General features: G+C 41.0%; 2 protein-coding genes and 2 long non-coding RNA genes across 6 annotated transcripts; 2 read left to right on the top strand and 2 right to left on the bottom strand.

The window, feature by feature from the left end:
* The first annotated feature begins 19,373 nt into the window (after nucleotides 1-19,373).
* On the top strand, nucleotides 19,374-25,693 carry LOC112235220 (polymeric immunoglobulin receptor-like). Its single transcript, XM_042322777.1, has 6 exons — nucleotides 19,374-19,629; nucleotides 22,441-22,839; nucleotides 24,168-24,503; nucleotides 24,673-24,784; nucleotides 25,203-25,297; nucleotides 25,510-25,693. Exons 1-6 carry the CDS (start codon nucleotides 19,374-19,376, stop codon nucleotides 25,626-25,628), a joined length of 1,317 nt encoding a protein of 438 aa, XP_042178711.1. The 3' UTR covers nucleotides 25,629-25,693.
* Nucleotides 25,694-40,758: 15,065 nt separating this feature from the next.
* On the bottom strand, nucleotides 40,759-42,379 carry LOC112235222. Of its 2 annotated transcripts, none has more exons than XR_002951018.2 (3): nucleotides 41,865-42,379; nucleotides 41,550-41,609; nucleotides 40,759-41,360 (listed from the first exon to the last, which is right to left on the bottom strand). It is a non-coding gene; the product is annotated as an uncharacterized LOC112235222 (long non-coding RNA). The 2 variants fall into 2 exon arrangements; XR_002951017.2 differs by having other exon boundaries at nucleotides 40,759-41,363.
* Nucleotides 42,380-54,692: 12,313 nt separating this feature from the next.
* On the bottom strand, nucleotides 54,693-55,508 carry LOC121846727. The gene is made up of 3 exons (XR_006083670.1): nucleotides 55,303-55,508; nucleotides 55,056-55,096; nucleotides 54,693-54,756 (listed from the first exon to the last, which is right to left on the bottom strand). It is a non-coding gene; the product is annotated as an uncharacterized LOC121846727 (long non-coding RNA).
* Nucleotides 55,509-56,013: 505 nt separating this feature from the next.
* LOC112235219 (polymeric immunoglobulin receptor-like) lies at nucleotides 56,014-63,367 on the top strand. Of its 2 annotated transcripts, none has more exons than XM_024403638.2 (10): nucleotides 56,014-56,887; nucleotides 57,082-57,387; nucleotides 57,684-58,019; nucleotides 58,189-58,300; nucleotides 58,730-58,818; nucleotides 59,025-59,065; nucleotides 59,365-59,430; nucleotides 62,235-62,324; nucleotides 62,580-62,639; nucleotides 62,979-63,367. In XM_024403638.2, exons 1-10 carry the CDS (start codon nucleotides 56,830-56,832, stop codon nucleotides 62,997-62,999), a joined length of 1,179 nt encoding a protein of 392 aa, XP_024259406.2. In that variant the 5' UTR covers nucleotides 56,014-56,829; the 3' UTR covers nucleotides 63,000-63,367. The 2 variants fall into 2 exon arrangements, with proteins under 2 accessions (XP_024259406.2, XP_024259405.2); XM_024403637.2 differs by having other exon boundaries at nucleotides 56,015-56,887; nucleotides 62,976-63,367.
* The last annotated feature ends 8,722 nt before the right edge of the window (nucleotides 63,368-72,089 follow it).

Genomic DNA, 72,089 nt, shown 5'->3' on the forward strand with positions numbered 1-72,089 from the left:
TTCAGGAGGCTGAAGAAATTCGGCTTGTCACCAAAAGCCCTCACAAACTTTTACTGATGCACAATCGAGAGCATCCTGTCGGACTGTAAGGCCGTAAGGCTCTCCAGAGGGTAATGAGGTCTGCACAACGCATCACCGGGGGCAAACTACCTGCCCTCCAGGACACCTACACCACCCGATGTTACAGGAAGGCCATAAAGATCTTCAAGGACAACAACCACCCGAGCCACTGCCTGTTCACCCCGCTATCATCCAGAAGGTGAGGTCAGTACAGGTGCATCAAAGCTGGGACCGAGAGACTGAAAAACAGCTTCTATCTCAAGGCCATCAGACTGTTAAACAGCCACCACTAACATTGAGTGGCTGCTGCCAACACACTGACTCAACTCCAGCCACTTTAATAACGGGAATTAAGAACAAATTCTTATTTTCAATGATGGCCTAGGAACAGTGGGTTAACTGCCTGTTCAGGGGCAGAACAGCAGATTTGTACCTTGTCAGCTCGGGGATTTGAACTTGCAACCTTCCAGTTACTAGTCCAACACTCTAACCACTAGGCTACCCTGCCGCCCCAACATCAACATCAACTGTTCAGAAGAGACTGTATGAATCAGGCCTTCAAGGTGTTAATATTTAGAATTCAAGGCACACTTAACCATTATGGCTACCACAGCATTCTGCAGCGATATGCCATCCCATCTGGTTTGTGCTTAGTGGGATAATCATTTGTTTTTCAACAGGACAATGACCCAAAACACACCTCCAAGCTGTGTAAGGGCTATTTGACCAAGAAGGAGAGTGATGAAGTGCTGCATCAGATGTCTTGGTCTCCACAATCACCCAACCTCAACCCAATTGAGATGGTTTTGGATGAGTTGGACCGCAGAGTGACGGAAAAGCAGCCAACAAGTGCTCAGCATATGTGGGAACTCCTTCAAGACTGTTGTATAAACATTCCTCATGAAGCTGGTTGAGAGAATGCCAAGTGTGTGCAAAGCTCTCATCAAGTTAAAGGATAGCTACTTTGAAGAATCTAAAATCAAAAATATATTTAGATTGTATTAAGTTTGTTTGGTTTCATGATTCCATATGTGTTATTTCATAGTTTTGATTACTTCACTATTATTCTACAATGTAGAAAATAGTACAAATAAAGAAAAACCCTTGAATAAGTTGGTGTCCAAACTTTTGACTGGTACTGTAAGTATTTAGACCCTTTGCTATGAGACTCGAAATTGAGCTCAGTTGCATCCTGTTTCCATTGATCATCCTTGAGATGTTTCTACAACTGGATTGGAGTACACCTGTAGTAAATTCAATTGATTGGACATGATTTGGAAAGGCACACACCTGTCTCTATAAGGACCCACAGTTGACAGCGCATGTCAGAGCAGAAAGCCATGAGGTCAAAGGAATCGTCCGTAGAACTCCAAGACAGGATTGTGTCAAAGCACAGATCTGGGGAAAGGTTCCAAAACATATATGCAGCATTGAAGGTCCCCAACAACACAGTGGCCTCCATCATTCTTAAACTGAAGAAGTTTGGAAACTCCAAGACTCTTCCTAGAGCTGGCCGCCCGTCCAAACTGAGCAATCGGGGGAGGTGACCAAGATCCCGATGGTCACTCTGACAGAGCTCTAGAGTTCCTATGTGGAGATGTTTGTCCTTCTGGAAGGTTCTCTCGTCTTTGCAGCACTCCACCAATCAGGCCTTTATGGTAGAGTGGTCAGACAGAAGTCACTGCTCAGTAAAAGGCACGACAACCCTCTTAGTTTTCCAAAAGGCACCGAGAGGACTCTCAGGCCATGAGAAACAAGAATCTCTTGTCTGATGAAACGAAGATTAAATTCTTTGGCCTGAATGCCAAGCGTCATGTCTGGAGGAAACTTGCACCATCCCTACGGTGAAGCATGGTGATGTCAACATAGTGCTGTGGGGATGATTTTCAGCGGCAAGGACTGAGAGACAATTCAGGATCGAGGGAAAGATGAACAGAGCAAAGTACAGAGAGATCCTTGACGTAAACCTGCTCCAGAATGCTCATGACCCCGGGCGATGGTTCATCTTCCAACAGGACAATGACCCTAAGCACACAGCCAAGACAACACAGGAGTGATTTCGGAACAGGACTCTGAATGTTCTTGAGTGGTCCAGCCAGAGCCCGGACCTGCTCAAACATCTCTGTAGAGACCTGAGAAATAGTTGTGCAGCGACGCTCCCCATCCAACCTGGCAGAGCTTGAGAGACTCTACAGAGAAGAAGGGGACAAACTCCCCAAATACAGGTGTAACAACCTTGTAGCATCATACCCACGAAGACTCAAGGCTGTGATCACTGCCAAAGGTGCTTCAGCAAAGTACTGAGTAAAAGATCTGAATGTGATATTTTCTTCCGTTTTATACATTTGCCAAAAATTCTAATCCTGATTTTTGATTTGTCATCATGGGGTATTTGTGTGTAGGGAAAAAAACTACTTAATCCATTTTAGAATAAGGCTGCAAAGTAACAAAATGTGGAGAAAGTCAAGGGGCCTAAAAACTTTCCGTACTGGTACCCCATGTATATAGCCAAGCTATCATTGACTTGGTACTGGTACCCCATGTATATAGCCAAGCTATCATTGACTTGGTACTGGTACCCCATGTATATAGCCAAGCTATCATTGACTTGGTACTGGTACCCCATGTATATAGCCAAGCTATCATTGACTTGGTACTGGTACCCCATGTATATAGCCAAGCTATCATTGACTTGGTACTGGTACCCCATCTATATAGCCAAGCTATCATTGCTCATTGTGGATTTAGTCCTTGTGATTTCTATTATTGTTATTAGATTTGTTTCATTGTATTCTGCATTGCTGGGAAGAACCTGTATGGAAGCATTTCACTCTTAGTCTACACCTGTTTTATGAAGCATGTGACAAATAAAATTTGATTTTGATTTGATCATATGAAATTGTATTTCACACCTATCCAAATAGTATTTTGTGCCTATCCATGTGCAACATAATATTTAGTGAAAGAAGTCTAGACTAGATATTGGTGAATCTAGATGCTTGCGATGGTTAAACACTGACATCAACTATAGACTGAGAGGACCATGAGACCGATTTCCAGTTGAATAGTGTTTATCAGTCATACGTTGCATTACGTCAGTTTGCAGGGGTTACAAAGGTACAGCAGTTGACAATTACCACAAAATACATAATGGAGAATAACAACATCATAGATATTAGACTCAGGGCAAACATAGGAGTTAGCAGTTGCAGTGTTATCATGCACTAACAAAGGGCTGGAATACAGTTTAGAATACGACCCTTGCATTTAAAAAGATAGTCGATAACTGTGCAGCAATCTAATAATAAAATACCCATTAAAAATACATCTGTTTAAACTAGATTCTTTTTTTTGCATAGGCTGCATCTCAATCACCACTTCTGCATATGACGGCCTTCCACATCTGCATATGACGGCCTTCCACATCTGCATATGACGGCCTTCCACATCTGCATATGGCGGCCTTCCACATCTGCATATGACGGCCTTCCACATCTGCATATGACGGCCTTCCACATCTGCATATGACGGCCTTCCACTTCTGCATCTGCATATGACGGCCTTCCACATCTGCATGGCGGCCTTCCACATCTGCATATGACGGCCTTCCACATCTGCATATGGCGGCCTTCCACATCTGCATATGACGGCCTTCCACATCTGCATATGACGGCCTTCCACATCTGCATATGACGGCCTTCCACATCTGCATATGACGGCCTTCCACATCTGCATATGACGGCCTTCCACATCTGCATATGACGGCCTTCCACATCTGCATATGATGGCCTTCCACATCTGCATATGACGGCCTTCCACATCTGCATATGGCGGCCTTCCACATCTGCATATGACGGCCTTCCACATCTGCATATGACGGCCTTCCACATCTGCATATGACGGCCTTCCACATCTGCATATGACGGCCTTCCACATCTGCATATGACGGCCTTCCACATCTGCATATGACGGCCTTCCACATCTGCATACTTCCACATCTGCATATGACGGCCTTCCACATCTGCATATGACGGCCTTCCACATCTGCATATGACGGCCTTCCACATCTGCATATGACGGCCTTCCACATCTGCATATGGCGGCCTTCCACATCTGCATATGACGGCCTTCCACATCTGCATATGACGGCCTTCCACATCTGCGGTGTTTGTCAGACCAGGAGACATTACGAAATTCGGTCTTCTCAAGAAAACGCCTGTAGAATCCAAACGATTTGGGCTACAAACTAGTATGACCCATGACCCCCTCTATGGAAAGATGAGACTCCCACAAATGTGAGAGATATACTGTAGATCTATGATATAGAGAGGACCGACACTTCAAAACAAACTTTCTTTTGATGTATCTTATAGCAGCAAACTGTGAAAACTGTCAAGAGGTGTGTAGACTCTGTCACAAGTGACCACGACTCTTCGGGGATATTAATGAATAGCGTAGTTTATGCCAAGTTAGGAAATAAACTATCAATATGCCAAAACCTTAGATGTACATAATCATAAATATGCAAATTAGTTCTACAAGGTTCCCTAAATGTGAACATGTAGTAGTTGAATGTTTTCTGGCTTTTTTCATTCATGGAAGTTGACAACGGCCTTATGATGAGATCAATGGGTAAATTGTATCAATAATCATTCTGAAAAGTGTTTGTGCAAATTTTTTTTTTTAAACCAGCAGTGTTGTCCTTGTCTCCTTCCTTATCTTAGCTGTACATTGCACTTACTGTACGTTCATCACTTTACATCCCAGGTGGAACTTTACTGACCCCTGCTGGATGAAGACAGTATTATTCAGTATCCAGCGGGCCAAACAGCCTGTTGGGACAGTTATACAGGGCCTAGAGTTCACTACAGAATCAGAAACAGGTCCAGAGCTTAAAGGGTATGTATAGGAGTTCAATGGATGCCCTCTCTATAAAAGGCTAACTTTAAATTTGAATAATGGTCTTCTGTATAAAGCTTTAATGAAGATAGGCATAATCTGAATAAGATGGCAGTCAGAACACAATGAGTTCGCTGGCACCACAGAGATCCTATTAGCCTAAATAGTTCTATATGTAATACTATGGCTGGTACTAAGAGAGAGATCAGAGTTGTGTGGCCTCATATAAACATTTACTTGTTATGAATTAAAACAACAAGACTCAAAATGATTTTTCCACTGTTGTTTTAGCCTTCTAATCTGGGCGGGAAGAATTCAGAATTGGATTCTTCGTTAGCCAAAGCCTGAAGGCTGTTTGACGGGGTTAAGCAGGGCCCTATAGAGTAGGCTACCGAAGCACCTACACACACCAGAGTCATTTCAATCACGTACTGTAAATCTCAGTAATATCATGCCGGGACACATCAGATTACATGTTTGTTATACTTAAATCAAATCAAATCAAATTGTATTAGTCACATGTGCCAAGTACAACAGGCGTGTAGACTTACAGTGAAATGCTTACTTACGAGCCCCTAACCAACAATGCAGTTAACAAAAAACAATATGGATAAGAATAAGAAATAAAAGTAACAAGTAATTAAAGAGCAGCAGTAAAATAACAATAGCGAGAATATAATAAGGGGGTACCGGTACAGAGTCAATGTGCGGGGACACCAGTTAGTTGAGGTAATATGTACATGTAGGTAGAGTTATTAAAGTGACTATGCATAGATGATAACAACAGAGAGTAGCAGTGGTGTAAAAAGGGGAGGGGGGCTATGCAAATAGTCTGGGTAGCCATTTAATTAGGTGTTCAGGTGTTCAGAAGTCTTATGGCTTGGGGGTAGAAGCTGTTTAGAAGCCTCTTGGACCTAGACTTGACGCTCCGGTACCACTTTCCGTGCGGTAGCAGAGAGAACAGTCTATGACTAGGGTGGCTGGAGTCTTTGACAAATTTTAGGGCCTTCCTCTGACACCGCCTGGTATAAAGGTCCTGGATGGCAGGGGGCTTGGCCCCAGTGATGTACTGGGCTGTTCGCACTACCCTCTGTAGTGCCTTGCGGTCAGAGGCTAAGCACTTGCCATACCAGGCAGTGATGCAACCAGTCAGGATGCTCTCAATGGTGCAGCTGTAGAACCTTTTGAGGATCTGAGGACCCATGCTAAATCTTTTCAGTCTCCTGAGGGGGAATAGGTTTTGTCGTGCCCTCTTCACAACTGCCTTGGTGTGCTTGGACCATGTTAGTTTGTTGGTGATGTGGACAATAAGTAACTTGAATCTCTCAACCTGCTCCACTGCAGCCCCGTCGATGAGAATGGGGGCATGCTCGGTCCTCTTTTTCCTGTAGTCCACAACCATCTCCTTTGTCTTGATCATGTTGAGGGAGAGGTTGTTGTCCTGGCACCACATGGCCAGGTCTCTGACCTCCTCCCTATAGGCTGTCTCATCGTTGTCGGTGATCATGCCTACCACTGTTGTGTCATCTGCAAATGTAATGATGGTGTTGGAGTCGTGCCTGGCCATGCAGTCATGAGTGAACAGGGAGTACAAGAGGGGACTGAGCACGCACCCCTGAAGGACCCCTGTGTTGAAGATCAGCGTGGCGGATGTGTTGGTACCTACCCTTACCCCCTGGGGGCGGCTTGTCAGGAAGTCCAGGATCCAGTTGCAGAGGGAGGTGTTTAGTCCCAGGGTCCTTAGCTTATTGATGAGCTTTGAGGGAACTATGTTGTTGAATGCTGAGCTGTAGTCAATGAATTGCATTCTCGCATAGGTGTTCCTCTTGTCCAGGTGGGAAAGGGCAGTGTGGTGTGCAAAAGAGATTGCATGATCTGTGGATCTGTTGGGGCGGTATGCAAATTGGAGTGGGTCTAAGGTTTCTGGGATAATGGTGTTGATGTGAGCTATGACCAGCCTTTCAAAGCAATTCATGGCTACAGATGTGAGTGCTATGGGTCGTTAGTTATTTAGGCAGGTTACCTTAGTGTTCTTGGGCACAGACACTATGGTGGTCTGCCTAAAACATGTTGGTATTACAGACTCGGACAGGGAGAGGTTGAAAATGTCAGTGAAGACACTTGCCAGTTGGTCAGTGCGTGCTCGCAGTACACATCATGGTTATCCGCCTGGCACTGCGGCCTTGTGAACGTCGATCTGTTTAAAGGTCTTACTCACATCGGCTGCAGAGAGCGTGATCACACAGTCTTCCAGAACAGCTGGTGCTCTCATGCATGTTTCAGTGCCATTTAACTCAAAGAAAGCATAGAAGTAGTTTAGCTCACCTGGTAGGCTCATGTCACTGGGCAGCTTTCGGCTGTGCTTCACTTTGTGGTCTGTAATGGTTTGCAAGCCCTGCCACATCTGACGAGCGTCAGAGCCGGTGTAGTACGATTAGATCTTAGTCCTGTATTGATGCTTTGCCTGCTTTATGGTTCGTCTGAGGGCATAGCGGGATTTCGTATAAGCTTCAGGGTTAGAGTCCCGCTCCTTGAAAGCGGCAGCTCTAGCCTTTAGCTCAGTGAGGCTGTTTCTTGTAATCCATGGCTTCTGGTTGGGGTATGTACGTACGGTCACTGTGGGGACAACGTCATCGATGCACTTATTGATGAAGCCGATGACTGATGTGGTGTACTCCTCAATGCCATCGGAGGAAACCCAGAACATATTCTAGTCTGTGCTAGCAAAACAGTCCTGTAGCTTAGCATCTGCTTCATCTGACCCCTTTTTATTGATCTAGTCACTGGTGCTTCCTGCTTAAATATTTGCTTGTAAGCAGGAATCAGGAAGATATAATTATAGTCAGATTTTCCAAATGGAGGGTGAGGGAGAGCTTTGGTAAAACGGATATAAGTTTCCCTGCATTAAAGTCCACAGCTACTAGGAGAGCAGCCTCTGGGTGAGCGTTTTCTTGTTTGCTTATGGTGGAATACAACTCATTCAATGCTGTCTTAGTGCCAGCCTTAACATCTACGAAAAATACAGATGAAAACTCTCTAGTTAGGTAGTGTGGTCTACAGCTTATCATGACATACTCTACCTCAGGTGAACAATAGCTCGAGACTTAGATATCGTGCACCAGCTGTTATTTACAAAAATACATAGTCCGCTGCCTCTAGTCTTACCAGACACCGCTGTTCTATCCTGCCGGTACAGCATATAACCAGCCAGCTGTATGTTGATAGTGTCGTCGTTCAGCCACGACTCCGTGAAGCAATAGATATTATAGTTTTGAATGTCCCGTTGGTAGTTTAATCTTCCGAGTAGGTCATCTATTTTATTCTCCAAATATTGCACATTTGCTAGCAGAATGGAAGGAAATGTTGTTGTTTTTTAGATCGCCTACGAATTCTCAGAAGTCAGCCCGCCCGCCCTTTAGCCCCATTTTCTCTGCCTCCTCTTCACGCAAATCACAGGGATCTGGGCCTGTTCACAAGAAAGCAGTATGTCATTCGAGTCGGGCTCGTCAGACTCGTTAAAGGAAAAAAAAGATTCTGCCAGTCCGTGGTGAGTAATCACAGTCCTGATGTCCAGAAGTTATTTTCGGTCATAAGAGATGGTAGAGGCAACATTATGTACAAAATATGTACCAAAAAAAAAAGTTACAAAAAACGCAAATAAACAAACTAAGAAACACAATCGGTTGGGGAAACGTAAAACGTCAGCCTTCTTCTTTGGCGCCATTTTTTATTGACCGTGTGGTTTAGCGCTGTTCACAAACCCATGCATCCATGCACTTTATTCCATGGTCATTTTGTAACTGTTGTTTGCAGTCAACATTTACTTTGATTTATTTATGGTAGTTTACTCTATGTTACAGACAATATTATTTGTCATTTTGAATGTGGTTTTTTTTGATTGATTAACCTTTCTGGTTTGTCTCTGTAGGAGGGGCTAAGGCAGCATAAAAGTTGTGTTCCCCTGCTCAGATGTTGCATGCATCAATGGTTGCCTTCCATGTCATCGACTGTCCGTTCATTTCTATAACATGTTCCGTTCATTTCTATAACATGCTCAGATGTTGCTGACGCAACCTGGATCTTATATCTCCTGGACAGGTATTTTATGTATCAGCTAACCACATCCTATGCTATTATAATTTATTCACTTTTATTTCATCAGGGGAACCCAATTGAGACCAGGGTGTCATTTTCAATGGTGCCCTGAGGACATCAAATAAAAGATAAAATACAAGATAGCAAGATATAATAACAAATACATTACATTAGAACATCACTGACATCATAAACAAATGATTAAATCAATTGTATACCTTGTGAACTCATTTATCCCCAGGGTTTAAAATGCTCCAGTGGCACCAGGGAATCCAAATCTAATGGGCCCTGAGGGGTCTGAAGAGTTAACCAACTCTGGGAGCAGGTTTGGTATCTCATTCTTTTATACGTCAGCAGCGAAGTTAGGTTGGTTGGAAGCATGTGTAGTAGGGCTTTGTAAACAAAAAGGAAGTCATTAACTGATCTACTTGAGCACCAGCCAACCTTTTGATACAGGATGCAGTGGTGAGTATTAAAACTGTCACCGGTGATAAAAGGAATGGCGCTATGGTAGACGGCATCCAAAGGTTTAAGAGTAGTGGCTGCTGCAGTCTGGTAAATGGTGTCATCATAATCAAGAAACGGCAGGAAGTCAACTGTACATTCTGCTTCCTGCTATTTAGCAAGAGGCAACATCTATTTCTAAAAAGCCCACTTTAAATCTTAGCTTTTTAACTAGCTCATCCATATGTTTAAAAAAAAAATTAAGTCTTTGTCAATCCAGATGCCCAGATATTAGTCGGCGGTAAGCCAATCAATGGGAGAACTATCCAATGAATAAATATGCAGTCCATCTGGAATATTCTTGCGAGAACTAGAGAACAACATGTATGTAGTCATGGTCGCATTATAGCAATCTAGTGCCCGACAGCACAATTGATGACAACGTGGCAACCATTGGTTGATGCATGCAACATCTGAGCAGGGGAACACAACCTTTATGCGGTTTGCTGATATGTAAAATAGCTATCCAGGCATTGTAAGATCTGGCATGCATCAGCAACGTCTGCCTCCACTTTAATACTTTCAAGCCTCAAACCGCTGGGCCAATCCTACAGGCAGTAACAAAGGGTAGTAGGACTGAAAAACAAAAATACAACAGAGGAAATTCAAAAGAAAATGCTTTTAATCTTTTTAAATGAATTTATCTTATTAACACTTTGTTCTAGCTAGCTATTTGTGTAGGTAGCTTTCAAGTAAACGCAATGATAGAAGTGCCTATGGGCTATCAAAAATTGTTCTGTGCTTTGTGAGTTTGAGTGTTACATTCTGATGTATCAGAAGTAGATTACTGAGATGGAGCCAAAGATAAAAGGTATAGTCAGTATTTAATATGACGTCATGGAATGAGTTTACTCAAGATTTGCAGCCTTGTGGTACTGCAACTTCCTGAGCCAACTTTGACACTTTGGCTATGAATACATTATCTGTGGCTATGAGCTGCGTCTACTGTATGACCAGGCATTATTTCCTGTATAGAAGAGGGAGAGAGATAGAACGTGTTCATGTTGAACGTAAAACCACATCAGACTGGGTTGTGGTCTGGAGGACCCTGAACTATGAACCTGGTTTAACGTGAGAGTCTATGGAGGTCTTGGTCTAGTTCCCATCACTCCACCTCTGCAGCACATCTCAATTCTATCCATTTCTTTGATACAAATGTATGATAGTTTTTTTTATACAGAATTAATTCTGAAATACTGAATTTGGAAACAAAAAGGTGCAATGTTAGCTCACTATTAAACATTACTAGTTTTAAAAGACTGACATTTTAGCCTTTAATGGCCTTCTTCAGAAATATTGAATTTGGCCATTGAAAATGTGGTGCATCATGTCCCTGCATCAGAGGACAACAGGATAGTAGTGAATCTTGGTCCCAAAAAGGCCTTAGAGAAAGCTGAAATATATTTTAGTGACTATGATTATGGGGTTAAATTAGTCCATATGATGCAATAGTTGCTGTCTGCCACTGAGGGAGGAATGTACACACAAACAGAAGCAGGAAGAGAGTTACAGACAGTGAGGTCTGTGAACATAAGGAAATAGAGTCATTCTTGCTGTTGACTTTTTTTCTTGGCACACACATCAGTACATAGATACCTGTCTCACACACACACACAAACACACACACACAGAGAGTCAAACCCTCACATGGCTCCCCATCTCATCCTCCTCCTCTTCCTCATCTTCCCCAGACTCTCAGCAGGTATGTGTAATCTCCTACAAACAACAATACTACAGTTTACTATAGAAAACTGTATTACTTACTATAGAATTCTATAGTAAACGGTAGTATACTGTAGAATTCTACACCACACTGTAGTATTTTTTTATTTTTTTATTTTACCTTTATTTAACTAGGCAAGTCCGTTAAGAACAAATTCTTATTTCCAATGACGGCCTAGGAACAGTGGGTTAACTGCCTGTTCAGGGGCAGAACGACAGATTAGTACCTTGTCAGTTCGGGGGTTTGAGTTACTAGTCCAACGCTCTAACCACTAGGCTACCCTGCCGCCCCAGTATACTGTAGTATACATTGATTGTAGTATACTGGAGAATACTATATGATAGATTGTAGTATCCCTTTCGATCGTGTAGTGCTTACAATATACTTTTGTCGTATAATGGAGAATTCCATTCTATTCTTCTTCTAGTAGTCCTCAATCACGTAGTACTTAATTTAGAATTTTTTAGATGGATTGGACTGCTAGCTAGTTTTACTGCTGTTTTGATTTGAACGTGCTGTCCTTGGTGAGCTCATGCCGGGGATTTCCACCGAGGTTCCGACTTGATCATGTTGCACTTACTGTAGAATGTTGCAGTATACTGTAGAATACTATACTCAACACTTTATCCCTTGACTGATAGATTTTATCTGACTACTTAAAAAACAAAACAACCACAAATGTGGATACAATGTATTTAGAAATGTGTTGAGAATAACACAAAATAAGTTGTACATTTATGTCCATTGTGATCCTAGTACCTAACCTACAAATATATTACACATTTACAGCTTACCCACATGAAAAAATACTAAAGTATACTATGTATAAATACTGTAGTATTACTATAGTTATATACTATAGTCTTGCGGACTAGTGTTTTTGCAGACATGACTGTAGTATACAATAGTATTCAATGTTGTGTTTTTGCAGACTTTACTGTAGTATTCACTGCAGTGTTCTTGGGGGCATGACTGGTATACTATAGTATTCACTGTAGTGTTTTTGCTGACATGGCTGTAGTGATTGTGGACTTCAGGAAACAGCAGAGGGAGCATCCCCCTATCCACATCGAAGGCACAGCAGTTGAGAAGGTGGTAAGTTTTAAGTTCCTAGGCATACACATCACAGACATGGTCCACCCACACAGACAGTGTGGTGATGGAGGCGCAATAGCGCCTCTTCAACCTCAGGAGGCTGAAGAAATTAGGTATTAGGTTGTTGTTGGGGAATTGTTAGATTACTTGTTAAATATTACTGCACTATCGGAACTAGAAGCACAAGCATTTCACTACACTCTCATTAACATCTGCTAACCCTGTGCATGTGACAAATACAATTTGATTTGATTGATTTAAAGTATTGTATTCAATGTATTGCTTTTTTCAGGCATGACTGTAGTATTCACAATACAGGGACACATTAATCAACGTTTCAGTAAAAGTGTCGGTTTTAGGCAGCCGGCTAATTTTCAACAACAGTTCCTGGACAGGTTATTAAAAACAATTACAATAACAATACAGACAATCATTGAGCAGTGAGCACACACAGAGCAGCATAGGACAAGCAAGACGTAGCATGTAGACAGAGAAACATAGCACAAGAAGCAACGAGACAAAATCCATAAATGCAACACAGTGTTTCCACACCTCACAAGCTACAGACAACAGACGACATGGAAAGCAGCAATACACAACTAAAGTCTGATTGGCCTTTAGCCATGTATTCATGTTTTTTTGGGAAAGTGTGATAGGTGGTGCAGTTGTGTGTGTCTGATGGCAGTGTATTCCAAACTTGGGAAGCTCTCACAGAGAATGCAGATTGACTAAAGGTGCTTTTCCGTGAGGGAACTATATACTTGGTCACCTCTAATCGCAGACCTTGTGGATCTGCTGCCATATGTTTGGGTTTTCTGTTTAACCCTTTCACACGTACCATCACACGGGTGTGATCGTTCTACAGTGGTCCCTGAAGCGTACGATCACACATGTGTGATTAGAACACTCATTTAGAATGCTCGTTTAGAACGGCCAGTTTCGAATGATGCAACAATCAGCGTTTGAGCTGGCCACACTTTTTTCAGAAACTATTTACACAAACACAGTCCTTGCAAAGTTATGTCTAGAATGTGAGCAGTTTATTTTGGGATGCAATGTTCAGATATTCACAGAAGTACAGTATATATAGCATAACACAATCATCCTAACCGGAAAAATGTAGGCTACAGTTGTTCTAGCGCTAACTGAGCAAAGATTGACCCCACACAAGCTGTCATATTTTCTAGCTCTAGGCTGACATAAACTACAATATGAATTTGCTAATAGCAATTACTATGTATAATTAATCACATCACGGGTGAGCTCACCATTGATCGAAATAAACTATGTAAAACACTTTATAGAAATCGAAAGTAATCCGAAGATTAGTTTCAGCGCGCAGCCATGCATTTTTTTTCCTCACAGAAACCGAAGATAATAAGAGAAGACGAGATGTGTTTGGTCTGTTTATAGTATGCATGTTGAAGGGTGTCATCTACTGTCGTTCACATCCCACCAGTAATTTCCGGAAGTCCTCAAAAAATTTGCGAACTCTTACCTCATTTTGCTATAGCATCTTTGGTCCGACAGACGATCAAGTGAAACCCAGAATGCATTGTATGTCAACAAACATGGCTCCACACACATAGCTGGAATTAGCTTAGCTCATAATCAGTACGACCTTCAAAACATTATTTTACACAAATACTATGTGCCCTTTACAATCTATGCAAAAATCGGAATGCATGATTTTATCACCGGTAATTGAAAAACGTGAATAAAATAGTAAATATAGGAACACTACACAAAACATTTTCTGATAGTGATTTATTGATACAAATGGCGCGTGCAGGCAGTCAATCACGTAACCTCTCACTCCTGCTCTGAGCCATTCAGTGTTGTTATGTACGTAGCTAATGAGCTAAGCTGTAGCATTAGCAATGTCTTTCAAAAGGAGACAACTCAGAAATGGAGATTTAAAAAAAATTCTGACAATGAGTCTGAATGTCAGGAATCAGGTTCTGACAGTGACAGAGGATCCCTTGTCGACTGACAAAGTCCCAGTTCCCTTCGAAGATGCTGGTGGTGACAGAGGCAGACCGATAGTACAGGAGTTCTGTGGTAGCTGGAAGGCTGCCAGCCATTTCACCCCTCCTGGCCCTGCTGTTTGTGTTGATGAGTCCCAGTCTGGAGTGGGGGTGGGGGCAGCAGCAGCCACAATTAGTGAAATGTATACATTTCTGGTGACCGTAAAGAGGAACTCCATAAGAGAACACTCGTGCAGAGATCCTATGTTTGCAACTCCCTTCTTTGCCACCCTCTTTTCTAGTTCTGCTGCTATGACTGCATTTCATCAACAACGCTACTGCCATCCTAAATGACCCGTTATACAAAATAAAAAATGTTAACAGCTGGCAGTAAAGTTCCATGACAAACGAGACGTCCATGTCCTCTCCTCTGTCCATACAGCAACCATGTCATCCACAGGGAAGTTGGACCACCTGACGGGAGAGAGAAACAAACCAGACAGAGAAACATCAAACCAGACTGCGTGCTTGACTATAACCTCAAAATGGGGGCAGTGGATAAGGCTGACATGATAAACAGCTTTGGGGAATGCACTCAGAAAACGGCCAAGTGGTATAAGATATTTATAAATTTTTCCAGGGTAGCGTCAAAATACAACATCTTCTTCTGATGCATTTAGCATTGTTTTACAGAGCTAATAGAAGAATGTAACTAGCTACATAAGCACAATTTAATATAACACCATAAAAGGTGAGTAACGTTACCTAGCGTGTCCGCGGTTATAAGGAATATACACAAATATATTATGTTCCATACACACAGTGAGCTACAGTAGACACAGTATAACACGACACACAGAAACTATTATAACGTAATAAGGCACTTACTTTGATAGAAATGCAGTCGGGATTTGAAGATGGGTGTCTGTAGTGACGCCTCTAGCACGGAGACGCTGTGCCACTTGGGAGTCATAAAGCCAGGGTAGCTTCAAAATACAACACATGCTAATACTTCCCTGACGCAATTAGCATTGTTTTCCAGAGCTAATAGAATAATGTAACTAGCTACCTAATCATTGAGTAGAACACCATAAATGTTATGAAATGAGTAACGTTACATTGCGTGTCCACGGTTATAAGGAATATACCCAAAATATTATGCTACAGTAGAAACGACATGCAGGAAACTATTATAACGTAATAAGGCACTTTGATAGAAACGCACACATTTCCAAAGTTATTATTGGTAACGAAAACAACTTTGATTGCGATGCAGGCGACAGGTGGAAAACATGAACACGTGTGTGCAGGACGGCAGATGAGCAAATGTCTGCAGACTTGAACTGCACAAACAATTGAGAAGTGTTTGGGGAATTTTGTCCGGGTCAGAAATGACAAAAAAAATAATTGGTCCGCAAAAGTAAAAATGACTACTTGTATGTGAATGAATGAGGCGGAACACACCTCATTTCAAACTGTTATTAGAAATAAAAAAACTTATTAGAAAATAATTTAAAATTGACAAATAAAAACAGGCTGCGTGCTTTGGTTTGAGGGCAGCGCCGATTAAATGTACTGTTACGTATCAATCACACTCTGGAATGGAGAGAACGTTCTAACATCACGTGCATAAAAAAACTCACGCTGGGGTGACCGTTAGAGATATTTGGAACTCACGCATGAAAGGGTTAACAAAAGTACTGAGAGGAGGGGGAGCCAGGCCATTTAGGATCTTGAATACAAGACATGCGTCGGTGTATTGCATGAGATTTTTCCAACTCAGGAGCTCATGCTTTCTGAGGATGGAACAGCGATGATGGCTATCGGGCTTCCTATCAAGCACTTTGAGAGCCTGTTTGTAGACAGACTGAATGGGTTTTAATGTTGTACAGCAAGCTTGAGCCCAACTAGTCAAGCAGTGTGTTAAGTGGGAGATTATCATAGATTTGAAGTACAGTTTTGCTACCTCTGTAGTCAAACAATTTCATATAAATCAGAAATTAGCAATTGAATTCGGTTATTTGAGTTACCCTTTTCACCTGCTTTTTAAAAGAGAGGTTGAAATCAAGTATGATGCCAAGGTACGTAAACTCAAATACCACCTGGAGCTTCTCCCCTGATACATAGACATCTGGCTCAGTTAGCATCAGTTGCCCTCTTTGTGAAGAACATGCAGACGTATTTTTTTCGCATTGAGATGCAAACATGAGTCACTGAGCCATTTTGTCACCTGGACCATTACAGTAGTGAGTTCTTGTGCAGCTTGTTGTTTGCTCTTTGCATGCACATATATCACTGTATCATCTGCATACATTTGAACTTCAGACCCAGTACAGACGGAGGGCAGATCATTAATGTACAGGCTGAACAGGAGGGGCCCGAGTATTGAACCTTGGGGCATGCCCACATCATAGCTCAGAGTGGGCGACAGCTCATTGCTCACTCTGACATGCTGAGTTCTGCCTTCAAGGTATGATTTCATCCATCTCAAGTCATCGGGGGAAAAGTTGAACTTGGACAATTTTGTGATGAGAACCTCATGGTTAACAGTATCAAAGGCCTTCTAGGTCCAGAAACACAGCCCCAACAATGCCCCCTTTGTCCATCTTGGACTTCACATTTTCCAGAAGATAGCAGTTGGTCGTTTCTGTGGAGTGTTTTGCTCTGAAGCCAAACTGCATGGAGTGTAATGTGAAGGGGCTGATGTTGAGGTGGGCAATCAGTTGTTCTGCTACACACTTTTGAACAACCTTCGACACCACAGGTAGTATACAAATGGGCCTGAAGTTACTCACGTCAGCAGGGTCACCCGATTTAAAGATGGCCGTTATTATGGCCGACTTCCAGACCCTTGGAAACAACCCCGGACTATTGCTATTTCGACTGCATCCTTTGTTAGATTGTCATTCACCTTGATTCTTAGTCTTTTTGCAGTGTTACTATGGTCTTTCCCTGTTAACTTTTTTAGATTCTCCCAGATCAATTTAGAATTTCCCTTTGCTTCACCAATTATGTTAATAAAAAGGTTTGCCTTGGCCTGTCTGATTTCTTTCATTACCTTATTTCTCAACATAGTAAACCTATGTCTGTCCTGCTCTAATTTGGACTTTAGGGATGTTTTTAGAGCACGATCTCATTCTTTCATCAGTTTCCAGATTTCTCCATTTAGCCAAGGAAGAGTCAGTACAATCAAACTAACAAGGGAAATAATCACAAGTTAGTCATAATGTGGCTAAAAGGCTAGGTATCTATTTATGTAGATATTTATTTAGCAAGCTAAAAACACGGAGCCTAACATTAGCTAGCTAGCTGCTGGAAAGATTTTGTCATTAATTGGAGGCGTGAGTGAATGAGTGACCGACTTTTCCCCTTCATTGTTTTTCGGTGGCTACAGCTAGCCATACTGGTGTCATTTGGTTAGCTAGCAAGAAATGTGAATCACTTTGCTAACTAGCTAGCTATGCTGAAAATGAACGACTGTTATCCACAGATCGACAACTAAGAGATATTCTATCAAATATATTTTTCATCGATCAAATAGGCGGACAGGCAGGCAAGCTCCAACTTTGTCAAAATGTGGGCTGGGAGAAGCATGCATTGGCAGGCAAGCTGCAGTAGCAGGCTACTATTCCCCATTGTTTATCAGTGCGTTTTTGATGGCCAACTAGCTGAAAAAGCTTGAGGGTTTATCTGATGTTCCCATATTAGATTTTTGCTCATCTCACTCCGGCTAGCGTTAGTTGTTAGCAAATACGATGTCTTCCTACAAGAGCATGTTAGGGATTGCATTGAGAAGAGCAAGAAGCAGGTGGGAAGTAAAGGGTCCTTGGTAACTATGATGTCCAAAACAATAGCAAATAAAGTAATTGAAGTCATCAGAATGTTGATTCAGCAGACAATTGTTGTTGAAGTGAGAAAGGCAGGGATGTTCTCAATACAAATGGACACAACACAGGATTTCACATCCAAAGATCAGTGTGCAGTAGTTCTGTGATATGTCACTGATCTTGTCCACGAGAGACTCATTGAGGTCATTGACTGTGAGTCATCAACTGGACAGTACTTTGTGGACCTTGTGAAACAGACCCTTGAAAAGATGGACATAGATATCAAACGTGTTGTGTTGGTAATGTGTTGGTAATGTGTTGGTAATGCAAAAGACGGCGCAGGTAATATGTAGGGACAATACAGGGGCTTCTCTGCATTGCTCACAGGAGAGTCTCCTAACCAAGTACACATATGGTGTACTCACATGTCCTCAACCTTGTGCTAACTGACACCACTGGGGTTGTTGTGGCAAGTGAATCCCTTTTCTCACTACTGAATGACATTGCAGTGTTCATTCGAGATTCCTACAAGCGCATGAAGCTATGAGAGGAAACCAGTGAGGACAGGAGACACAGACGGCTTGATGTAATTGGTGAAACACGCTGGTGGGCCAAAGACGAGGCCTTGGGAGAAGTATTTGGAAGCTTTGCAAAGCCTGACGGTGCAATTTACACGCATGTGGTCATCACTATGGAAAGAATTGAAAAGGATGTGACCATAAAACCTGCCACCCGAAGCAAGGCCCAAGGGTACAAGGATGCTCTCCTAAAGTATGAAACCATACCTACAACTGAGATTTTTCTCAGCATTTTTGAGAAGACGTCCCCTCTCTCTAAATTCTTGCAAACAAGTGGCATGGATATCGTAACAGCACAGCACTCGTTGACGGTGTGCCTTGAGACTTTGAGGGTGTGAAGAGGGCAGCAGACGACTTTGTTGAGTGGGTCAAGGGCCTTCCAAAGACAGCCATGCAGGAGCTCAGCAAATGCTTACTGGAATTTCATGAACATGCCACTGTTGAGGCATTGCAGGCTGAACTGATCAGCCTTGCACAACAGTGGGAAAGACTGAAACATTCAGCATTGGAGGAGTACAACACCAGGGCCACCGCCGCCAGTGATGAATCGGGGGAAGGCTTTGAGGATCCTGATGAAAGTGGAGTTGGTGAGCAGAAGTTGTTCCGCGTGTAAAAACTGCCCGATATGCTGCTCCTGTCTCAGTACAATCTGCTCATGGATGCGTATCACATCATGGGTCTGGGCTACAAGTTCCTCCTCACCCTATCGGTCACTCAGGTGGCTTGTGAGAGGACCTTCTCCACCCTGAAATTCGTGAAGAACCGCCAATTAACCTCCCTCACTCAAGAGAACCTTGAAGCATTCCTTTTGAATGCAACAGAGAAGGAGATTCTTTTGGAACTTGACAAAGATGACATCATTGACAAGATGGCGGAGAGCAGTGAGTTACTGCGCCGCCTACTGGTTTACTAGTGGTAATTACTTCCTGGTTACTCTGAAGTAGCTATGCTATGTCTCTTCCTTAACTTCTTAAGGATGACGCAGAATGCTGTTCCCATGCAGGAACAACACTCAGCGGATTTCAGAGCGCCACCTATAGTTTTTGATAAAACTCATAATTTCATTAAACTTTCATTAAAATACACATTCAAGGTAGTGAATTAAAGCTACACTCGTTGTGAATCTATCCACCAAGTCAGATTTGTAAAATGCTTTTCGGCGAAAGCATGAGAAGCTATTATCTGATAGCATGTACCCCCAAAATACTGCAACGTCACCTAACACGACAGATTTTGCAGTAGCCGGCGCTACCCAAAACGCAGAAATAAAATATAAAACATTCATTACCTTTGACGAGCTTCTTTCTTGGCACTCCTAGATGTCCCATAAACATTTATTTGGGTCTTTTTCGATTAAATCGGTCCATATATAGCCTAGATATCGATCTATGAAGACTGTGTAATCAAGGGAAAAAACTGAGTTTGATAACGCAACGTCATTTTTAAAAATTAAAAAAGTCAACGATAAACTTTCACAAAACACTTCGAAATACTTTTGTAATGCAACTTTAGGTATTAGTACACGTTAATAAGCGATAAAATTCATCAGGAGGCGATGTAAATTCTATAGGTGACCGTCTGGAAAAAATGCCCGGAGAAATCTCAACCAAAACATCCTGTTGGAGGCCTGGAGGGAATCGGTTCCCTTGGGTCGGTTTGACCAAGAATCAAAGCCTAAGCAAATGACAAGACTCTAGACATCGTGTGGAAGCTGTAGGTACTGCAACCTCGGCCTCATTTAATCCGGTTCACCTTTAACAATGCCTGGAAGTGGTGCATGGATATTTATTTCCATTTTCAGTGATCAGATTTTCCTGCACTTTTCGATGAAACGCACGTTCTGTTATAGTCACAGCCGTGATTTAACCAGTTTTAGAAACGTCTGAGTGTTTTCTATCCACACATACTAATCATACGCATATACTATATTCCTGGAATGAGTAGCAGGGCGCTGAAATGTTGCGCGATTTTTAACAAAAAGCTGCGAAAATTCGCAGCCTCCCTAACAGGTTTTAACAGGCTAACAAGGGTGAAAGAACATTTGCTGTGAGTTAAAGCTTTTGTACAGAGGCATGTTTTTTGGACATTTGTATTATACTTGCAGTTATGTAGCCAATGTTCAAATTCATTGACTCAGTGTGTAGATGTGTTTATTTTTGTCCTGTTTGCTTTATGGACATCAGTGAGTGAACATTGTAATCTATGTTTTTTTTTTGAGTTGCGCTTTTTTGACTTTTGTGTTATACTTACTTACATTGTTGTAGCTTATGTTCACGTTCAGTGAATGTGTGAAGTTTTTGATTCTTTTGATATGCTTGATGCTTGAATATAAAGATAATCACTTGAACATTTGAGCTAACTCTGTGTATCTAATTCTCTTTTTAAAGTGTAGGCTAATTGTTTTGTGTGTCTAGCCTTGTACATTTGTATGTGCTATGATTGGTGTATTCCTAGTGAGTTTTTGAGGTTGCACCCACAGCCATAGCATACCTTGAAAACTCAGTGTTCAGATAGGCTACTTGTTAGTCAGTCCCAAATGTTTGTATTTTGTAATGTGGATAACTTTCTTCCCAGATGAACATAGTGGCCAAATATATACCTAGTTTGGTACCCATTACAACAACAAATAGGGTTACCCTACAAAATTAGCTGTCTGTTGGTTTGCGTGAACAGGGTGGCATGGGATAGAGTCAAATTCCCAGCCTGAATTATTGTTTCAGTCCACCCCTGCTGACTTGCAAAACATTTTGGGACTGTATCAACAGTAAACTAATGAAAAAAATACCAAAGTTCATTTTTGAGTGATATTCCACTTTAAGTATCCAAAGTAAAAGTATAAATAATTTCAAATTCCTTAGATTAAGCAAACCAGACGGCACCATGTTCTTGTTTGTTTAAATGTACAGATAGCCAGGGGCACACTCCAACACTCAGACATCATTTACGAACGAAGCATGTGTGTTTAGTGAGTCTACCTGGTCAGAGGCCGTAGGCATGATCAAGTGCATGAATTTGACCATTTTCCTGGCCAGCTAAGCATTCAAATGTAACAAGTACTTTTTGGTGTCAGGGAAAATGTATGGAGCAGAAAGTACATTATTTTCTTTAAAAATGTTGTGAAGTAATATTAAAAGTTGTCCAAAACATGAATAGTAAAGTACAGATAACCCCCCAAAATACTTAACTAGTACTTTAAAGTATTTTTACTTAAGTATTTTACACCCCTGTAAATACTGTGGTTACCTGTTTATTATTTTCTACCATCAGAAGTACGGTATTGTTTGTCACAGTTTTTGGTCATCTTGTTTACTTGGTCAGCTGAATCTCTGTGAAAGCACTGTTGTATTTCATAAAGCTAAAAAGTCATTTTGGTGTACTCTTGTTAATGTGTACTATCTGTATCAAACAAAAAAAAACTAATCCTCTGTTGACCTAACTCAATAGGTGGCCTGTCACAAACCTGTGTGTCTTTATGTTGTGGTTGAGGTGTTCCCCTCATTAAACAGTAACTTGCATAGTCGGCAGATGTCACTACAATATACTACAGTCATCAATACGCAAAACACTATAGTGAATACTACAGTAAATTCCACAAAAGCAGTGTAGCGAATACCATAGTATATAAATATACTACAGTATTTAAACTGTATCATTGTTTCATGTGGGATGTTTCAATAAAGGGCTGTAAACAGTATCAATCTTAATCACACACAAGTTGTTTTATAGTGCAGAAATAAAGGGATTGCATTCCAACCTAGATGTGTTTTGTGTTGATGTCTCCACAGTGAGGCATGTGTCTGTGCAGACAGGAGGCTCGATCACCTTCCCATGTCACTATGTTCTGAATCACATCAACCATGTGAAATACTGGTGTAAAGGATTAGGTTGGGAAGTATGTTCTTATGTAGTACGTACTGACCATCCTAAGAGCAGTGGTAAGACCTCAATCTCTGATGACATCAACAAGAGAATCTTCACTGTGACCATGACTGACCTGACGTCATGGGACTCTAATACTTACAGATGTGTTGTGGAGATCAATAGAGGACCAGATATCATGATACAATGGTTCTACCTGTCTGTCACTCCAGGTAAGATCCCTTCACTGCTTGTATCTAGTAAAGTAGAATGAATAGTGCTCAGCAATGTCCTATGGAGTGTCCTGTAATCCTGCAATGTCAAATACTAAATAAGGACCCAATTATGAGTAGCTATTTATAACAAATGAAATGAGAATTGTGCATCCACTGAAATGTATAGACAGATTTATACCTTACATCTATGTGCAATGAACTGACCATGTTTTGAAGCTGTACAGTGTTTGTTTACAAGTAGAATGAATAGTGCTCAGCAATGTCCTATGGAGTGTCCTGTAATCCTGCAATGTCAAATACTAAATAATGACCCAATTATAAATAACCTATTAAAACAAATGAAATGAGAATTGTGTAACCACTCTGAAAATCATAGACAGAGCTATACTGTACATGTAGGTAAAACAAGATTATAAACTCAGCAAAAAAAGAAACATCCCTTTTTCAGGACCCCATCTTTCAAAGATAATTAGTTCAAATCCAAATAACTTCACAGATCTTCAAGGTAAAGGGTTTAAACACCGTTTCCCATGCTTGTTCAATGAACCATAAACTATTAATGAACATGCACCTGTGGAACGGTCATTAAGACACTTACAGCTTACAGACGGTAGGCAATTAAGGTCACAGTTATGAAAACTTAGGACACTAAAGAGGCCTTTCTACTAACTCTGAAAAATACCAAAATAAAGATGCCCTGGGTCCCTGCTCATCTGCATGAACGTGTCTTAGGCATGCTGCAAGGAGGCATATGGACTGCAGATGTGGCCAGGGCAATAAATTGCAATGCCCCTACTGTGAGATGCCTAAGACAGCGCTACAGGGAGACAGGACGGACAGCTGATCGTCCTCACAGAGGCAGACCACATGTAACAACACCTGCACAGGATCGGTATATCCAAGAGGACAAGAGGAGAGCACCGTGTTGATACAGGAAAGACAGTTGAGGTCAGAAGGTGAGGACAAATTCCCTGAAGGGAGTAATAAGGATTTCGTATCTTGTTACTCTTTTCCTGTTAAACTATAAGACATAAGGATTGGGGAGAAGGAGGAGTGTCTTAAGTGGGATATATATATCTGGCTGGAAGAAATGTTGAGTTGTCTGAATTACAGCTGTACAGAACCTTTGGGAAGAATTCAACTTGGTTATTAAAGCTTCTTTATTGTCCTTGAGTATTTACTCTGAAAAATAAGAACCTAACAACAGTGAGGGGACGTTTCTTTATTTGCTGAGTATATTTGGGGTCATGATGGAGTAACACAACTAAGCTTGTGAGGAAAGCACCTTTTTCTTTTCTGAATTCTTGTTTTTTACCTGTGTTCAGGTACTCCAGAACTCTATGTGGAACAACAGGAAGTGACTGGAGTAGAAGGAGGGAGTGTCACTGTCTGTTGTTACTATAGTAACTCTGGAGATATGAAGTGGTGCAGGATGGGTGGTGATTGTGTGAATGGGTATTCTGGGACTTTACATGGAACATCAGTGACATTAACGCGGACTAGTGATGCCAACAACAGAAAAGTCTTAACAGTGACTATGAGTGGACTGAAGATGGAGAACACTGACTGGTATTGGTGTAGTGTTGGAGAACTAGAGATGCCTGTTCACATCACTGTCAGTCAACAAACTGCAACACAGAGAACCTCTAAGATGACCTCAAGTTAGTAGATCAATCACATACTTTATGATCAATATGATTCACTTTGTTTTATCCACTGGTATCATCTGGAACTAATTGTAATATGAACTATGAATGTGATGTTGCTATACAACCTGACTATCTGGTTTACCATTAACTTCATTGATGATATTGTTGTTTTACCTCACAGCAACCCAAGATCCAACCCCTCAACAACCCTCTGCCTCTCCAACTGCTGAGCCTGTTCAGACTGACAACACAAGTCAAGGAGCTGAGGGGAACATGGAGGAAGTCCACCAGAGGTTATTATCACTCCTTCAGATGTTTTATCCCACATGTTGTTAGATAATATGAACTCAGAGAAACATTACAATTCCATCACACACTACAACAGTTAATGCAAACCAAACACCCTCCCTAAATGCATATAGAGACTGTTATCACTTCCTCCTGGGTAGAACATCTCTGTGGTTGCCTTGTGAGAAGTAGCAGCATTATTGTGTTATACTAACTCATGTGCAAGAACAAGTTGCAAACTTAATAAATAGTCATAATCTCAATAATAATCATATCTCTTCATTTGCATGGTCAACTTCCACACATGTGAACAGATAAATCATTGTTCCATGTATCACAACAAGTGCATACAACAAATGAACAATTTATAATGATCTATTTTAATTGTATTTTTATTTCAAGTTCATATAAGTAATCCATCAGGTCCATAGATGTGAAAGTCCTACTCATCTCTCTGGGCATGTTGGTGGTGGTGACAGCTGGTATCCTAGTAACATGGAAGATGTGGAGAAGGCATAGTAAGTAGTCATTTTATGTGAATATAAAAAGGAGAATAGTTTAGAAAATACTAAATGTATTGATATTGTGACCAACAGTATATTTCTTGCCTGTGATTCATCTTGAATGACAGAAAATACTTGGAGGAATTGTCTTTAAGAAACCCATTCAGAGGTATTATTTTACTATAACAAACTCAGAAGTTACTGACATCTCCCTCTCTTTATTCCAGAGGACAATAAGGCCAAGGACCAGATTACTAACAACTCAGTGGTAGGATACACTTCTTTAATTGTATTATTTTCAACCATCTGCAAATCTGTTCTTGATTTGGGATCATCTACCGTTTGACTCCAGCGTTACCTGTTCAGTTGACTATCAATGAGTTGACATAAAAGGTCCCATATTCTAACTGAACCGAAGCTCTTACAGTGCTCAATATGTTGAAAAACAATGTTAAAAAGACAGATAACTGGAAATTGTCAGTTCACTAAACATACATCTGAAACAAACTGTGGTTTAGGTGGTAAATAGACATGTCCTGTTCCTCTTTGCTATTTATTTATTTGCAGTCTGCTGACTCTGAGCAGGACATTACATACAGCACAGTGACCAACACCAGAAAAATAGCACAGCAGGTACAAACTGAATAAAACTGGTCTTTTTCTGTGGAGATCTTGGACTAGAATCAATAACTCCATCACTGCAGTGAGCCGGGGTTCTCTCTCTCTCTCTCTCTCTCTCTCTCTCTCCTTCTCTCCTTCTCTCTCTCTCCTCTCTCCTCAATTTCTGCAGTGTGAGCTGTTGTTCTCTATCTCTCTCTCGATCTCTCTGTCCTCGATTTCTGCAGTGTGAGTTGGTGTTCTCTATCTCTCTCTCTCTCTCTCTCGATCTCTCTGTCCTCGATTTCTGCAGTGTGAGCTGGTGTTCTCTCTATCTCTCTATCTCTCTCTCTCTCTCGATCTCTCTGTCCTCGATTTCTGCAGTGTGAGCTGGTGTTCTCTCTATCTCTCTCTCTCTCTCTCTCTCTCGATCTCTCTGTCCTCGATTTCTGCAGTGTGAGTTGGTGTTCTCTATCTCTCTCTCTCTCTCTCTCGATCTCTCTGTCCTCGATTTCTGCAGTGTGAGCTGGTGTTCTCTCTATCTCTCTCTCTCTCTCGATCTCTATCTCTCTGTCCTCGATTTCTGCAGTGTGAGTTGGTGTTCTCTCTATCTCTCTCTCTCTCTCGATCTCTCTGTCCTCGATTTCTGCAGTTTGAGCTGGTGTTCTCTCTCTCTCTCTCTCTCGATCTCTCTGTCCTCGATTTCTGCAGTTTGAGCTGGTGTTCTCTCTATCTCTCTCTCTCTCTCGATCTCTCTGTCCTCGATTTCTGCAGTTTGAGCTGGTGTTCTCTCTCTCTCTCTCGATCTCTCTGTCCTCGATTTCTGCAGTTTGAGCTGGTGTTCTCTCTCTCTCTCTCGATCTCTCTGTCCTCGATTTCTGCAGTTTGAGCTGGTGTTCTCTCTCTCTCTCGATCTCTCTGTCCTCGATTTCTGCAGTTTGAGCTGGTGTTCTCTCTCTCTCTCTCTCGATCTCTATCTCTCTGTCCTCGATTTCTGCAGTGTGAGCTGGTGTTCTCTCTCTCTCTCTCTCGATCTCTCTGTCCTCGATTTCTGCAGTTTGAGCTGGTGTTCTCTCTCTCTCTCTCTCGATCTCTCTGTCCTCGATTTCTGCAGTTTGAGCTGGTGTTCTGTCTCTCTCTCTCTCTCGATCTCTCTGTCCTCGATTTCTGCAGTTTGAGCTGGTGTTCTCTCTCTCTCTCTGTCATCGGAATTTCATAATTCCTATATGTGTTCATTAATTAAATTCACTCTGTCTATTTTATCTAAGAATTTGTAAGATTCCTATTTCCATAAAATAGATAGAGACCAGTCTTATCAAAATGAGATAATAGTATTTATTCTCGGAGCTTGCTGCCATGAAACCACGAACAACAGTTTATATACATAATTTGACGTCATAGGATATAAAATATCCTTCCTCCTATCGACCAAGGCAAAACAGGTTCAAAGGTTTATTTATATATGTTTATATATGTTGTAAAGGTTTTTCTTGTGGCAACAGTTCACAAATCTTGCTGCTGTGATTACACACTGTGGTATTTTAACCACTAGATATGGGAGTTTATCAACATTGGATTTGTTTTTGAATTCTTTGGTCTGTGTAATCTGAGGGAAATATGTGTCTCTAATATGGTCATACATTTGGCAGGAGGTTAGGAAGTGCAGCTCAGTTTAGACCTCATTTTGTGGGCAGTGTGATGTTTTGGCCAATGTATGTCTAGTTTTTTGTGTGCTCTACTGCAACGTCGTCTTGATGATATTTGTATTTGTGGTCCTGGCAACTGGACCTTTTTTGGAAGACCATTATTTTTTGTCTTACTCAGATTTACTGTCAGGGTCCAGGTCTGACAGAATCTGTGCAGAAGATCTAGGTGCTGCTGTTGCTTTTTGTTCATTGTTACAGAGCCAAATAGATTGGAGAAGTGGTTTATCCAAACATCTCCGCTTTGGATAGATAACTCTTCGTGTTGTTGTTTGTTCAGAGTTTCCAGAATTGGTTAGATTCTATGGATTCTTTAATTACATTGAGCTGATGTCTGACATGCTGTTCCTTCTTTTTACATAGTGTATGTCTGTACTGTTTTAGTGATTCACCGTAGTGAAGGCGTAGGCTCAGGTTTTCTGGGTCTCTATGTTTTTGGTTGGATTGGTATCTCAATTTCTTTCTTAGGTTTTTGCCTTCTTCATCAAACCATTTGTCATTGTTGTACATTTTCTTAGGTTGTCTGCTTGACATTTGTATATTTGATAGGGAAGCTGAAAGGTCAAATATACTGTTTAGGTTTTCTACTGCCAAGTTTACACCTCCACTATTACAGTGAAACATTTTGTCCAGGAAATTGTCTAGAAGTTATTGAATTTGTTGTTGACTAATTGTTTTTTTGTTAGATTTCCACACTACGCTCCTTCTTTCTATAGCATTTCTTAATATTATTCCGTTCCTTTGGTTTTGATGCCTCAAGATTGAGCATAGCTCTGTTCAAGTGGAGTGAGATTTTGCTGTGATCTGATAGGGGTCTCAGTGGACTGACTGTGAACGCTCTAAGAGACTCTGGGTTGAGGTCAGCGGTCTACGGCACTACTGCCAAAAGATGAGCTATAGGTGTACCTACCTTAGGAGACTCCTCGACGCCAACCACTGACTATGTACATACCCAGCGTCTGACAGGCCTGCAGGAGTTGTGACCCATTTTTGTTGGTTATGTTGTCGTAGTTGTATCTAGGGAGGCATATGGGGGAGGGAATATGGTCACCCCCAGGTAGGTGTTTGTCCCCCTGTGTTCTGAGGGTGTCAGGTTCTTGTCGAGTTCTGACATTTAGGCCGCCACAGACTAGCACACATCCCTGAGATTGGAAATTGTTGATCTCCCCCTCTAGGATGGAAAAGGTGTCATCGTTAAAGCATGGGGATTCTATTGGGGGGATATAGGTAGCACACATGAGGACATTCTTCTCTGTTGAGATAATTTCATTATTAGTTTCTTGCTAGATGTAAATTGTTCCTGTTTTGACCAATGGAGTGGGTTAGGTCTGCTCTATACGAAATTAGCATACCCCTGAGTCTCTTCCCTGTTTGACCCCTGGTAGTTTGGTGGATGTGACTACCAGCTCTCTGTAGCTTAGAGGGCAACCAGTGGGTCCGTCTCCTTTATACCATGTTTCTTGTAGGATGATAATGTCTATATTTCCAATTTCTTTGATGAAGTCTGGGTTCCTGCTCTTTAGGCCAAAGCCAGATGACCTCAGACCTTGTATATTCCAGGATGAGATAGTTAAGGCTTTGTGTTCCATAGTGCCTAGGGTTGTTTTTGAGTGGTTTAGGCCTGGACCATCACAGTGTGTGAGCAGAGCATGTTGAGCATCTGATACGTACAGTTGAAGTCAGAAGTTTACGTGCACCTTAGCCAAATACATTTAAACTCAGTTTTTCACAATCCCTGACATTTAATCAAAGTAAGAATTCCATGTCTTAGGTTATATAGGATCACCAACTTATTTTAATGACTCCAAGCGAAGTGTATGTAAACTTCCAACTTCAACTGTATGTATTACAATTATACACTTCAACAGTGTTTACCAATCTTGGTCCTAAGACATCAATGGTTACACATTGTAACTAATGGACCAGAAACAGGATTTAAATAGTTAACCTCTCTGAGATATGTGGTACACCTCGTCAACAGACAGTGAATGTGCAGGGCGCCAAATTCAAAACAACAAAATCTCATAATTAAAATTCCTCAAGCATAGAAGTATCTTACACCATTTTAAATATAAAATTATCCTTAATCCAGCCACAGTGTCTGATTTAAAAAATGCTTTACAGTGAAAGCACCACAAACGATTATGTTAGGTCACCACCAAGTCACAGAAAAATCCAGCCATTTTTCTAGCCAAAGGGAGGAGTCACAAAAAGCACAAATAGAGATAAAATGAATCACTAATCTGTGATGATCTTCATCAGATGACACTCATGTTACACAATACATGTATGTTTTGTTTGCTAAAGTGCATATATATATGAAAAAATCAAATTTTACATTTGTGCGTTACGTTCACTAGTTCTAAAACATGCATTGATTTTGCAGAGAGCCACATCAAGTTACAGAAATACTGATCATAAATGTTGATGAAAAATCAAGTGTTACACATGGAATTAGAGATATACTTCTCCTTTATGCAACCGCTGTGTCAGGTTTCAAAAAAACTTTACAGAAAAAGCAAACCATGCAATAATCTGAGTACAGCGTTCAGACAACAAAGCAGCCAAAAAGATATCCTCCATATTGGGTAGTCAACATTAGTCAGAAATAGCATTATAAATATTCACTTACCTTTGATGATCTTCATCAGAATGCACTCCCAGGAATCCCAGATCCACCATAAATGTTTGATTGTTCGATAATGTCCATCATTTATGTCCAAATAGCCTCTTTTGTTCGGGCATTAGGTAAACAAATCCAAATGTGTGTTCAGGTCCAGCCGAACGTCGGACGAAAAGTTTAAAAAGTTATTTTACAGGTCGTAGAAACATGCCAAACTAAGTATAGAATCAATCTTTATGATTATTTTTAACATAAATCTTCAATAATTTTCCAACCGGAAAATTCCATTGTCTGTAGAAAAGCAATGGAACGAGAGCTAACTCTCTCGTGACCGAGGCACTCTGCCAGACCACTGACTCAAATAGCTCTCATGAGCCCCTCCTTTATAGTAGAATCCTCAAACAAGTTTCTAAAGATGGTTGACATCTAGTGGAAGCCCTAGGTAGTGCAACATAACCAGTATCCACTGTATCTACAATAAGGGCTGAGTTTTAAAAAACTACAAGCCTCAGATTTCCCACTTCCTGGTTGGATTCTTCTTAGGTTTTTGCCTGCCATATGAGTTCTGTTATACTCACAGACATCATTCAAACAGTTCTAGAAACTTCAGAGCGCGGGGCGGCAGGGTAGCCTAGTGGTTAGAGCATTGGACTACCGAAAGGTTGCAAGTTCGAATCCCGAGCTGACAAGGTACAAATCTGTCATTCTGCCCCTGAACGGGCAGTTAACCCAATGTTCCTAGGCCATCATTAAAAATAAGAATTTGTTCTTAAAACCTCTTAAAGAGGCTGTGAATCTTTGCAGCTTTTTGTTAAAAATCGCGCAAAATTTCAACGTCCTGCTACTCATATATAGTATATGCATATGATTAGTATGTGTGGATAGAAAACACTCTGAAGTTTCTAAAACTGGTTAAATCTTGTCTGTGACTATAACAGAACGTGTGTAGGAGGCAAAATCCCAAGGAAAACTGTTCACAAAAAACTCAAAAAAATATCCCTCCGCCAGTCTCTGTATTGTCTATGGCAAGGGAAAATAGATAGTGTCCAGTTTACAGTTCCTACAGCTTCCACACGATGTCGCCAGTCTTGGCAATTGGGTTGAAGTTTATCCTTGGTGAAATGAGGAATAGGTACTTCCTGTCATCGAGTACACCGGAGGAAGTTATGAAAGGGAGGATATGGACCATGATTTCAAGACTTGCTGCTATTGAATACAGATCGCCCCGTGATCAATTTGATCGATTATTAACGTTTACTAATACCTAAAGTTGGATTACAAAAGTAGTTTGAAGTGTTTTGTCAAAGTTTATAGGCAACTTTTTTAATTAAAAAAAATGACGTTGCGTTTTGGAAAGGTGCTTTTTCCTGGATCAGACGGGCTTCATAAATGGACATTTTGGGTATACATGGACAGATTTAATTAAAAAAAAGACCCAATTGTGATGTTTAAGGGACATATAGGAGTGCCAACAAAGATGCTCGTCAAAGGTAATGAATGTTTTATATTTTATTTCTGCGTTTTGTGTAGCGCCGGCTACACTAATTATTTTGTTTACGTCCCCTTTAGGTATTTCGGGGGGTTGCATGCTACAGATAATAGCTTCTCATGCTTTCGCCGAAAAGCATTTTAAAAATCTGACATGTTGGCTAGATTCACAGCGAGTGTAGCTTTAATTGAGTACCCTGCATGTGTGTTTTAATGAACGTTTGAGTTGTATCGAGTACTATTAGTTGTCACTCTGAAATTTCCGCTGATGTTGATCCCTGTACAGGGACAGCAGCCATAAAAGGTTTTAACTAACTTGCTTAGTTAAATAAAGGTAAAATAAAATAGAATATCCAATACTACTAATAATACATAGTCTAAAACCGGTTCATCTCAATATCTAATGCCCTTCATCTGCATTGATCTGATAAACACAGGACAGGTGTAGTATTTCATCAAATGAGAGACTTAATTTCAACCAGTAGATTATGTGAAATCCTTTAATGAAAAGCTCATTTATCCAAGTGTTATAAATACAAGTTCAATCTGTGCTTCAATGCATATCTGTTGTGCATTATAAAAACAGAGGAAGAAAGAGGTGTAAAAGACAGAAAGAGAAGAGGTAAGCACATAGGAGCAGGAAAGGCAGCACATGATTAATGAATCACAGTGCTCCCTAAATATTCTCTCAGTTCATCACAATTACATAACCTTTGGGCCAACGAGAGACAATATTATCTTAAAAGAGGTGAGGTGGCGATGATGGGACTGGGGGTTGGCATCCTCTCACATCAAAACATATCTGCAGACGAGAGACAGATGGAGAGAGCATGTTTAAGCCTTGTTTTATTTTTTATTCTAACATTGTTAGTCATCAATCAGGAGGTGAAATGCAAAACTGACCTATCTGTATTTCAATGTAAAGCATCTCTTTATTAATTATACTTCCTAGTTAAAGTGAGAACCACTGCTCTTCATTGGGACCTCTTCATATGTAGACAGGCTTTCACAGCTCTCTTTATCTGAGGACCGATAACCTCACAAGAAACAGACTTCATTTAGTCAAATTATACCGTACTGAATATAATGTTACTATTATCTCCATCCTCACTTCTAGGGACAGGAACTCGACAAAAGTACCTGCCCTATCTAGAATAGTCTACTCTCTCACTTTGACAGTTGGGGCTTCTACACTTTCACCCTCCAAAGCTGTTAGCTAGCTACCTACAAATGCATTTGGAGTTCATTTTTTACAGTGATAAATCATAAAGATACCGAGCTAATATGATGTTAGGTAGCCTGTGATATTTAAATCACTTAGCTAGCTATCTAGACAGTATATGAAGTTGGCTAGATAGCTAGCTAGCCAACTAGCTAGTTAATTTAGCATCTCATTTGAATTAGCCTGCACTGTCGCTAATTAGCTAATAATACATAGTTTAAAAAAAATGTTTGTCATGTGTTTACTTACTTAAATAGGTTCTCCCAGCCACGTGGATAATTGGAAACAGGGCAGCAAAGTTTGCTTGTCACCAGAGCGTTATAGACAATATTACTATTGAACTATGTACCCATTTAATAACCAGACCTTCATACAAACTTGCTATGCTGAATTCTTGCCGCACAATCGAACGCCCACAAGCGACTCACAAGGTGCGGCCTAAGCTGCACGCGTCAATTTACCACTATCTAGTGTACATGCACAGTTAGGCCTACTTGTAGCTAACATTTAAGTTAACCTTAGCTATTTCTGTGGCTTGAGACTGTCCCCACAAGGAAACATTATAGTTAGCCTGAGGGGTTAGGTTTAGGGTTAGGGTTACAATTAGGGTTACGGTTAGAATCAGAATTAGGGTTAGGGGAAATAGGATTTTGAATTGGCTTACATTTTTTTGTACACACAAAGATTGTAAAACATATACGTGTGTGTGTTTTATCCTGAAGAAAGCTAAACATTTTTCGTGTACATGCCCCCCTCAGTGGGAGATAACAACTATTGCATTTCAGCTTCCAGCTTTCTCCAAGGGCTCTTTGGGATCAAGAGTCACTGTTACCCTCTGCTGGAAAATAGGTCACTAGTGATTAAACAAAGAAATATATAGAATTAAGAGCACATGAGCTACAGAGATGGAGTGATGACATCCTTCCACTTAGAGATGAACCCTGGTCATAGACGCAGCTCAAAACCACAGATGTCCTCCAACCTAAACTGTTAGTTATCTCAGGAAGTTGCTGTACCACAAGGCTGCAGGTTTCTGGTAAACTAAGTCATACTATGACATCTTGTTAAACACTTGTTATCTCCAACAGAGTAAATAACTTCGATACATCAGAATGTCTGATTTTCTTTTACAGAATTTCACAGAATTTGGTGACAGATGATCTTGATAACAGTAAATATGTTTATTAGCAAATCATTTAAATATTCCATTAAAGCTGGAGAAGGTGAAGAAGGTAAAGACATATCCCGCAATGAAAAATGTGCAAATGCTAAATAAATCTAGTTTCTACTCTTCCTGTTTCACCTCAGAGTCGGGTTGCTCTGAACTTCACCACAGCAATGACGTTGCACAGGATGAAGAGCACTGCATTAACAGTTTTTGGAAGGTAGAAGAGTGTTCTCTCCCATCTGTAGAAGAACAACACTGCTTTGAGGACATGATACTGCAATTTCAAACAGACATATGAGGCATACCTGGGACATTTTTTAAAGTGATTTTAAAACAACACAATTCATTAATCCAATAATTGACATTTAAATAAATGACCTTTTTGCTTGTTGAGTACCGGTTAGAGGTGGTAGTGTACACTTACCCCTGGGCTACATGGTGTGTGTTGTTGACTGGGGCCTGAGAGGTGGAAGAGGAGACAGCAGGATCTACAGATGTGGGTGAGGTCATAGAGATGTCTTGAGTGGTCTGTTTGTCTGTCAAGGTGCAACAGTTTCCGTATGTAATTTATTAGTGTTGAAGTGACACAATTTCAGCGTGAGATGGCAATGCTTTAAATTAACAAAATGACTTCAGTTGGATTCTGTGAATTTGAAAGACTCATTCCACTATTTTTGGATATAACTGGTCTCATTACTTACTAATGATGGTGTCAGTCTGTGTTGTGGTCAGTTGATTAACAGTGGAGATGATGATGTTGCAATAGGGGGTAGGGGTGGTGGTGGAGGCAGGTGTGGTACTCTGTGTTGTGGTCAGTTAATTGACAGTGATGTGAACAGGCATCTGTAGGTCTCCTCTGGAACACCAGTACCAGCCAGTATCTCCCATATTCAATCCATTCAGAGTCACTGTTAAAATGTGTCTGTTGTTGTGATCAATGTTCTGCTGTGATGTCACTGATGTTCCATCTAAAATCGCTGAACATCTCCCCACCAAGGGGATATAGTAGATACCCATCTTACACCACAACCACTTCTTAACCACAGTGTTACTATAGTAACAACGGACAGTGACACTCCCTCCTTCTACTCCAGAAACTTCCTGTTGGTCCACGTAGAGTTCTGGTGTACCTGAACACAGAGGTGCAGACACAAATTCACCAAGGGAGAAGTAACACGTGTCATATCATAAATCCACTTCAATCAGTGTAGATGAAGAAGAGGTGGAGGTGACAGGTTAAATGATTTTTAAGCCTTGAGACAATTGAGACATGGATTTGTATGGACAAGACAAAATCTTTAAGTGCTTTTGAAAACGGTATGGTAGTAGGTGCCAGGTGCACCGGTTTGAGTGTGTCAAGAACTCCAACGCTGCTGGGATTTTCACACTCAACAGTTTTCTTGTGTATCAAGAATGGTCCACCACCCAAAGGTTATTCAGCCAACTTGACAGAACTGTGGAAAGCATATGAGTCAACATGGGCCAGCATCTCTCTGGAACGCTCAATATTAGGAAGGTGTGCCTAATGTTTTGTGCACTCAGTGTATACAAACACTTAATTGATGATGCTATGTATTGGCCAATGAGAGGCTTTGAAGCACCTGTCTGCCATATTGGTACTCTTCAGAAGGAGTGGTCTTCAACAGGAATGACGGGAATTGGACAGTATATCAACTTAATGTCTCAAAGATAATTAATGCATGTATTTAAAAACACACTCCAGCTATGTTTTAACATTTCCTGTTGAGTAATAAAATCCCATGTGCACTTTAAGGGTAAAAAAATGTTTTGATGAGTTGGTCTGATGGGAATCTGTGATGTCATCGGCCTCACCCTTATGGGAACAATAGAGGAACGATGGACAACAAAAGAGGAAAGGTCCATCCCACACCTGTGCCATGTCATGAGGATACCTAGACCACCTATTGAGATGTGATCAATGAGGTGAAAAGGTGACAACTTCAATCAATTACCCCATCAGAACCCAAAATATACAGTTGAAGTTGGAAGTTTACATACACCTTAGCCAAATACATTTATACTCAGTTTTTCACAATTCCTGACATTTAATCCTAGTAAAAATTCCCTGTTAGGTCAGTTAGGATCACCACTTTATTTTAAGAATGTGAAATGTCTGAATAATAGTAGAGATAATTATTTATTTGAGCTTTTATTCCTTTCGTCACATTCCTAGTGGGTCAGAAGTTTACATACACTCAATTAGTATTTGGTAGCATTACCTTTAAATTGTTTAACTTGGGTCAAACGTTTCATGTAGCCTTCCACAAGATTCCCACAATAAGTTGGGTGAATTTTTGCCCATCCCTCCTGACAGATCTGGTGTAACTGAGTCAGGTTTGTAGGCCACCTTGCTTGCACACACTTTTTCAGTTCTGCCCACAAATGTTCTATAGGATTAATGGGATTTGTGATGGCCACTCCAATACCTTGACTTTGTTGTCCTTAAGCCATTTTGCCACAACTATGGAAGTATGCTTGGGGTCATTGTCCATTCAGAAGACCCATTTGCGACCAAGCTTTAACTTCCTGACTGATGTCTTGAGGTGTTGCTTCAATATAGCCACACAATTTTTCTTCCACATGAAGCCATCTATTTTGTGAAGTGCACCAGTCCCTCCTGCAGCAAAGCATCCCCAGAACGTGATGCTGCCACCTCCATGCTTCATGGTTGGGATGGTGTTCTTCGGCTTGCAAGCCTCGCCCTTTTTCCTCCAAACATAACGATGGTCATTATTAGACGTCGACCGATTAATCGGAATGGGCGATTAATTAGGGCCGATTTCAAGTTTTCATAACCATCACCATCGGTAATCGCCCTATTTTGACAACGATTATGGGAGATTACATTGCACTCCATGAGGAGACAGCATGGCAGGCTGACTACCTGTTACGCGAGTGCAGCAAGGAGCCAAGGTATGTTGCTAGCTAGCATTAAACTTATCTTATAAAAAAACAATCAATCTTAACATAATCACTAGTTAACTACACATGGTTGATGATATTACTAGTTTATCTAGCTTGTCCTACGTTGCATATAATCGATGCGGTGCCTGTTAATTTATCATCGAATCACAGCCTACTTCGCCAAACAGGTGATGATTTAACAAGCGCTGTCTTTTCATGAAAAAGCACGGTCTTTGCACCAATGTACCTAACCATAAACATCAATGCCTTTCTTTAAAGTCAATACACAAGTATATATTTTTAAACCTGCATATTTAGTTAATATTGCCTGCCAACATGAATTTATTTGTGTCACTTCTCTTGCATTTTGTGCAAGTAGAGTCAGGGTATATATGCAGCAGTTTGGGCCGCCTGGCTCGTTGTGAACTGTGTGAAGACCATTTCTTCCTAACAAAGACCGTAATTAATTTGCCAGAATTGTACATAATTATGACATAACATTGAAGGTTGTGCAATGTAACAGCAATATTTCGATTTATGGATGCCACCCGTTAGATAAAATACGGAACGGTTCTGTATTTCACTGAAAGAATAAACATTTTGTTTTCGAAATGATAGTGTCTGGATTTGACCATATTAATGACCTAAGGCTCATATTTCTGTGTGTTATTATAATTAAGTCTATGATTTGATATTTGATAGAGCAGTCTGACTGAGCAGTAGTAGGCAGCAGCAGGTTCGTATGCATTCATTCAAACAGCACTTTACTGCATTTGCCAGCAGCTCTTCGCTGTGCTTCAAGCATTGCACTGTTTATGACTTCAAGCCTATCAACTCCCGAGATTAGGCTGGCAATACTATAGTGCCTATAAGAACATCCAATAGTCAAAAGGTTAATGAAATACAAATGGTATAGAGAGAAATAGTCCTATAAATACTATATTAACTACAACCTAAAACCTCTTACCTGGGAATATTGAAGACTCATGTTAAAAGGAACCACCAGCTTTCATATGTTCTCATGTTCTGAGCAAGGAACTTAAATGTTAGCTTTTTTACATGGCACATATTGCACTTTTACTTTCTTCTCCAACACTTTGTTTTTGCATTATTTAAAACAAATTGAACATGTTTCATTATTTATTTGCGACTAAATTTATTTTATTGATGTATTATATTTAGTTAATATAAAAAAGTGATCATTAAGTATTGTTGTAATTGTCATTATTACAAATATATATTTACATAAGAAAAAAATTGGCCGATTTTAATTGGTATCGGATTTTTTTGGTCCTCCAATAATCGGTTTCAGCGTTGAAAAATCATGATCGGTCGACCTCTAGTCATTAGCCAAACAGTTCTATTTTTTGTTTCATCAGACCAGAGGACATTTCTCCAGAAAGTACAATCTTTTTCCCCATGTGCAATTGCAAACCGTAGTCTGGCTTTTTTTATGGCAGTTTTGGAGCAGTGGCTTCTTCCTTGCTGAGCGGTCTTTCAAGTTATGACGATATAGGACTCGGTTTACTGTGAATATAGATAATTTTGTACCTGTTTCCTCCAGCATCTTCACAAGGTCCTTTGCTGTTGTTCTGGGATTGATTTGCACTTTTTGCACCAAAGTATGTTCATCTCTAGGAGACAGAACGTCTCCTTCCTGAGTGGTATGACGGCTGCGTGGTCCCTTGGTGTTTATAATAATAATATGCATATATTAGTACCAGAGACAGAGTAGGAGGCAGTTCACTCTGGGCACGCTATTCATCCAAAAGTGAAAATGCTGCCTCCTATCCCAATTAACTGTGTACCCATTTAATAACCAGATCTTCATACAAACTTGCTATGCTGAATTCTTGACGCACAATCGAACGTGCTGCCATATGCTTCCAGCACGCCCACAAGCGACTCACAAGGGGCGGCCTAAGCTGCACGCGTCAATTTAGCGCTATGCAGTGTACATGCACCGTTAGGCCTACTTGTAGCTAACATTTAAGTTAACCTTAGCTACCTCCGTGGCTTGAGACTGCTAGCTAACAATAAACGGAACGGAGGGAATATGCCAGACCCCCCTAAAAGAGGCTTTGCCCCCCTATCCAGTAATCTCTAGTGACGTCCCTGGGCTAAACACTGCACGCTTCTTTACCAAAGGTTCATTGCCACGTTCATGTGCTTTCGGAGTTCTGTGCAATTCCTAGTTCTGACTGGGTAGTTTCACTTGAATGACCCTCCAAGTTGGAATTACAAGAGGAAAATTAGAAAATATTGCTGCCTGAGTTGCTGAGTTCTGACGTTTCACCACTGATCTAGGAACATTTTCAACCAAAAGATGACAACAAATCCGTTTTTGACCACTACAGCCTCATCAGTATGTAATTTGTAATGTAATTAGATTGACCATATTGGCAATATCAAGGTAGCTAAACTCTTACTGGTTGAAGAATTGTTCTGACCAAATCACCAAATAGCACATGAATGAAACAAAGTCGTATTTCCGACACCAAAAATGTGAAATTTTGACAAGCACATGAATGTAGGATTTTTATTTTTTATTTAACTAGGCAAGTCAGTTAAGAACAAATTCTTATTTACAATGATGGGCTGCCCCGGCCAAACCCGGACGATGCTTGGCCAATTGCGCACTGCCCTATGGGACTCCCAATCATAGCCAGATGTAATACAGCCTGGATTCGAACCAGGGACTGTAGTGACACCTCTTGAACTTAGATGCAGTGCCTTAGACCGCCGCTCCACTCAGGTCATCACTAGATTCCATACCCAGAAAGTCATTAATCCCACTAATTTCTACATTTGATCTTCTTAAAATTTGATTTTAAACCTGACTTTATCCCTGACCTAACCACACTGTTAAACTTAACCCTAACCATATTGTTAACCTAACCACACTGTTAACCTTAACCCTAACCTAACCACACTGTTAACCTTAACCCTAACCTTTAATAAAATGTGGCTATGGAATCTGACTTTGTGGCTGTGGAATCTGACTCTGTGGCTGTGGAATCTGACTGTGGCTGTGGAAGCTAATAGAATTTGCTTATCATGGTCTGCCCACGACTCCGGTTCTGGGACCAGCTCAACCCCAGCGTTTAAATTGCTTTAGCACCTCCTACAGAAACAATGCATTTCAATGAAAAAAAACACATTCAAAATTACAAATAATATTCAAAATAACATAAAAGGTGCCATAAATTAATCAAAGTAAATGTTGATGGATACCAACTTAGGGAACTTAAACAGTAACATATGATAAATGCCCCACTGTTAATAACCCCCCTCCCTCATACTTTAACAGATTTGGTTTGAACCCCGGGATCTCCTTTACATGTGTCCTTCAACTCTCCACTTGGGTTCATCATTTATTTTGGGCAGACAGAGACCAGGACACGCGAGTTTTCAATGGCGACCACAAACAGTTCTGATTTTGTATATAGGTTTATAACTTTTATGAAACAGCACAGTTGGAAAATATATGGCAAACATAAATCAACACTGAGATAGATGGGAGGGGTAGAGGGGATGGGTAGAGGGGAGGAGTTGAGGGGATGGGTAGAGGGGAGGAGTTGAGGGGAGGAGTTGAGGGGAGCTGAAGGACTAAAAACAAACAAAATACAACTAATGTCAAATATACTGTGTCAGTAAAATGTATATAGTATGTAAAAGCTGGATATAGAAGCCTAAGTGTTGTTGTCCGTGTGTATATATATATATACACACACACACACACACACACAGCACTGTATATATTTACAAAATAATATATGGGGGATTGGAAATAATGCAGACAATTACCCCCATATCTAAAAATAAATAAGTAAAGTGATTCCCAATAAATATAACATGATTTACAAAAAGAAAATGTTTGTGTAATTCCTACAAATAGTTGCTATAAATAGATGTAACAATTGCATTGAACCCTCAATGTCCATTGTTTAACATATATACCGTGTATATAGTACATTTGATTATTACAGTAGATATTATAAATTGTAGCTGTCTATACTAAGATCTTAATACACGTTTGATCATGATTAGTTACAGGCATAGGACATTAAACTAGATCAATAAGATCATGATGTAAGAAATAAGAGACAAGGGGAAGGTGGTGGAACATAACTAATAACAGAAATGTGATGATAATCAGAACAAACACAGCAGACCGTCTTAAGTAGTTTATTACACTAAAGGATAGAGGTGTCTTCCTGGGATGGGTTAAGAGGTATGACAGAATCATATTGGAGGCAGATAGATGTTGTGACACAGGAGAGGGGAGTGTTCTGTCCTTCCAGTAAAAGGAAGGTCTTCTCAGTCAGTCGCTACTGTGCTGCTGCTGCCCTCTGCTGGAGAGGAAGTGAAACATTCAGTCACAGTCTGCATTGTGACGTTTCCACTAGATACAGATCTAGGATCAGCTTCCCCTCCTAAAAGAGGATGTATAGTACACATAGTAATGTGGTGTTGTCTGTATCTTTGTTGAGAGATCAGCATCATCTGGTACAACAGACAGAGGAGACACCAACACTGACCTGTGTGGTCACCTGCAGAGCTAGTGAGCTGTAGACCACATTATCATCTGGTTCTGCTGACTACAGAGGAGGAACAGGTAGAGAGGTGAACAGGGACAGTTCTGTCATGATGGAGATACACTATAAAACACACTTCTCTGTGAAATTAAAAGTGTAGACAGTTATATTTGTGATATGCAACATAAAGGTGATATATTAGGCCTACAGCTATAATGGTGACGTAACCATGACTATATTAACACTGAGGAAACAATCACCTACTGTTGTTTCTGATAACATAATACTAGCTGTGGAGAATCAGTAGAACAGCTTTACCTTGGTCTGTCCTTTTAGTTGGGTCTTGTGCTGGAGGCTGACAGTGCTGTATGTGACATCATCATCAGCTTCAGGAAATGGATCCTGTTGGTAGAGAGAGACCCAAATAACAAAAATGTGTTGTTATACTGTTATAGTGTACATTTACCTATTGCTTGTTCCAAGACAGAAAATTAGACTGGAAATAATATTGTTTTCTAAAACAGATGCACATTTGCCAAGGCAGTGACGTTTTATGAGTAACAGCAATAATGTTGTCTAAGAGCCGAGATGCTTGCAGCCATAAGTTGACCTTCTCTTCTGTCCTGAACTGATCAGGCATCACAGTGCTGTACATCACGTCATGGTGGCTCCCTGGGTTTGGGCTCTGAGAAATTGATAACACAGAAGGTAAACATATGGATACACGCACAGGAAAAGAGATAAACTAACTTCAGATACTCAGCTCACACTGCAGAGATGGAGGTGAGAGAGAGAGAGAGGGGGGGGAGAGAGAACCCCAGCTCACACTACAGAGATGGAGGAGAAAGAGAGAAAGAGGGAGAGCTAGGCAGAGAGAGAGAGTGAGATTGCGAGAGAGAGAGAAATCCCAGCTCATTCCGCAGAGATGGAGGAGAATGAGAGAGAGAGAGAGATATTCACTTTATATATTATCTACCTCACTAGCTTTGGCAATGTTAAACACATGTTTCCCATGCCAATAAAGCCCTTGAATTGAATTGAGAGAGACAGAAGCCCAGCTCACACTGCAATGATGGAAGAGAGAGAGAGAACCCCAGCTCACACTGTAGAGATGGAGGAGAGAGAGAGAGAGAGAGCGAGTGGCATAGGGAGGAGAGAGAGAACCCCAGCTCACACTGTAGAGATGGAGGAGAGAGAGAGCGAGTGGCATAGGGAGGAGAGAGAGAGAGAGAAAGAAATCCCCAGCCCACACTGCAGAGATGCCAAAAATACTTTCACCCGGCCACCAAACATCAGTTGATTGTAAGCATTTTGCGAGACAATGCCTCAAAAGCTAATGTCTACCTGACCGACTATTCCAACCTGGACTTGAACAGCGTTTATGACCAGGTCCACCTCTACAAAGCAGCAATCTCAACTTTCTCCAGGACCCTGAAGGACGTCACCCTGAACCGGACCCCCAGCAACTCACACAGGAGGAGCAGAGCAACGGACTCCCCACCCAGATTAGCGAGACACCCTCCCAGACCTATAAGACCCCCTCTTGAAAGACCTGCACTTAGAGAAGCCATGCCAAGATGACCTACACCCAGACCACAGCATCACCAGCCACATCCCAACCAGCTAAGAATACCCCAAGCAAAACCTGGCCACACCCTTTATAGGTAACCCCCATTTCAGACCTATGCCCCTTCTGCCCACCCCATCCCCCCCACCCCTGTGGCAAGGACCTCAACATGACAGCAGAACATAAGCCCAGGCCGTGAGCAGAGCAACAGCCCCAACCACCACTATAACACCCTTCCAAGCCCCATCCTGCAATCTAAGAGTTACAGTTGAAGTTGGAAGTTAATATACACTTAGCTTGGAGTCATTAAAAATCATTTTTCTACCTCTCCACAAATGTCTTGTTAACAAACTATAGTTTTGGCAAGTCGGTTAGGACATCTACTTTGTGCATGACACATGTAATTTTTCCAACAATTGTTTACAGAGAGATTATTTCACTTATAATTCACTCTATTACAATTCCAATGGGTCAGAAGAATACATACACTAAGTTGACTGTCTTTAAACAGCTTGGAAAATTCCAGAAAATGATGTCATGAATTTAGAAGCTTCTGATAGGCGAGCTGACATAATTTGAGTCAATTGGAGGTGTCCCTGTGGATGTATTTCAAGGCCTACCTTCAAACTCAGTGCCTCTTTACTTGACATCATGGGAAAATCAAAAGAAATCAGCCAGACTTCAGAAAGAATTGGGGACCTCCACAAGTCTGGTTCATCCTTGGGAGCAATTTCCAAACGCCTGTTCATCTGTACAAACAATAGTACGCAAGTATAAACACCATGGGACCACGCATACCGTTCAGGAAGGAGACTTGTTATGTCTCCTAGAGATGAACGTTCTTGGTGCGAAAACTGCAAATCAATCCCAGAACAACAGCAAAGGACCTTGTGAATATGCTGGAGGAAACAGGTACATTAGTATCTAATTTCTTTGGAGAAATGTCCTCTGGCCTGATGAAACAAAAATATAACTGTTTGGCCACAATGACCATCGTTATGTTTGGAGGAAAAAGGGGGAGGCTTGCAAGCCAAAGAACACCATCCCAACCATGAAGCACGGGGGTGGCAGCATCATGTTGTGGGGGTGATTTGATGCAGGAGGGACTGGTGCACTTCACAAAATAGATGGCATCATGAGATAGGAACATTATGTGGATATATTGAAGCAACATCTGAAGATCAGTCAGGAAGTTAAAGCTTGGTCGCAAATGGGTCTTCCAAATGGACAATGACACCAAGCATACTTCCAAAGTTGTGGCAAAATGGCTTAAGGACAACAAAGTCAAGGCATTGGAGTGGCCATCAAAAAGCCCTGACCTCAATCCTATAGACAATTTGTGGGCAGAGCTGAAAAAGCATGTGCGAGCAAGTAGGCCTACAAACCTGACTCAGTTACACCAGCTCTGTCAGGAGGAATGGGCCAAAATTCACCCAACTTATTGTGGAAAGCTTGTGGAAGGCTACCCGAAATGCTTGACCGAAGTTAAACAATTTAAAGGCAATACACTCAATTAGTATTTGGTAGCATGTAAACTTCTGACCAACTGGGAATGTGATGAAAGACATAAAAGCTGAAATAAATCATTCTCTACTATTATCATGTCATTTCACTTTCTTAAAATAAATTGGTGTATAACCTAAATTGGTACATAACCTAAAACAGGGAATTTTTACTAGGATTAATTGTCAGGAATTGTGAAAAACTGAGTTTAAATGTATTTGGCCAAGATGCACGCAAACCTCCGACTTCAACTGTACGTATCAGATGCTCAACATGCTCTGCTCACACACTGTGATGGTCCAGGCCTAAACCACTCAAAAACAACCCTAGGCACTATGGAACACACATCTTTAACTATCTCATCCTGGAATATACAAGGTCTGAGGTCATCTGGCTTTAGCCTAAAGAGCAGGAACCCAGACTTCAAAGAAATTGGAAATATAGACATTGTCATCCTACAAGAAACATGGTATAAATGAGACGGACCCACTGGTTGCCCTCTAAGCTACAGAGAGCTGTTAGCCACATCCACCAATCTATCAGGTGTCAAACAGGGAAGAGACTCAGGGGGTATGCTAATTTCGTATAGAGCAGACCTAACCCACTCCATTTGTCAAAACAGGAACATTTTACATCTGGCAAGAAACTAATAATGAAATGATCTCAACAGAGAAGAATGTCCTCATGTGTGCTACCTATATCCCCCCAATAGAATCCCCGTGCTTTAACGATGACAGCTTCTCCATCCTAGAGGGGGAGATCAACCATTTCCAGTCTCAGGGATGTGTGCTAGTCTGTGGCGGCCTAAATGTCAGAACCTGACACCCTCAGAACACAGGGGGACAAACACCTACCTGGAGGTGACCATATTCCCTCCCCCATATGCCTCCCTCAAATCAAATCAAATTTTATTTGTCACATACACATGGTTAGCAGATGTTAATGCGAGTGTAGCGAAATGCTTGTGCTTCTAGTTCCGACAATGCAGTAATAACGAGCAAGTAATCTAACTAACAATTCCAAAAAAAACTACTGTCTTATACACAGTGTAAGGGGATAAAGAATATGTACATAAGGATATATGAATGAGTGATGGTACAGAGCAGCATAGGCAAGATACAGTAGATGATATCGAGTACAGTACATACATATGAGATAAGTATGTAAACCAAGTGGCATAGTTAAAGTGGCTAGTGATACATGTATTACATAAGGATGCAGTCGATGATATAGAGTACAGTATCAACGTATGCATATGAGATGAACAATGTAGGGTAAGTAACATTATATAAGGTAGCATTGTTTAAAGTGGCTAGTGATATATTTACATCATTTCCCATCAATTCCCATGATTAAAGTGGCTGGAGTAGAGTCAGTGTCATTGACAGTGTGTTGGCAGTAGCCACTCAATGTTAGTGGTGGCTGTTTAACAGTCTGATGGCCTTGAGATAGAAGCTGTTTTTCAGTCTCTCGGTCCCAGCTTTGATGCACCTGTACTGACCTCGCCTTCTGGATGACAGCGGGGTGAACAGGCAGTGGCTCGGGTGGTTGATGTCCTTGATGATCTTTATGGCCTTCCTGTAGCATCGGGTGGTGTAGGTGTCCTGGAGGGCAGGTAGTTTGCCCCCGGTGATGCGTTGTGCAGACCTCACTACCCTCTGGAGAGCCTTACGGTTGAGGGCGGTGCAGTTGCCATACCAGGCGGTGATACAGCCCGCCAGGATGCTCTCGATTGTGCATCTGTAGAAGTTTGTGAGTGCTTTTGGTGACAAGCCGAATTTCTTCAGCCTCCTGAGGTTGAAGAGGCGCTGCTGCGCCTTCCTCACGATGCTGTCTGTGTGAGTGGACCAATTCAGTTTGTCTGTGATGTGTATGCCGAGGAACTTAAAACTTGCTACCCTCTCCACTACTGTTCCATCGATGTGGATGGGGGGGGTGTTCCCTCTGCTGTTTCCTGAAGTCCACAATCTCCTTAGTTTTGTTGACGTTGAGTGTGAGGTTATTTTCCTGACACCACACTCCGAGGGCCCTCACCTCCTCCCTGTAGGCCGTCTCGTCGTTGTTGGTAATCAAGCCTACCACTGTTGTGTCGTCCGCAAACTTGATGATTGAGTTGGAGGCGTGCATGGCCACGCAGTCGTGGGTGAACAGGGAGTACAGGAGGGGGCTCAGAACGCACCCTTGTGGGGCCCCAGTGTTGAGGATCAGCGGGGAGGAGATGTTGTTGCCTACCCTCACCACCTGGGGCGGCCCGTCAGGAAGTCCAGTACCCAGTTGCACAGGGCGGGGTCGAGACCCAGGGTCTCGAGCTTGATGACGAGCTTGGAGGGTACTATGGTGTTGAATGCCGAGCTGTAGTCGATGAACAGCATTCTCACATAGGTATTCCTCTTGTCCAGATGGGTTAGGGCAGTGTGCAGTGTGGTTGAGATTGCATCGTCTGTGGACCTATTTGGGCGGTAAGCAAATTGGAGTGGGTCAAGGGTGTCAGGTAGGGTGGAGGTGATATGGTCCTTGACTAGTCTCTCAAAGCACTTCATGATGACGGATGTGAGTGCTACGGGGCGGTAGTCGTTTAGCTCAGTTACCTTAGCTTTCTTGGGAACAGGAACAATGGTGGCCCTCTTGAAGCATGTGGGAACAGCAGACTGGTATAGGGATTGGTTGAATATGTCCGTAAACACACCGGCCAGCTGGTCTGCGCATGCTCTGAGGGCGCGGCTGGGGATGCCGTCTGGGCCTGCAGCCTTGCGAGGGTTAACACGTTTAAATGTCTTACTCACTTCGGCTGCAGTGAAGGAGAGACCGCATGATTCCGTTGCAGGCCGTGTCAGTGGCACTGTATTGTCCTCAAAGCGGGCAAAAAAGTTATTTAGTCTGCCTGGGAGCAAGACATCCTGGTCCGTGACTGGATGGTTTATCCCTGAGGCATCAAAACCAAAGGAACGGAATAATATTAAGAAATGCTATAGAAAGAAGGAACGTAGTGTGAAATCTAGCAAAAAACAATTAGTCAACAACAAATTCAATCCCTTCTAGAAAATTTCCTGGACAAAATGTTTCACTGTAATAGTGAAGGTGTAAACTTGGCAGTAGAAAACCTAAACAGTATATTTGACCTTTCAGCATCCAAAATCAAATATAAAAATGTCAAGCAGACAACCTAAGAAAATTAACAACAATTTCAAATGGTTTGATGAAGAAGGCAAAAACCTAAGAAAGAAATTGAGATACCAATCCAACCAAAAACATTGAGACCCAGAAAACCAGAGCCTACGCCTTCGCTACGGTGAATCACTAAAACAGTACAGACATACACTATGTAAAAAGAAGGAACAGCATGTCAGACATCAGCTCAATGTAATTAAAGAATCCATAGAATCTAACCAATTCTTGAAACTCTGAACAAACACGAAGAGTTATCTATCCAAAGCGGAGATGTTTGGATAAACCACTTCTACAATCTATTTGGCTCTAACAACGAACAAAAAGCAAAAACACATACGTGATCAAATACAAATCTTAGAATCCACTGTTAAAGACTTCCAGAACCCACTGGATTCTCCAATTAAATTGAATGAACTAGAGGACAATATACAAACCCTCCTACCCAAAAAGGCCTGTGTGGCTGATGGTATCCTAAATGAAATAAAATATACAGACCACAAATTCCAATTGGCTATACTTAAACTCTATAACATAATCCACCGCTCTGGCACATTCTCCAATATTTGGAAACAAGGACCAGTGGTGTAAAGTACTCAAGTAAAAATACGTTAAAGTACTAATTAAGAAGTTTTTTGGTATCTGTACTTTTCAACATATATATCATGCAATTGGCGAGGGCACTGGAACAGTCTGCAGCACCCAGCCTCACCCCACTAGAACCTGAAGTCAAACGTCTACTGTTTCCTCTTGATCTGGTGCTTCTGTCCCCAACCAAGGAGGGCCTACAGCAGCACCTAGATCTTCTGCACAGATTCTGTCAGACCTGGGCCCTGACAGTAAATCTCAGTAAGACTAAAATAATGGTCTTCCAAAAAAGGTCCAGTTGCCAGGACCACAAATACATATTCCATCAAGACAACGTTGCACTAGAGCACACAAAAAACTAGACATACCTTGGCCTAAAAATCAACGCCACAGGTAACTTCCACAAAGCTGTGAATGATCTGAGAGACAAGGTAAGAAGATAAGGAACATCAAATGTGACATACCAATTAGGATTTGGCTAAATATACTTGAAACATTTATAGAACCCATTGCCCTTTATGGTTGTGAGGGTTGGGGTCCACTCACCAACAATAATTCACAAAATGGGACAACACCAAATAGAAACTCAGAAAAAATATCCTCAAAAATATCCTCAGTGTACAATGTAAAACACCAAATAATGCAGAGCAGAGCAGAATTAGGCCGATACCCGCTAATGATCAAAATAAAGAAAAGAGACGTTAATTCTACAACACGAAAGGAAGCGAATCCCAAACCTTCCATAACAAAGTCATCACCTACAAATAAATTATCTTCAAGAAGAGTCCCCTCAGCAAACTGGTCCTGGGGCTCTGTTCACAAACACATACCCCACAGAGCCCCAGGACAGCAACACAATTAGACCCAACCAGTTTTTGTATTTCTATGTTGGCCTGATATGGATCCCAATCAGAGACAGCTGTTTATCGTTGTCTCTGATTATGGATCATATTTAGGCAGCCCTGTTACCCACTTTCTGGTGTGGGATCTTAACTGTGTGTAGTTGCCTGTCAGAACGATATCTCGTGTACTTCCGGCGCCGACAGAGATGGCCGCCTCGCTTCGCGTTCCTAGGAAACTATGCAGTTTTTTGTTTTTTTACGTGTTATTTCTTACACTAGTACCCCAGGTCATCTTAGGTTTCTTTACATACAGCCGACAAGAACTACTGAATATAAGATCAGCGTCAACTCACCATCAGTACGACCAAGAATATGTTTTTCGCGATGCGGATCCTGAGTTCTGCCTTACAACCAGTGTAACCGAGTGGATCACATGCAGCGACCAAAAAAAAAAACGACTCAGAAAAAGAGGGAAACGAAGCGGTCTTCTGGTCAGACTCCGGAGACGGGCACATCGTGCACCACTCCCCAGCATTCTTCTTGCCAATGTCCAGTCTCTTGACAACAAGGTTGATGAAATCCGAGCAAGGGTAGCATTCCAGAGGGACATCAGAGACTGTAACGTTCTCTGCTTCACGGAAACATGGCTCACTGGAGAGACGCAATCCGAAGCGGTGCAGCCAGCGGGTTTCTCCACGCACGCGCCGACAGAAACAAACATCTCTCTGGTAAGAAGACGGGCGGGGGCGTATGCCTTATGGCCAACGTGACATGGTGTGATGAAGGAAACATACAGGAACTCAAATCCTTCTGTTCACCTGATTTAGAATTCCTCACAATCAAATGTAGACCGCATTATCTACCAAGAGAATTCTCTTCGATTATAATCACAGCCGTATATATCCCCCCAAGCAGACACATCGATGGCTCTGAACGAACTTTATTTAACTCTCTGCAAACTGGAAACGATTTATCCGGAGGCTGCATTCATTGTAGCTGGGGATTTTAACAAGGCTAATCTGAAAACAAGACTCCCTAAATTTTATCAGCATATTGATTGCGCAACCAGGGGTGGAAAGACCCTGGATCATTGTTACTCTAACTTCCGCGACGCATATAAGGCCCTGCCCCGCCCCCTTTCGGAAAAGCTGACCACGACTCCATTTTGTTGATCCCTGCCTACAGACAGAAACTAAAACAAGAAGCTCCCACGCTGAGGTCTGTCCAACGCTGGTCCGACCAAGCTGACTCCACACTCCAAGACTGCTTCCATCACGTGGACTGGGAGATGTTTCGTATTGCGTCAGACAACAACATTGACGAATACGCTGATACGGTGTGCGAGTTCATTAGAACGTGCGTTGAAGATGTCGTTCCCATAGCAACGATTAAAACATTCCCTAACCAGAAACCGTGGATTGATGGCAGCATTCGTGTGAAACTGAAGGCACGAACCACTGCTTTTAATCAGGGCAAGGTGTCTGGTAACATGACTGAATACAAACAGTGCAGCTATTCCCTCCGCAAGGCTATCAAACAAGCTAAGCGCCAGTACAGAGACAAAGTAGAATCTCAATTCAACGGCTCAGACACAAGAGGTATGTGGCAGGGTCTACAGTCAATCACGGACTACAGGAAGAAACCCAGCCCAGTCTCGGACCAGGATGTCTTGCTCCCAGGCAGACTAAATAACTTTTTGCCCGCTTTGAGGACAATACAATGCCACTGACACGGCCTGCAACGGAATCATGCGGTCTCTCCTTCACTGCAGCCGAAGTGAGTAAGACATTTAAACGTGTTAACCCTCGCAAGGCTGCAGGCCCAGACGGCATCCCCAGCCGCGCCCTCAGAGCATGCGCAGACCAGCTGGCCGGTGTGTTTACGGACATATTCAACCAATCCCTATACCAGTCTGCTGTTCCCACATGCTTCAAGAGGGCCACCATTGTTCCTGTTCCCAAGAAAGCTAAGGTAACTGAGCTAAACGACTACCGCCCCGTAGCACTCACATCCGTCATCATGAAGTGCTTTGAGAGACTAGTCAAGGACCATATCACCTCCACCCTACCTGACACCCTTGACCCACTCCAATTTGCTTACCGCCCAAATAGGTCCACAGACGATGCAATCTCAACCACACTGCACACTGCCCTAACCCATCTGGACAAGAGGAATACCTATGTGAGAATGCTGTTCATCGACTACAGCTCGGCATTCAACACCATAGTACCCTCCAAGCTCGTCATCAAGCTCGAGACCCTGGGTCTCGACCCCGCCCTGTGCAACTGGGTACTGGACTTCCTGACGGGCCGCCCCCAGGTGGTGAGGGTAGGCAACAACATCTCCTCCCCGCTGATCCTCAACACTGGGGCCCCACAAGGGTGCGTTCTGAGCCCCCTCCTGTACTCCCTGTTCACCCACGACTGCGTGGCCATGCACGCTCCAACTCAATCATCAAGTTTGCGGACGACACAACAGTGGTAGGCTTGATTACCAACAACGACGAGACGGCCTACAGGGAGGAGGTGAGGGCCCTCGGAGTGTGGTGTCAGGAAAATAACCTCACACTCAACGTCAACAAAACTAAGGAGATGATTGTGGACTTCAGGAAACAGCAGAGGGAACACCCCCCCATCCACATCGATGGAACAGTAGTGGAGAGGGTAGCAAGTTTTAAGTTCCTCGGCATACACATCACTGACAAACTGAATTGGTCCACTCACACAGACAGCATCGTGAAGAAGGCGCAGCAGCGCCTCTTCAACCTCAGGAGGCTGAAGAAATTCGGCTTGTCACCAAAAGCACTCACAAACTTCTACAGATGCACAATCGAGAGCATCCTGGCGGGCTGTATCACCGCCTGGTATGGCAACTGCACCGCCCTCAACCGTAAGGCTCTCCAGAGGGTAGTGAGGTCTGCACAACGCATCACCGGGGCAAACTACCTGCCCTCCAGGACACCTACACCACCCGATGCTACAGGAAGGCCATAAAGATCATCAAGGACATCAACCACCCGAGCCACTGCCTGTTCACCCCGCTGTCATCCAGAAGGCGAGGTCAGTACAGGTGCATCAAAGCTGGGACCGAGAGACTGAAAAACAGCTTCTATCTCAAGGCCATCAGACTGTTAAACAGCCACCACTAACATTGAGTGGCTACTGCCAACACACTGTCAATGACACTGACTCTACTCCAGCCACTTTAATCATGGGAATTGATGGGAAATTATGTAAATATATCACTAGCCACTTTAAACAATGCTACCTTATATAATGTTACTTACCCTACATTATTCATCTCATATGCATACGTAGATACTGTACTCTATATCATCGACTGCATCCTTATGTAATACATGTATCACTAGCCACTTTAACTATGCCACTTGGTTTACATACTCATCTCATATGTATATACTGTACTCGATATCATCTACTGTATCTTGCCTATGCTGCTCTGTACCATCACTCATTCATATATCCTTATGTACATATTCTTTATCCCCTTACACTGTGTATAAGACAGTAGTTTTTTTTTTTTTTTGGAATTGTTAGTTAGATTACTTGTTCGTTATTACTGCATTGTCGGAACTAGAAGCACAAGCATTTCGCTACACTCGCATTAACATCTGCTAACCATGTGTATGTGACAAATAAAATTTGATTTGATTTGTGTAGCGGTTCGGTTGTTATTTTGTTAGTTTGTTTGGTGTTCAGTCTTTTAATAAAGAGAATGTACGCATACCACTCTGCGCCTTGGTCTTCTTCATACGATGATTGTGACAATTACTTGACACATTGTTAAGAATTTACAAAATACTGAGCAAACTAGAATGCTATTTGGCCCTAAACTAAGAGTACACAGTGGCAGAATACCTGACCACTGTGACAGTCTGAAAATTATGGAAATCTTTCACTATGTATAGCCTTGCTTTTGAGAAAGGCTGCCTGAAGCAGACATGGCTCTCAAGAGAAGACAGGCTATGTGTACACTGCCCACAAAATGAGGTGTAAACTGAGCTGCACTTCCTAACCTCCTGCCAAATGTATGACCATATTAGAGACACATATTTCCCTCAGATTACACAGACCAAAGAATTCGAAAACAAATCCAATGTTGATAAACTCCCATATCTAGTGGTTAAAATACCACAGTGTGTAATCACAGCAGCAAGATTTGTGAACTGTTGCCACAAGAAAAACCTTTACAACATATATTTGTGTATTTATTTTCCCTTTTGTACTTTAACTCTTTGCACATCATTACAACACTATAGGTGGCAGGATAGCCTAGTGGTTAGAGCGTTGGACTAGTAACTGAAAGGTTGCAAGTTCAAATTTGTCGTGCTGCTCCTGAACAGGCAGTTAACCCACTGTTCCTAGGCCGTCATTGAAAATAAGTTGTTCTTAAGTGTAAAAAATGTATAGACGTAATATGACATTGGAAATGTATTTTGGAACTTTAGTGAGTTGGATGTTTACTGTAAATGTTGTTTTGTTATTTAACTTTGTTCACTATCTATTTCCCTTGCTTTGGCAATGTAAACATATGTTTTCCATGCCCCCCTCCCAATTTTTTTTTTAATTTAATTGAGTTAGGAGAGAGAGAGTGTTAGTAATTTTCTGAATAATGACTAAACAATATCTACATTTAAACAGAACTATAACTAATTAAACTCTACCCCGTTTTATTATATCTGATTAATAATGTTAATTCACAAGGAAGGGATTGTGCAGCATGAAACAGGGGGTAATTAAACATAATAAATACCATTCCAGCTGGGTTAGGGAGGAATGGATTGTGGGTTTTTAAGTAAGTAAAGAGGGTCGTTAACCTATGGTTGAACCAACTCAACTTAGCTCTGGGATGTTTAGATAAGGCAGCGAGTGTCTCCCTAGGTTTTCCATTATCTGGAACTGTCTGCTGAATATTGATAGACGAAAGTGAGATTTCAGAAGTTAATCTTGATATGGTTTGTGTCTGGAGTGAGTGAGCTAGGGGGTTGGAATAAACCTTTGAACCTGTTTTGCCTTGGTCGATAGGAGGAAGAATATTTTATGACCTATGACGTCAAATTTTGTATATAAACTGTTGTTCGTGGTTCCATGGCAGCAAGCTCCGAGAATAAATACTATTATTTAATTTTGATACGACTGGTCTCTATCTATTTTATGGAAATAGGAATCTTACAAATTCTTAGAAAAAATAGACTGAGTGAATTTAATTAACACATATACGAATTATGAAATTCCGATGACAGAGAGAGAGAGAGAACAGCTCACACTGCAGAAATTGAGGAGAGAGAGGAGAGAGAGAAGGAGAGAGGAGAGAAGGAGAGAGGAGAGAAGGAGAGAAGGAGAGAGAGAGAAGGAGAGAAGGAGAGAGAGAGAGAGAACCCCGGCTCACTGCAGAGATGGAGTTATTGGTTCTAGTCCAAGGTCTCCACAGAAAAAGACCAGTTTCATTCAGTTTGTACCTGCTGTGCTATTTTTCTGGTGTTGGTCACTGTGCTGTATGTAATGTCCTGCTCAGAGTCAGCAGACTGCAAATAAATAAATAGCAAAGAGGAACAGGACATGTCTATTTACCACCTAAACCACAGTTTGTTTCAGATGCATGTTTAGTGAACTGACAATTTCCTGTTATCTGTCTTTTTAACATTGTTTTTCAACATATTGAGCACTGTAAGAGCTTGGGTTCAGTTAGAATATGGGACCTTTTATGTCAACTCATTGATAATCAACTGAACAGGTAACGCTGGAGTCAAATGGTAGATGATCCCAGATCAAGAACAGATTTGCAGATGTTTGAAAATAATAAAATGAAAGAAGTGTATCCTACCACTGAGTTGTTAGTAATCTGGTCCTTGGCCTTATTGTCCTCTGGAATAAGGAGAGGGAGATTCTTCTGAGTTTGTTATAGTAAAATAATACCTCTGAATGGATTTCTTAAAGACAATTCCTCCAAGTATTTTCTGTCATTCAAGATGAATCACAGGCAAGAAATATACTGTTGGTCACAATATCAATACATTTAGTATTTTCTAAACTATTCTCCTTTTTTATATTCACATAAAATGACTACTTACTATGCCTTCTCCACATCTTCCATGTTACTAGGATACCAGCTGTCACCACCACCAACATGCCCAGAGAGATGAGTAGGACTTTCACATCTATGGACCTGATGGATGAAGGTAGCCCTCTCGTGGTGTGGGGGCTGTGCTTTGGCAAAGTGAGTGGGGTTATATCCTTCCTGTTTGGCCCTGTCCGGGGGTATCATCCGATGGGGCCACAGTGTCTCCTGACCCCTCCTGTCTCCCCCTCCAGTATTTATGCTGCAGTAGTTTATGTGTCGGGGGGCTAGGGTCAGTTTGTTATATCTGGAGTACTTCTCCTGTCTTATCCGGTGTCCTGTGTGAAGTTAAGTATGCTCTCTCTAATTCTCTCTTTCTTTCTCTCTCGGAGGACCTGAGCCCTAGGACCATGCCTCAGGACTACCAGGCATGATGACTCCTTGCTGTCCCCAGTCCACCTGGCCGTGCTGCTGCTCCAGTTTCAACTGTTCTGCCTGTGATTATTATTATTTGACAATGCTGGTCATTTATGAACATTTGAACATCTTGGCCATGTTCTGTTATAATCTCCACCCGGCACAGCCAGAAGAGGACTGGCCACCCATCAGCCTGGTTCCGCTCTAGGTTTCTTCCTAGCTTTTGGCCTTTCTAGGGAGTTTTTCCTAGTCACCGTGCTTCTACACCTGCATTGCTTGCTGTTTGGGGTTTTAGGCTGGGTTTCTGTACAGCTCTTTGAGATATCAGCTGATGTACGAAGGGCTATATAAATAAATTTGATTTGATGGATTATATATAAAAGATTCTATTAAAAATACAATTAAAATAGATCCTTATTAATTGATCGTTTTCTGTATGCACTTGTTATGTGCACAGTTGTGATAAAAGGAACAATTGTTTATCTGACCATGAAAATTAGGAGATTGTATGATTATCATTGAGATTATTACTGTACAAATAACATTTTTTTAATGTGTGCAACTTGTTCTTGCAAATGACTGAGTATAAAACAATAATGCTGCTACTTCTCACAAGGCAACCACAGAGATGTTCTACCCAGGAGGAAGTGATAACAGTCTCTACATGCATTTAGGGAGGGTGTTTGGTTAGCATTAACTGTTGTAGTGTATGATGGAATTGTAATGTTCCTCTGAGTTCATATTATCTAACAACATGTGGGATAAAACATCTGAAGGAGTGATAATAACCTCTGGTGGACTTCCTCCATGTTCCCCTCAGCTCCTTGACTTGTGTTGTCAGTCTGAACAGGCTCAGCAGTTGGAGAGGCAGAGGGTTGTTGAGGGGTTGGATCTTGGGTTGCTGTGAGGTAAAACAACAATATCATCAATGAAGTTAATACTGCAGTGGTTCCTATCTGCCACTGAGGGGGGAATGTACACACAAACAGAAGCAGGAAGAGAGTTACATACAGTGAAGTCTATTAACATTAGGAAGTAGAGTCATTCTGGCTGGTGCCTTGGTCCTTGACACACATTTGTGCTCAGGTACCATTTAACATAAGAGGCAGATTCTAACTCTCACATGGCTCTTCATCTCTCCCTCCTCCTCCTACTCCTCATCTTCGACAGACTCTCAGCAGGTAAGGGTCACATTTCTATGAATTAAGGGCGAAGTCACCTGGGTCAGTTCACTTTAAACACTGTATAATCAATCTCAATCATGAACAAGCTGTTTCAAGTGTTGGATTAATGTGATTTTTAAATGTTTCCTGTATAAAGATTCTATTACATTTTAACTCCAATTTAAATGTGTTTTGTGTTGATTTGTCCACAGTGAGGCATGTGTCTGTGCAGACTGGAGGCTCCATCACCTTCCCATGTCACTATGATCTGAATCACATCAACCATGTGAAATACTGGTGTAAAGGATTAGGTTGGGATGTATGTTTGTATGTAGTACGTACTGACCATCCTAAGAGCAGTGGTAAGACCTCAATATCTGATGACATCAACAAGAGAATCTTCACTGTGACCATGACTGACCTGACGTCATGGGACTCTAATACTTACAGATGTGTTGTGGAGATCAATAGAGGACCAGATATCATGATACAATGGTTCTACCTATCTGTCACTCCAGGTAAGATCCCTTCACTGCTTGTATCTAGTAAAGTAGAATGAATCATTCCTAGACAGAGCTGTAATGTAAATGTAGTTAAAACAAGATTATATTTTGTGTCATGATAGAGTAACAGAACTAAGCTTGTGAGGATAGTTACATTCTTCAAGAATCAATGACTATATATAATTATTATGAATTTAAAAGACCAACAATGGATGTACCAATCACAGAATGCAGCTTGAAGGAATTTGTAAGGAGGCTGTTGTAAAAGCACTTTTTTCTTCTCTGAATTCTTGTATTTTACCTGTGTTCAGGTACTCCAGAACTCTATGTGGAACAACAGGAAGTGACTGGAGTAGAAGGAAGGAGTATCACTGTCTGTTGTTACTATAGTAATTCTGGAGACATGAAGTGGTGCAGGATGGGTGGTAATTGTGTGAGTGGGTTTTCTGGGACTTTAAATGGAACATCAGTGACATTAACGCGGACTAGTGATGCCAACAACAGAAAAGTCTTAACAGTGACTATGAGTGGACTGAAGATGGAGAACACTGACTGGTATTGGTGTAGAGTTGGAGAACTAGAAATGCCTGTTCACATCACTGTCAGTCAACAAACTGCAACACAGAGAACCTCTAAGATGACCTCAAGTTAGTAGATCAATCACATACTTTATGATCAATATGATTCACTTTGTTTTATCCACTGGTATCATCTGGAACTAATTGTAATATGAACTATGAATGTGATGTTGCTATACAACCTGACTATCTGGTTTACCATTAACTTCATTGATGATATTGTTGTTTTACCTCACAGCAACCCAAGATCCAACCCCTCAACAACCCTCTGCCTCTCCAACTGCTGAGCCTGTTCAGACTGACAACACAAGTCAAGGAGCTGAGGGGAACATGGAGGAAGTCCACCAGAGGTTATTATCACTCCTTCAGATGTATTATCCCACATGTGATAAAACCCCTAGATAATATGAACTCATAGAAACATTACAATTCCATCATACACAGTTAATGCTAACCAAACACCCTCCCTAAATGCATATAAAGACTGTTATCACTTCCTCCTGGGTAGAACATCTCTGTGGTTGCCTTGTGAGAAGTAGCAGCATTATTGTGTTATACTAACTCATGTGCAAGGACAAGTTGCACACAGAAAAAAAACATTATTTGTATAGTAATAATCTCAATAATAATCATATTATCTCTTCATTTGCATGGTCAACTTCCACACATGTGAACAGATAAATAATTGTTCCACTTATCATACAAGTTGTTACCTTTTCACAAATGATCAATTTATAATGATCTATTTTAATTGTATTATTAATTCAAGTTGTCATCAGGTCCGTGAAAGTCCTACTCATCTCTCTGGGCATGTTGGTGGTGGTGACAGCTGGTATCCTAGTAACATGGAAGATGTGGAGAAGGCATAGTAAGTAGTCATTTTATGTGAATATAAAAAAGGAGAATAGTTTAGAAAATACTAAATGTATTGATATTGTGACCAACAGTATATTTCTTGCCTGTGATTCATCTTGAATGACAGAAAATACTTGGAGGAATTGTCTTTAAGAAATCCATTCAGAGGTATTATTTTACTATAACAAACTCAGAAGAATCTCCCTCTCCTTATTCCAGAGGACAATAAGGCCAAGGACCAGATTACTAACAACTCAGTGGTAGGATACACTTCTTTCATTTTATTATTTTCAACCATTTGCAAATCTGTTCTTGATTTGGGATCATCTACCATTTGACTCCAGCGTTACCTGTTCAGTTGATCATCAATGAGTTGACATAAAAGGTCCCATATTCTAACTGAACCCAAGCTCTTACAGTGCTCACGATGTTGAAAATGTTGTGAATACTGTCAGTTCACTAAATATACACCTGACTGCATCATATCATTGGAAACAAACTGTGGTTAAGGTGGTAAATAGACATGTCCTGTTTCTCTTGGCTATTTATTTCTTTGCAGTCTGCTGACCCTGAGCAGGACATTACATACAGCACAGTGACCCACACCAGAGAAACAGCACCGCAGGTACAAACTGAATAAACCTAGTTTTGGTCTGTGGTGATCTTGGACTAGTACCAATCACCCCATCTTCGCAGTGAGCTGGGGTTCTCTCTCTCTCTCTCTCCCTCTCTCTCTCTCTCTCTCTTTTTCTCTCTCTTTCTCTCTCTCTCTCCTCCTCTCTCTCTCTCTCTCTCTCTCTTTCTCTCTCTTTTCTCTCTTTTTCTCTCTCTCTTTCACCTCCATCTCTGAAGTGTGAGCTGGGGTACTCTCTCTCTCTCCTTCTGTTTCTCTCTCTCTCTCTCTCTCTCTCTCTCTCTCTCTCTCTCTCTCTCTCTCTCTCTTTCTCCTCCATCTCTGAAGTGTGAGCTGGGGTTCTCTCTCTCTCTCTCTCTCTCAATTCAATTCAAAGGGCTTTATTGAAATGGAAAACATGTTAGCAATGCCAAAGTAAATGAAATAGATAATAAACAAAAGTGAAATAAACAATATAAATTACAGTAAACGTTACATTAACAGAAGTTCCAAAAGAATAAAGACATTTCAAATGTCATGTGGTGGCTATATACAGTGTTGAAAATAAATAAACATAAATATGGGTTGTATTTACAATGGTGTTTGTTCTTCACAGTTTGACCTTTTCTTGTGGCAACAGGTCACAAATGTTGTCGCTGTGATGGCACACTGGTATTTCACCCAGTAGATATGGCAGCTTATCAAACAAAACAAATCAAATATATCCTTTGTGGATCTGTGTAACCTGAGGGAATTATGTGTCTCTAATATTGTCATACATTTGGCAGGAGGTTAGGAAATGCAGCTCAGTTTCCATCTCATTTTGTGGGCAGTGTGCACATAGCCCGTCTTGTCTTGAGAGCCAGGTCTGCCTTTAGCGGCCTTTCTCAATAGCAAGGCTTTGCTCACTGAGTCTGTACATAGTCAAATATTTCTTTAGGTGATGGCTTTGTTATGGAAGGTTTGGGAATCGCTTCCTTTTAGGTAGTTGTAGAATTTATCGTCTCTTTTCTGGATTTTGATAATTAGCGGTATCGGCCTAATTCTGCTCAGCATGCATTATTTGGTGTTTTACGTTGTACACAGAAGATATTCTTGCAATATTCTGCATGCAGTCTCAATTCGATGTCTGTCCCATTGTGTGAATTTTTGGTTGGTGAGCAGACCCCAGAATTTACAACCACGAAAGGCTCTATAACTGATTCAAGTACTTTTATCTAGATCCTAATTGGTATGTCTAATTTTATGTTCCTTTTGATGGCATAGAAGGCCCTTCTTGCCTTGTCTCTAAGATCGTTAACAGCTTTCTGGAAGTTACTGTGGTGCTGATGTTTAGGCCAAGGTATGTATAGTTTGGGTGCTCTAGGGCAACGGTGTCAAGATGGAATTTGTATTTGTTGTCCTGTCAACTGGACTTTTTGGAACTCCATTATTTGTCGTCTTACTGAGATTTATTATCAGGGCCCACGTCTGACAGAATCTGTGCAGAAAATCTAGGTGCTGCTGTAGGCCCTCTGTGGTTGAGGACAGAAGCACCAGATAATCAGCAAACAGTAGACATTTGACTTCAGATTCAAGTAGAGTGAGTCCGGGTGCTGCAGACTGTCCTCGTGCCCTCGCCAATTCGTTGATATATATGTTGAAGAGGTTGGGGCTTAAGCTGCATCCCTGTCTCACCCCCCGGCCCTGTGGAAGAAATGTGTGTTTTTTTGTACATGGATTTTACGTCATTTTTTTCACACAACACCACTTTCCTTCAATATGTACAGCAGGCCCTCATGCCAAATTGATTCAAAAGCTTTTTTGAAACTAACAAGAATTTGAAGAAGAATTTGCCTTTGTTTTGGTTTGTTTGTTTGTCGATTAGGGTGTACAGGGTAAATACGTTGTCTGTCATACCGTAATTTGGTAAAAAGCCAATTTGACATTTGCTGGGTACATTCTTGTTCTGTAGTGTATTTTGTCCAGGAAATTGTTGAAAAGGGATTGAATTTGTCTTGCCTAATTGTTTTATGGTAGATTTCCACAATACTTTCCTTCCATCTATAGCATTTCTTAATATTATTCAGGTCCTTTGGCTTTGATGCCTCATGATTGAGCTCAGCCCTGTTCAAGTAGAGTGTGATTTTGCTGTGATCTGATAGGGGTCTCAGCACTACTGCCAAGAGATGAGCTATAGGTGTAAATACCGTAGGAGTCCCCTCGAAACCTACCTTTGACTATGTACATACCCATTGTCCGGCAGAGCTGCAAGAGATGTGACCCATTTTTGTTGGTTATGTTGTCGTAGTTGTGTCTAAGGGGACATATGGGGGAGGGAATGCTGTCACCTCCAGGTAGGTGTTTTCTCCACCTGCGTGCTGAGGGCTTCTTGTCTAGTTCTGGCATTTAGGTTGCCACAGACTAGTCCATGTCCCTGGGCCTGGAAATGGTTGATCTCCTCCTCTAGGGTGAGCGAAGTCAGCTGAGCATCTGAAGTTCCGGGTCTCTTCCAATGCATGTAGCCATGTGTTTATCTTCTGTGCTGTCCATTTCTCAGAGGCCAAACCCAGAGAGACGCCATGACGTGATGTACAGCACTGCGATGCCTGATCAGTTCAGGACAGAAGAGAATGTCAACATATGGCTACAAGCATCTCGACTCGTAGACAACATTATTGCTGTTACTTATAAAACGTCACTGCCTTGGCAAATGTGCATCTGTTTTAGAAAACAATTGTATTTCCACTATCACTTTCTGTCTTGGAACAAGCAATAGGTAAATGTACACTATAACAGTATAACAACACGTTTTTGTTACTTGGGTCTCTCTCTAGCAACAGGATCCATTTCCTGAAGCTGATGATGATGTCACATACAGCACTGTCAGCCTCCAGCACAAGACCCAACTAAAAGGACAGACCAAGGTAAAGCTGTTCTACTGATTCTCCACAGCTAGTATTATGTTATCAGAAACAACAGTAGGTGATTGTTTCCTCAGTGTTAATATAGTCATGGTTACGTCACCATTATAGCTGTAGGCCTCATATATCACCTTTATGTTACATATCACAATTATAACTGTCTACACTTTTAATTTCACAGAGAAGTGTGTTTTATAGTGTATCTCCATCATGACAGAACTGTCCCTGTTCACCTCTCTACCTGTTCCTCCTCTGTAGTCAGCAGAACCAGATGATAATGTGGTCTACAGCTCACTAGCTCTACAGGTGACCACACAGGTCAGTGTTGGTGTCTCCTCTGTCTGTTGTACCAGATGATGCTGATCTCTAAACAAAGATACAGCACAACACCACATTACTATGTGTACTAAACATCACTCTTTAACCACACAAATCTTTCTTAGTCTTTTTATTTTGCTGCATGTAAAATGTTATAATCACATTGTGACCAGCTAAACTATTGTTATCAGTGTGTATCCATAACATTACAGTGTGGACTGCACCTAGGTTTAGGGTGACGTTGCCCCTAGATGATGATCTTGGGTCAGATTTTTTTTTAATCTAGTGGAAACGTCACAATGGAGATTGTGACTGAATGTTTCACTTCCTCTCCAGCAGAGGGCAGCAGCAGCACAGTAGTGACTGACAGAGAAGACCTTCCTTTTACTGGAAGGACAGAACACTCCCCTCTCCTGTGTCACAACATCTATCTGCCTCCAATATGATTCTGTCATACCTCTTAACCCACCCCAGAAAGACACCTCTATTCTTTAGTGTAATAAACTACTGAAGGCAGTCTGCTGTGTTTGTTCTGATTATCATCACATTTCTGTTATTAGTTATGTTCCACCACCTTCCCCTTGTCTCTTATTTCTTACATCATGATCTTATTGATCTAGTTTAATGTCCTATGCCTGTAACTAATCATGATCAAACGTGTATTAAGATCTTAGTATAGACAGCTACTATGTATAATAACTACTGTACTGCAATAATAAAATGTACTATATATATTAAACAATGGACATTGATTTTTTTATGCAATTGTTACATCTATTTATAGCAACTATTTGTAGGAATTACACAAACATTTTCTTTTTGCAGATCATGTTATATTTATTGGGAATCATTTTAATTATTAATTTTTAGGTATGGGGGTAATTGTCTGCATTATTTTCAATCCCCCATATATTATTTTGTAAATATATACAGTACTGTATATATATATATATATATTTACAAATGGACAACAACACTTAGGCTTCTATATCCTGCTTTTACATACTATATACATTTTACTGACACAGTATATTTGACATTAGTAGTATTTTTTTTTTTTTTTTTTAGTCCTCCAGCTCCCCTCTACCCCTCCCGTCTACCCCTCCCGTCTACCCCTCCCCTCAACCTCTCCCCTCTACCCCTCCCATCTATCTCAGTGTTGATTTATGTTTGCCATATATTTTCCAACTGTGCTGTTTCATAAAAGTTATCAACCTATATACAAAATCAGAACTGTTTGTGGTCGCCATTGAAAACTCACATGTCCTGGTCTCTGTCTGCCCAAAATAAATGATGAACCCAAGTGGAGAGTTGAAGGACACATGTAAAGGAGTTCCCGGGGTTCAAACCAACTCTGTTAAAGTATGAGGGAGGGGGGTTATTAACAGTGGGTCATTTATCATAGGTTACTGTTTAAGTTCCCTAAGTTGGTATCCATCAACATTTACTTTGATTAATTTATGGCACCTTTTATTATGTTATTTTGAATATTATTTGTAATTTTGAATGTGTTGTTTTTTTGATTGAAATGCATTGTTTCTGTAGGAGGGGCTAAAGCAATTTAAAGGCTGGGGTTGAGCTGGTCCCATAACCGGAGTCGTGGGCAGACCATGATAAGCAGATTCCATTAGCTTCCACAGCCACAGAGTCAGATTCCACAGCCACAGAGTCAGATTCCACAGCCACAGAGTCAGATTCCACAGCCACAGAGTCAGATTCCACAGCCACAGAGTCAGATTCCACAGCGACAGAGTCAGATTCCACAGCCACAGAGTCAGATTCCACAGCCACAGAGTCAGATTCCACAGCCACAGAGTCAGCATGTTATTTAAGGTTAGGGATAAGGTTAACAGTGTGGTTAGTTTAGGGTTAAAGATAGGTTTAAAATACACTTTTAAGAAGATTACTGGTAGAAATGGGTGGGCTTTATGACTTTGTTGCTATGGAAGCTAGTGACAACTATCAAATGCTGTAATTACGTGCTCGTCAGAACTTCCTATTTTCTAACTTGAAAATTCAAAAGGCACTCGCACATCTGAGTTGTCTTTTTTGCAGGTGCATGGTAACAGTTGAATAAATGTGAAAAATAAGAAAAATATAAGGGCAGTGTGCTGGTTTCTTATTTTGTCAAGTTGATTCAACTGTTACCATGCACCTACAAAAAATATAATTTTCATCAATCATTGGGTACAACGCAAGAAAAAGGTCAGAGAAATCTGAAATAGGGACATAATTCATGTTCACATTAACAACATTACATACATAGGTATTTCATCAATAAGACCTTTAGGAAATAATGTTTGCTCAGAGTATTATTTATATCACCTTCCCTGTCTGATATCTTAACTTTCTCTCTGACACAAAATATAAAGGTAGAAATGTCATGTTTTAGGTCATTCAAATGTACCGCGACTGGATAATCCCTGTCGTTTCTCCTGATTGAATTTATAAGCTCACAGATTCTCTGTTAGAAAGAACGAGAGGTTTTACCGACATAACAGAGCCCACATGGACATTTAATAATGTAAATAACGTGGGTGGTGGAGCACGTAATAATGTCATTTATTTGGAACTATTTTCCTGTGTGTGTGTGGCAGAAATATTCACACTTCAACATATTGTTGCACTGTGCGCAACCTCTGCATTTATAGCAACCATTCGGTAGAGGGCGGTAAAGAGCCTGGCTGATTTTCTTTTGTGGCTGGCAGTTGGCATGGGCCAATTTATCTCATAAATTGCGACCTCTCCAATATACAATAAGTGGTGGATTCTTAAATTCAGCTGGAAAAGCTGGGTCCGATGATAAAACATTTCTTGACAGCATCAACCATTTTTTGCAAGTTCAAAGTGTATGTGGTGGTGAACATTCCAGAAAGTTATTTAGCTCTAGTGGGTCTTTTTGTAGCAGTTCATCTCGTGTTTTCCCCAATGCCAATTAAAGAGCTCCATCCACACATTGTGGAGAGTAGGTTTCTAAGAAGAGGCTATCATGCATCTCCGCTGCTTTTTCTAGATAATCCTCTGTGGAGGCATTTACTGCACAGTCTGAAAAACTGGCTTCTTGGAAGTCCTCTTTGTAATGGCTCAGGTTGGAAACTGGCCCCCTGTAATATATTATTTCTGTCTGTTTCTGTTCTATACAGAGTGGTAAACAGGGTTCCATTTCATTTCTCAATCCACATATCGAGGTAATGAACACGCTTAGTGTCACATTCAATAGTGAATTTGAGATTGGGGTCAATATGAAAATTTGATTTGATTTGATTTGGTTAAACGTAACACACTCGGCAACTCAGGCAGCAACTTTTTCTCAGTTTCTGTTGTAATTCTGGAACTAGGAACTCCACAGAACTACGATAGCAAGTGAATGCAGCAGTGAACCGTAAATGCAGAAGCATGTTGCGTTTAGGGCCCAAGACATATGGGCATCGTCTAAAACTAACTTTTGTCAAATAAACCAATAGTAACTCCACACCAGCCGCTGCCTCCACTCCATTTTAAAGCAACTGCACTGCCTTTATCTGAAGATATAGAAATGCATTTAGTAATGTCTGCAAATATTTTTTGACAAATATATTCTATTACAGACACCTTAAAGGCCCAAAATGTGATTTTCCTGTGTTTTATATATACTGTATTTCCACACTATGAGGTTGGACAAATACTGTGAAATTGTGAAAATTATGTTAATGCCCTTTTAGTGTAAGAGCTGTTTGGAAAGAGCCTAAAATGTCAGCTTGTTTTGGTGGGATGGAGTTGTGGCAATCCATGGTGCAATCACCATGCTGTAAATTAGTTAACATAACTTGGAAGTTCCCGCCCTGAATGCTGATTGGCTGACAGCCATGGTATATCATACTGTATACCACGGGTATGACAAAACATGTATTTTTACTGCTCTAATTACATTGGTAACCAGTTTTAAATAGCAATAAGGCACCTGAAGAGTTTGTGGTATATGGCCAATATACTATAGCTAAGGGCTGTATCAAGGCACTGCGTTGCGTCGTGCGAAAGAACATCCCTTAGCCATGGAATATTGGCCGTATACCACACCCCCTTGTGACTTTTTACTTCTTTTTTTTGGAATATTTTATTTTTGCATTTTCCAATTAAGTAAGAACATTCAAAACAAAAGTGAAAAGATATTAGACAACGATAGGACAAAGTGACAGTAACAGACGAGCGTAACAAAATAAATATATATATAATTATTATATATATATATTATATATAATAACGAGACATTGGATCACCTGCCATAGGCTACATATTATAGATTACGTGTGAAACATTATGTGAGGATTATATAGAGATTCAATCAATGAAATGTGGGGGGAGATTCTCCATATCGTCAATAAAAGGTTGACAAATTCTGTAAAATGTCTTTAACTTATTCCTTAAGCAGTAAGTGGTTTTCTCCAAAGGGATACAGCTATTAACTTCCGATAGCCACATTGCAACTGGCAGGGTGGAATCTAATTTCCATTTCAAGGCAATACATTTATTGGCAATAGCTAGCAATATTTCTGTTAGCTTTATAGTATGGCTTTGCCTAAGATTGGTGTTAGTAAAGTTACCCAGTAGACAGACCTCCAGGTCTACTTTAAGACCAATAAGAAAGAGAGTTCCACAGCTATCTACCAAGAGCAGGTAATGAGGAATGAGCCTGGAGAAATGTAACCACTAAAAATCATAGACAGAGCTATGGATGCAAGGCGTGACCATCCAAGCTAACACAATTATATTAAGCATGTTTACAAATATTGGAGTAAAAAAACATTTAAAAACATTTTCAATCAAATTTCTTGAGAGTACTAATATTTCTGTCCTCACTAAACCAGAGAAATACATAAAGTCTCGCTCCAGTCACCTTTTCACCTCATTGATCACATCTCAATAGGTGGTCTAGGTATCCTCATGACATGGCACAGGTGTGGGATGGACCTTTCCTCTTTTGTTGTCCATCGTTCCTCTATTGTTCCCATAAGGGTGAGGCCGATGACATCACGGATTCCCATTAGACCAAAACGTCGAAACTAAAAACACTATTTTGCTCACAACCTATTTTTTTTACCCTTAAATATATTTGGGATTTTATTACTCAACAGGAAATGTTCATTAATAGCTGGAGTGTGTCTTTAAATACATGCATTAATTATCTTTGAGACATGAAGTTGAAATACTGTGGAATTCCATTCATTCCTGTTGAAGACCACTCCTTCTGAGGAGTACCAATATGGTAGACAGGTGCTTCAAAGCCTCTCATTGGCCAATACATAGCTTCAGCAATCTAGTGTTTGTACACACTGAGGGTAGAAAACATTAGGGACACTAACGTTGAGTTGCATTCCACAGAGATGCTGGCTCATGTTAACTCTAACGGTTTCTACAGTGTGTCAGGTTGGCTGGATAACCTTTGGGTGGTGGACCTTTCTTGATACACAAGGGAAACTTTGAGTGTGAAAATCCCAGCAGCGTTGCAGTTCTTGACACACTCAAACCGGTGCACCTGGCACCTACTACCATACCCTGTTCAAAAGCACTTAAAGCTTTTGTCTTGCCCATACAAATCCGTCTCAATTGTCTCAAGGATTAAAAACTCTTCTTTAACCTGTCTCCTCTTCTTCATCTACACTGATTGAAGTGGATTTAACAAGTGACATCAATAAAGGATTGTATCTTTCACCTGTATTCACCTGGTCAGTCTATGTCATGGAAAGAGCAGGTGTTCTTAATGTTTTGTCCATCAGTGTACATCATTGTCTATGATATGACATGTGTTGCTTCTCCCTTGGTGAATTTGTGACTGTACCTCTGTGTTCAGGTACACCAGAACTCTATGTGGACCAACAGGAAGTTTCTGGAGTAGAAGGAGGGAGTGTCACTGTCCATTGTCACTATAGTAACACTGTGGTTAAGAGGTGGTTGTGGTGCAAGATGGGTATCTACTATATCCCCTTGGTGGGGAGATATTCAGCGATTTTAGATGGAACATCAGTGACATCACAGCAAAACATTGATCATAACAACAGACACATTTTAACAGTGACTCTGAATGGATTTAATATGGGAGATACTGGCTGGTACTGGTGTTCCAGAGGAGACCTACAGATGCCTGTTCACATCACTGTCAATTAACTGACCACAACACAGAGTACCACACCTGCCTCCACCACCACCCCTAACCCCTATTGCAACATCATCATCTCCACTGTTAATCAACTGACCACAACACAGACTGACACCATCATTAGTAAGTAATGAGACCAGTTATAACCAAAAATAGTGGAATGAGTCTTTCAAATTCACAGAATCCAACTGAAGTCATTTTGTTAATTTAAAGCATTACCATCTCACGCTGAAATTGTGTCACTTCAACACTAATAAATTACATACGGAAACTGTTGCACCTTGACAGACAAACAGACCACTCAAGACATCTCTCTGACCTCACCCACATCTGTAGATCCTGCTGTCTCCTCTTCCACCTCTCAGGCCCCAGTCAACAACACACACCATGTAGCCCAGGGGTAAGTGTACACTACCACCTCTAACCGGTACTCAACAAGCAAAAAGGTCATTTATTTAAATGTCAATTATTGGATTAATGAATTGTGTTGTTTTAAAATCACATACAAAAGAGATATGTCCCCTGAATGCCTCATTCTTAAATTATATATGTCTGATTGACATTTGCAGAGTATCATGTCCTCAAAGCAGTGTTGTTCTTCTACAGATGGGAGAGAACACTCTTCTACCTTCAGAAAACTGTTAATGCAGTGCTCTTCATCCTGTGTAACGTCATTGCTGTGGTGAAGTTCAGAGTAACCCGACTCTGAGGTGAAACAGGATGAGTAGAAACTAGATTTATTTAGCATTTGCACATTTTTCATTGCGGGATATGTCTTTACTTTCTTCACATTCTCCACATTTTATTGAATATTTAATTTACTTGCTAATAAACATGTTTTACTGTTATCAAGATCATCTGTTACCAAATTCTGTGAAATTCCGTGAATGAAAATCTGAAATTCTGATGTATCGAAGTTATTTGCTCTGTTGGAGACAACAAGTGTTTAACAAGATGTCATAGCATGACTTAGTTTACCAGAAACCTGCAGCCTTGTGGGGCGGCAGGGTAGCCTAGTGGTTAGAGCGTTGGACTAGCAACCAGAAGGTTGCAAGTTCCAAACCTGAGCTGACAAGGTACAAAACTGTCGTTCTGCCCCTGAACAGGCAGTTAACCCAGTGTTCCTAGGCCGTCATTGAAAATAAGAATTTGTTCTTAACTGACTTGCTTAGTTAAATAAAGGTAAACAAAAAAAAAAACACAGCAGCTTCCTGAGATAACTAACAGTTTAGGTTGGAGGACATCTGTGGTTTTGAGCTGTGTCTATGACCAGGGTTGATCTCTAATTGGAAGGATGTCATCACTCCATCTCTGTAGCTCATGTGCTCTTAATTCTAGACATTTCTTTGTTTAATCACTAGTGACCTATTTTCCAGCAGAGGTTAACAGGATAATAGTGACTCTTGATCCCTAAGAGCCCTGGAAGGTGAAATACATTGTAGTGACTATGAGTTTTGGGTTAAACTAGTCTACATAATGCAATAGTTGCTATCTTCCACTGAGGGGGGCAGGTAGACAAACATGTTTAGCTTTCTTCAGGATAAAACACACACATGTATGTTTTACAATCTTTGTGGGGACCAAAAAAATGTATGCCAATTCAAAATCCTGTTTCCCCTAACCCTAATTAGGATTCTAACCTTAATTTCTAACCCTAATTGTAATAGATATTACTGCACTGTCGGAGCTAGAAGCACAAGCATTTCACTACACCTGCAATAACATCTGCTCAACATGTGTATGTGAACAATACATTTGATTTGATTTGTTTTTGAATTTTGACTTGTCTAAATGGTTCTTGTTTTACCCACAAGGATAGTAAAACCAAACCACACACACAAGGTTACATTTAAATGTTTTTGGTTCATTTATGAATCCTGAGTTCTTGAGTTGTTTCAAAGTTGATATTTGGTTGTCTGGTTTTCTGTAACAAATCCTCCACTTGTTTAATCAGCCTTGGAGAACTATTCTGTCTTTACCTTCTCCAGCTTCAATGGAATATATAAAGGCTTTACTAATAAAACATTTTAAAGACATTTTATTGTTCTCAAGATAATTTGTCACTAGATGTTGTGCTCAGTGAGTTTGAGTGTGAAATTGATTTATCATAAATAGTTTGCTGTGTTGGATCCAACAATAGAATGTACAGTGGATTCAGAAACTATTCACACCCCTTCCCTTCTCCACATTTTGTTATGTCACAGCCTTATTCTAAAATGGATGAAATACAAACAAACCTAATCAATCTACACACACTACCCCATTACGACAAAACAAAAACAGGTTTACCTTATTTCCATACACTACCGGTCAAAGGTTTTACAACACCTACTCATTCAAGAGTTGTTCTTTATTTGTACTATTTTCTACATTGTAGAATAATAGTGAAGACATCAGAACTATGAAATAACACACATGGAATCATTTATTAACCAAAAAAGTGTTAAACAAATCAAACTATATTTTATACTTTAGATTCTTCAATGTAGCCACCCTTTAACTTGAGGACAGCTTTGCAGACTCTTGGCTTTATGTATTATACATGTCATTTAGATGTTTATACTATACAAACATATTTTATTTATGTATTTCTCAAAATCCATATATAGTAGACAAACCAGTTTAAAAACGTTATGTTTACCAAACGGTTAAGTGATTGGAGCACCGTTGGATTACCTCATGGTCAAATGTATTTAAACAAGTGAGAAGAGAATCATATGAAAAGTATTGTGAGCATTGCATTGTGAGGGGCAATTACTTTATATGAAAGGTGTTTATAGATTAAATACTGATTAGGTTTGGTGGAAAAAGTTACTGAGTGATTTTGTGTGTCCTTTTTGAGGATCTGTTTTGTACTAAACGTTGTGAAATGTTTCCACAAGTGTGAAAATAGTACCAAAGCAATTAAAAAAACTGTAATAAACATTTTCAAAGACATTTTATTATTCTCAAGATAATTTGTCATAACATAATGTGAGCACTGTGGTCTGTAGGTTTGAGAGTTCAATTCTGATGTATCTGAAGTAGTTTGCTGTGCTGGAGCCAATAACAGAACGTACAGCTCAGCATTTAACGTGACATCAGGGAATGAGTTTAGCTGAAACTTGCAGCATTCTGGTAATGCAGCTTCATGAGCTAACTTTACCATCTTCACTTGGAGGACATCTGTAGTTATGAGCTGTACATGACCAGGGTTCATTTCCTGTATAGAGGGAGAGAGAGAAAGAGTCTGTTCTTGTGGAACGTAAAACCACATCAGACTAGGTTGTGGTCCAGAGGACCCTGAACCATGAACCTGGTTTAAAGTGAGAGTCTAT

The sequence above is a fragment of the Oncorhynchus tshawytscha genome, linkage group LG06, assembly GCF_018296145.1.
Source record: "Oncorhynchus tshawytscha isolate Ot180627B linkage group LG06, Otsh_v2.0, whole genome shotgun sequence".
NCBI classification, from domain to species: Eukaryota; Metazoa; Chordata; class Actinopteri; order Salmoniformes; family Salmonidae; genus Oncorhynchus; species Oncorhynchus tshawytscha.

Coding starts and splice junctions, on each gene's coding strand:
- LOC112235220 (XM_042322777.1), top strand. CDS start 19,374: ATGCTGCTCCTGTCTCAGTACAATCTGCTCATGGATGCGTATCACATC. Junction 22,840..24,167: donor CTACCTGTCTGTCACTCCAG/GTAAGATCCCTT, acceptor ACCTGTGTTCAG/GTACTCCAGAACTCTATGTG. Junction 25,298..25,509: donor GAAGATGTGGAGAAGGCATA/GTAAGTAGTCAT, acceptor TCTTTATTCCAG/AGGACAATAAGGCCAAGGAC.
- LOC112235219 (XM_024403637.2), top strand. CDS start 56,830: ATGGCTCTTCATCTCTCCCTCCTCCTCCTACTCCTCATCTTCGACAGA. Junction 57,388..57,683: donor CTACCTATCTGTCACTCCAG/GTAAGATCCCTT, acceptor ACCTGTGTTCAG/GTACTCCAGAACTCTATGTG. Junction 59,066..59,364: donor AGATTACTAACAACTCAGTG/GTAGGATACACT, acceptor ATTTCTTTGCAG/TCTGCTGACCCTGAGCAGGA.